General features: G+C 34.7%; 1 pseudogene; it reads left to right on the top strand.

Annotated features, from left to right (window-relative positions):
* Positions 1-42,521: 42,521 nt before the first annotated feature.
* On the top strand, positions 42,522-59,418 carry LOC147381841 (lysine histidine transporter 2-like; annotated as a pseudogene).
* Positions 59,419-64,336: the final 4,918 nt, after the last annotated feature.

Here is a 64,336-nt window from a genome sequence, read left to right on the forward strand (position 1 = left end):
ACAAGGGAGAGTCTGCTTCAAGGACCATGTGAACATAGAGTTTATCATCTGCCTTCCTCGCCTACTGCTAGTCCAATTGCTTTTGTCCATAAACGAACATCCATAGCTAGTTGGCATCAGTGCATTGGTCATCCATCATCCAAAGTTGTTACTCGGCTAATTAGCTCATTTTCTCTTCCTACCAGTTCATGTAATTCTGGTTATAATAATTGTCATTCGTGTGTTATCAATAAAGCTCATTAGTTACCATTTCATAAACATGGTCTAACAAGGACAGCTCCATTTGATTTGCTTTACACTGATGTATGGGGACCTTCTCCCACTCCCAGTCTCAATGGTCACAGATACTACGTTATTTTCATTGATCACTTTACAAAATATGTGTGGTTATTTCCCTTGCATCACAAATCAAATGTTAAAACAACATTTCCTCATTTCTACAAAATGATAGAAACTCGTTTTAACACAAACATTAAAAGAGTTTATTCCGATAATGGAGGTGAGTTTACTGTTCTTCAACCTTTCTTCATTGCCCATGGTATTAGTCATTACATGACTGCCCCTTATACACCCCAACAAAATGGAGTATCTAAGCGTCGTCATAGGCACATTGTGGAAACAGGTCAAACTCTCCTTAGTCATGCTTCTCTTCCATCAGAATATTGGGCCTATGCTTTTGCTACAGCCACATATCTGATAAATCAACTTCCTTCACCTATTCTCCAACATAAAACACCTCTTCAAGAAACAGCCAAGGTATGAAAAATAACGTATATTCGGATGTTTATGCTTTCCCTTGATGAAGTAGTATAACACAAACAAATTTCAAAAGAAGTTTGTTCCTTGTGTTTTTGTTGGCTACTCCACTAACCAAAATGCTTACCTATGTCTTCATCTTCCAAGTCAGTGCCTATACATCTCCGAGCACGTAACATTTGATGAGTTTGTCTATGCCTTCAAACATATTCCAATACAATCCCCTATTGACTCACCACCACCAGAAATATCTTCTTATTCTTGACCAATTCTGTAGCTTGCTTCCAGGGAACTTCCAGCAATCACATGACCTCAAGGAGATCTCCTATCTACTTCTTCTACTCCAAGTGAAGCTCTAGCTTTTGTGCAACCTCCAGAGGCACCAATATACAATCCAGGATCAGGTACCTCTTATATCCTCTGCCACTCCATTATCTACTTCTGTCACCCAACCAGAATATTCAATACCATCCTTACCCCCACCATGTTCGAGAACCATCATTACTCGATCCATGAACAATATCTTTCGGCCAAAACAACTGCACAGCACCACCAAGCACCCATTACTTGAACCACCCGAACCTTCTTGTGTTAGTCAAGCCCTCAAAGACCCTCACTGGTGCAAGGCAATGTCAAAAGAAGTGACAATCCTTCTTCAACATGGGATGTGGTACCTGGTACCTCCCACTTCTAGCCAGAATCTCATTGTGTGTAAATTTGTGTTTCGAAAGAAATGAAATCTAGAAGACACAATCAGTCGATATAAAACTCGTCTTGTTGCCAAAGGATTTCATCAAAGGCCAGTTATTGATTATTCTCAAACCTTCAGCCCCATGGTAAAACCAGCAACAATTCGGCTTCTTTTAACTATTGCGGTTATGAATGGTTGGTCTCTTCGACAGTTAGACGTCAATAATGCTTTCTTGCATGGCACTCTTGAAGAAATAGTCTTCATGCACCAACCTCCAGGATTTGAAGATCCATCTATACCTAAGCATGTTTGCAAGCTCAAAAAGAGTATCTATTGACTTAAACAAGCACCACGACAGTAGTACCAGGCCAGTAGAGATGCATTCCTCAGCTTTGGTTTTGTTCACTCGCCCATTGATACTTCTTTGTTCATTTACAAATATCATGATATCTTATGCTATTGCCTTTCTTATGTTGATGACATAATTTTCACTGGCAACACACAAAACTTTGTAAATGACATTATAAGAAAATTTGGCAATACATTCTCAGTCAAAGACATAAGCCCCTTGCATTTCTTCTTGGGAATAAAAGTGATTCCCACACCACAAGGGCTCTTTCTCAAACAACATAAGTACATTCGGGAACTCCTTTCCCGAACCTCCGTGGACAATGCTAAAGAAAAACTCATTCTAATATACGCTATAAATAAGCTTATGGCTTAAGACAATTTAATCAGCTAGGTTAGGAAATATGTACAGCTCATACTATTAGCTGATTTAGGAAATCTGTGTAGCTCATACTTTCCTATATTTTCATATATCTTGTTATACGTTAGCATAAGTTTAGGAGTAATTTAAGTTTCTCCAATCTGTATTTACACGTCCTATTCTAAAAGAAAAGTGTGTGAATCATTTTCTTCATTCCTGTCTAAACTTCTATATCACACCTCTAAAATGTCTTGAAAATACCAATGTTATGCTTAGAATGTGATTTCGAGTCTAAGAAGATTAAAATAAATTAAAACAGAGAAGTTTAAGAAAAATTACAAAAATGATCAAAATACCTCTTGATATTCGACTTTTACTTAGAAACCTTGATTCTTAGGAAAATAAGATTGAAAATAAACTTTCGACAACATTCACGCACATCGAAAAAATCTATAAATTTCCACTTAAGAAAAATAAAATTTTTATATAAAATGACGAGATGTTTTACATAAAATGATGATTTTCACTTTGTGGAATGACACCAATCGATCACATAAAATGATGATTTACATTGCATGAAATGATACTAATCAATCATGATGAGACGATAAAATTGAAATTTTAATTTTAATTATAAAATCGAATGTTGAATCTTTGCCGATAAAATTTTTAAATTTACTTATTACACCCAATTTGAGAGGTTAAATTAAATAAAAGTGATGTGTCAATAGTAATTGATATGACTCATTATTCATAAATTGAAGAAATTTTAAAATTATATAATCTTGATACTAATCAACAATTTATCAACCAATTGCAGATTAAGTTAACTAATTGAATCCATCAATTTTAATTTATAATCAAACAAACCAATATAAAAAATCAATAATTAAATTGATCATCAATCATGGCAACCAATTAAATTTAATTTTAACTAATCTCACTATCGATCAATTTAATGTATGATCCATATTAAAATCTTAAACCAATCAATTTGACCCGATTAAATATTTTCAATCTAATTAATTCCAACTATCCAATCAAATCAATGATGAAATAAAATTCAAGAAAATATCAAATAATCAATAATAGAGAGATTTCAAAGTGCATGAGATGCATGGGATCACCCTTCTCCATTTGTTAAAGTAGAAATAAAAAAAGAGAAAAAACTTCCATCTTAGGTTTGGTCAAAGAAAAAAATAGAATACAAAAGAAGAGGAAAATGAATTGGGAAGAGAAAAATATTATAAAATTCCCTCTCTTTCGTTACAAAAAAAGTTTGACTCATCCATAACAAACACAAAACCAAGTTGAAGTACTCCTAAGTTCATTTTTCTTTATTCACATTTTTTAAGACAGTTCGATACACTTTAGTCAAATACGAATAACTTTCTCTAAAAAAATTGAATTCTCAAACCATTTTTTATGTTAGAAACTAGACATGAAAGAATTTCAAACAGTATATCTGTAGACACCCCATTTTTGCATCCGCCTGATTAATCAACTCGTCAACCCGATCGCAATGATTCCCAATGATGGATGTGTATTCTATTGCTTTATTTTGTTACCAGATGTGTTTCAGAAATCCGGATGAGGTATCTCGAACTGACAAAACCTTAGAAACCATGCTACGCTAGGAAAATACGACCCCAGAAACATAGAAATCATCATCTTGCAGACCAAAAAGAAGTTTCACGATAAAAATCACTAAAAACTATCAAATTACCAAAATACCCCTAACCTCAAAACAACCCTAGAGCCTACGTTACGCTTAGGAAAACTCATTCAAACACATAAAACAACAAATCGAAATCAAATAAATCATTTCGCCAATTTTCACAGAATTCGACAAAATTACGAAAATGCCCCTCATAAAGTTCACAACCATTTCACACAAAAAATTTCATAAATAACACAAAATAATATTTCCATTGAATTCCTTACGAAAAATCGATTCTAAAACATCCTAGAACATTAAAAACTGACTTAAAACGTGAAAAGTCCTCTCCGGGGGCAAAACGGTAATTTCACAATTTTCATAATTAAAAAATTCGAAATTAATAAATAAAATATTAAATAATTAAAGTGAAACATTAATGAAATTAATTTAAAATTTGTAACCTAAAAAATCGATTAATCGGACTTTCAGGCAAAATTGTTGAGGGTTCGTGAGATATTTCTTTAAGGACCCCTCCATTTGGGGGTCCAAAGAATTAAAGAAATAATGGAAGGGGGTTCTCCAAAAATTAAAAGTAAATCAAGCAAGACTGAAGTCAAGGTAGTAAAGTCAATTAAGTGAGACTGAAGTCAAAATTAAAGTCAATTAAGCAAGACTGAAGTCAAGATATTAAAAGTCAATCAATTAAGACTAAAGTCAAAAATAAATTAAAAGTCAATCAAATAAGACCAAAAGTCATAATAGAATTCTAATTAAATAATAACTCTATCTAATAGAGTTCTAACTTAAAAATAATTCTACCTAAAATAATTCTAATTAAAACACAATTCTACCTAAAACAAGTCAAATAAAACACAACTCTAATTAAAAGATCTCTAATTAAACACTAACTCTATCCAAATCAACCCCTAAAAATATCTATAAATAGAGGTGCTCACACCCTATTTTCGTATCAACTCAAAAACCTAAGAGAAGTAGGTCTAGAAGCTCCCCTAGCCCCCCATAAACCCTAGTTTTGGAGCCCCAACTCCTTAGCTAACATCCCTCCTTCAATTTTAGTCTAGAAAACACCCAAAAGTCTTTTAAAAACACTCCCAAATCCTCAACGAACTTGAAGAGTTTAGATTCAAAAACAAGGAGATACCTTGCCTCGGAGATCCGAAGTCAAATCCGGAAACAGAACGAAGCAAGGGAGCACGGTACAAGGAGCTCTTTTTGTCAGATCTGAGGGAATAAAGTCTTTGCATCGAAAAGTATTTTTTTAATTTATTTTTATCTAGGTTTTAGCAATGTAATTTACTTGGGAATTTAGTAGAGACCGGCTTTGGCCGGGCGGATTGGTGCCTAACACCTTCCAATCCCGTAACATGATCCCCGAATTCAGTTTTCTTGGTTGTAGATTAATTTTTATCCGTTTAGAGTCATTGATCGGTTCCTAGACCGTAATAACTAGGTGGCGACTCCCAAACCTCAAGGGTCAAAAGCGGATCCGCGCACCCCGCGGATCGAGGGCGCTTTCAGTGGCGACTCCACTGGGGACTATTGAGGATCAAACTTGAAAAACCCCAAGTATGGGAGCATTGCCAAGATGACCTAGTTTATTTTTTATTATTATTTAGTTGGATTTATTTTATTTATTTTTTCTGTTTATTTATTTATTTTATCTTGATTGTAGATGATTTTGGGCATTGCATTTTTTTTTTCAATTAAGGATCACTTTTTGATGATCCCTAAATAATGAAAGATTCAAATTAACCTATGAAAATGATGGAATGATGGAGGTTGGACAGAAATATTAAAACGTTTTTAGAGAATATTCTAGCGAGAATTAAGTCTGGGAGCCTCTTAATAAAATATAGATCTCGTCGAGTAGATTAATTTAGAATCTGAGTTCACTCAATTTCATTATCGGAAGCCTTAGATATCATCGATGCAAGTTCAATCTGTAAATCTGGAATTATTTCTGAATTAAAGTTGGGATAGCAACGTTAAAACTTTTTTACAGAATATTCTAGTGAGACTTAAGTCTGGGAACCTATTAATAAAACGTAGATCTCGTCGAGTAGATTAATTTAGAATCTGAGTTCACTTAATTTTGTTATCAGAAGCCTTAGATATCATCGATGCAAGCTCAATCTGTAAAACTGGAATTATTTCTGAATGAAATTTGGGACAGCAACGTTAAAACTTTTTTACAGAATATTCTAGTGAGAATTAAGTCTGGGAACCTCTTAATAAAATGTAGATCTCGTCAAGTAGATTAATTTAGAATCTGAGTTCACTTAATTTTGTTATCAGAAGCCTTAGATATCATCGATGCAAGCTCAATCTGTAAAACTGGAATTATTTCTGAATGAAAGTTGGGACAGCAACGTTAAAACTTTTTTACAGAATATTCTAGTGAGAATTAAGTCTGGGAACCTCTTAATAAAATGTAGATCTCGTCAAGTAGATTAATTTAGAATCTGTGTTCACTCAATTTCGTTATCGGAAGCCTTAGATATCATCGATGCAAGTTCAATCTGTAAATCTGGAATTATTTCTGAATGAAAGTTGGGACAGCAACGTTAAATCATTTTTACAGAACATTCTGCTGAGAACTAAGTCTGGACAACTGTTAATAAAATGTAGATCTCATCGAGTAGATTAATTTAGAACTTGAGTTCACTCGATTTCGTTATCGGGAGCCTTAGATATCATCGATGCAAGTTCAGATTGTATTTTCCTAATTCACAGAAAATCTGAATTTATCTAATGTTGACACAATTAATGTTCTTGAGAGTGAGCTCATCTCAACCATTGTCATTCTATCATCAATGTAACACCTATTGGAATCTCGATTTATTTTGGATCACCCAAAAGTGATCATTGATTGGACCTTAAAAATTATAAAAATTATGCCTATTGCAATGTTTGTTTGATCATTATCATATGCCATATTTATTGATTAATTTACCATGATCTTGTTGAAATACATGATTGATGTTGATCGTAATGTTAATGTGCTTATGTGATGGGAATAATGTGATCTTAATTGAATATTCATATGATTTGAATGATTTTGATTTTGATTAAATATATGATTGGTTTGATTGGATCCATGGGCCCATTTGTTTGAAAAAGGTCCCGGGCACACCCCACCCTGTTTTGCACACACCACCTGCACGTTTACTGTTTTACTCACTTACACGTCCCATTTAGCCAACGTGGTACTAGTGCGTGGCCCGGTCTCTTCGGAGATGCGACGTCATTCATGAAATCCACAACTCCAGTCACGTACCTTAGGGTATATCAAACTGGGGGCATCAATACCATCTGATCAGGTGATTCTGAGAAGTATGTTGATGCACCCAGGCTGGAGCGACCTGAGCCTTTAACCTATTGTAAGCCACACAGTCACATGTCCCGATTGCCAACGTAGTACTAGTACGTGGTCGGTCCCCTCGTGGGATGCCAAACCATTTATGAAAGCTACAACTCTTGACTCGTACCCATAGGTATATAAAAGATAATCCAAGTATATCAATTGCACTTCTTGGTCAAAATCGATGCCTAAGCAAGATCTTGCCCCGATGTACCCTACTGTACGAGGGGGATAGACTACGTCTATTCTAGACGAGAGGTATTTAAGTGGGCCCTTACTCAGCATTGTGCGCCACCTCTCAACTGGAAATCAAACTGGCTGTTTTTGGCTTCAAAGAAGTGAGTTGAGGTTTTAGATTATCACCTATACGGTATATCAAACAAAGTCACCACGTATCGAGAGGTATATAGGTGTGCTTGGGCAAGGGTGGCTAGATAAAAATGCATTGCACGTAGTAAACCTAGAGTCTAGAAGCCTTCCTATAGGTCACGACCCGAATTGACTATGGGTGTTCCCGGGTTGCTTCATTCAATCCAACCAACATGTAGGTGGGCAGACCGATCCAGAATAATCAAACAAAACCCACAATATCGGTCCGACCCAATCGGTGAAATGTACTGATTAATTTGAACCACTTAAACCAGCTGACCCAATGGACAAATGGATCAAACTGATCGATACCAAATCAGTTGGACTAATTGGTTTCACTTTTAAAGATCCAGACCACTTTATCTAGAAAGATTCGATCTTAAGATCAAATTAATTTATCTGATCAAAGGTTCAACCCCAATCAGGGGTAGACCCGCATCTAACCTTTCTCACTTTCTTGGTCACTATAGACTTATGGTGCATTTGGATTCGATTTTCCGCCAGAGGGCTATTTATATCAAAATTTTAATCATGTGGTTAAGAGTGAAACCTTCAGAATCAATGATTAATCTTAGGTGCTCCTAAATGTTCTAAATCCTCATCTGTGTTATTTTGGATCCGTCAAAAGAGTTATCTAGTCAAAGTACCAGTGTTAAGTCCAAGTAGTCCATCCACCCAGAAGGACCTTCTCTCTTTGTAGATAATTGTCCCTGAGTTTTCTTTGAGTTTCAATCCAGTTTTTGTCAGTCTTTAAATCCAGTAGTCGAGTTTGTCAATCAATGTTTTTCAATTCCAATAAAATATAGAAGCTTCTGATTATCATACGTGTAATAATGATTTGAGCATAATATCTAACATGAGAAATGACTTAAAGCTCACTAACCAAATTTGATAAATATTGGAATTAAAGAGTACACTCAAGAAGTGCAAATTGGTGATACATTATCCTCAGGAGAACATGAGAGCATAGTAAACTTACTTGAGAAATTCAACAATATTTCTTGCATGGTCTCATAGATAGATCGCATAAAAATATAGATCAAGACATATAGTCAAGGGTGAACTTCAAAGTCGAAGATTATTGGTCAAAAATGATATAGCTGAAGGCATCGACAAAGACACTAAGACTTACAAGTGGATCTACCAGGTTTCTCACTCAAAAGAGGAGATTTTCATTCATAAGAGAATAAAAGAGTTTCTCAAAATTTTAGAGTTAGAAAACTCAATCATACTCGATTTCACAAAAGAAGACTGAAGAATATTCATTCTCAAAAGAAGACCTTGCTCGATAGAGCAATTCAGATATCGAATTCCTGAAACTTTGACCAAGTCAAGCAGCATTCACCAAAGGAGGCCTTCTTTGGTCGAACAATCATCCTGTCTTACCAAAAAAGAAAAAAAAACCTTCTTTAACCCCTCGCAGTCTTTTAAAAGAAAAATAAAAGCAGTAGCCTCTTCTTTCTAAACCATACCAACCAACCTTGGGAGGGAATCTTAGTTATGAACTACGTTTTGACCTGATCCCAAAAGGAAAAGAAGAAATATTTGGGGTACGTAGGCAACCTGAGAAGTTACTTCAGGCCCGGTCATTAAAAGAAAAATGTATTCTCTTAAGGAAAGTGTCATCCAAAAGAGAAATCTACTATTGAAATGTTCAAAAGAAAAGAATGTCAAACTAAGGGCATTAGAAAAAAGAATTAGAAGAATTGATAAAAAGAAAAGAATGCCAAACTAGGGGCATTTAGAAAAAAAAAATCAAAATAATTGATAGAAAAGAGAGAATATCAAACTAGGGGCATTTTGGGAAGTTGAGCCTTATACATTTTCATTCTAAACCATATCCTAAGCCCACCTATTAAGTCCTCCTGAAGACTAATTGACTCGGTTAAGGTGCAGGAAACTGAGAAATCGTCGATTTGGTTACACAAGATCATCAAGAAAAAAAAGAGAAGCCCGCTAAGTCGAAAACCTGAAAAGGCGGCTTAGGCAAAATTTAGGGCATAACCATAAAAAAGAAAGCCTGCTAGGTTGAAAATCTGAAAATGCGACCTAGGCAAAAATCAAGGTATAATTAGAAAAAGAAAGAGCAAAGCCCGCTAGATTGAAAACCTAAAGAGGCGATCTAGGCAAAAATTAGGGCATCATCAAATGGGAGGAAAGGTCCCGTCAAGAAGAAAAATTCAGAAGGAAGCTTGTGCAGAAACTGCAGAACCATTCAAATCACGATATTTGTCTTTTAGCCAAGAGCTCACATCCGACAAAGACAATATTGAAGTCGAAAAAAATCAGAAGTCATATTGAACATTGTAGGATCTTCAAAAGTATGTTTACTTGTTCAAGTGTTCGCTAATGGAAGATGTAGAATCATCAACCACTTTGAAGAGGAAGATCTTTTATTCTAATATTTATCAAGATTTTTTAAGTCCAGCTCAAGCATTTTTCAAAAGAAATTCGAAAGAAAATGATCAATTATTTATTGCACATATGATAATCTTAAGAGTCTTAAATTTAAGAGAATGTCAGTTCTTCTATCTATCATACATCAGAGTCCATATTTTTCAAGCGTAATCCATTCCATCAGTCTCGTAGTCAAGTCCCAATTAAAGCTAACCTTGAAACTAGGGGCATTTTTGAAGGTCATTTAATTCCAAAGTTTTTGTTCTTAATCACATGATAAAAAGAAAATCATACAAAAGCTTAAAAGTCCGGCGAAACCCAATGATAATTACGAATCCAGATGCATGATAAGCCAATAAAGGCCTGATCTTTCAAACTTTGAGCTCGATTTTGAATCATATAATCAATTAATAGGATTGTTTAAGTTCCTATAAATCTAAGCCCGAGAACGTGGCTTAGTAAGTTCGAGTCCGAGAAACGAGACTCCAACTTTTTGAATCATAGAATGAATGGGCTTGTTGAAGTGCCTATAAACCTAAGTTCGAGTCCGAGAAACGAGACTCCAACTTGTTGAATCATAGAATGAATAGGCCTTTTGAAGTGCCTACAAACCTAAGTTCGAGTCCGAGAAACGAGACTCCAACTTGTTGAATCATAGAATGGATAGGCTTTTTGAAGTGCCTACAAACCTAAGTTCGAGTCCGAGAAATGAGACTCCAACTTGTTGAATCATAGATAGGCTTTTTGAATAAGTTCGAGTCCGAGAAACGAGACTCCAACTTGTTGAATCATAAAATGAATAGGCTTTTTGAAGTGCCTACAAACCTAAGTTCGAGTCCGAGAAACGAGACTCCAACTTTTTGAATCATAGAATGAATAGGCTTTTTGAAGTGCCTACAAACCTAAGTTCGAGTCCGAGAAACGAGACTCCAACTTTTTGAATCATAGAATTAATAGGCTTTTTGAAGTGCCTACAAACCTAAGTTCGAGTCCGAGAAACGTGACTCCAATTTTTGAATCATAGAATGAATAGACTTTTTGAAGTGCCTACAAACCTAAGTTCGAGTCCGAGAAACGAGACTCCAACTTTTTGAATAATATATAGGCTTTTTGAAGTGCCTATAAACCTAAGTTCGAGTCCGAGAAATGAGACTCCAACGTTTTGAATCATAGGCTTTTTGAAGTGCCTATTAACCTTAGATCGAGTCCGAGAAACGAGACTCCAATTTTAATAGGATTGTTTAAGTTCCTGTAAACCTTAGCCAGAGTCCGAGAAACGAGACTCCAGCTTTGTTTGAAATCATATTAAATTAATAGGATTGTTTAAGTTCCTTAGCCTGAGAAGCTTGGCTACAATAGGCTCCAGTCCGATAAATGAGACTCAAACTTTTTCGAACTCTAAAGAAGAATTTCAATTAGGATTTAACGAAGTTCTTACAATGTTATAACTCCAATTACCTTTGTTAAACCTTGCTATGATTGTTTTCGTTGTATAAGTGCATCTCAATTTTGAATCATTATTGTCAGTGAGAGAAGATCTCTAGGACCTAGCACATTTTTACTCAGTTTCACACAACATCACACCATTGCACACATGTACACTTTTGTATTAGTCAGGGAGAATTTTCTAAAATTCGAGGATCTGACATCGTCAGTGAGAGTTCAAGCTCGAGGACCTGACAACCTTTTAGTTCGAGGAGAGTTTTACCCTCAAGGATCCGAACACCCTGACAAATTGCTAAATCAGGCTGCAAAATGAACTGTCACTAGCTTTGGCATTCGGATATCGCACTATCTACCAAAATAGATTTGCTATCTAGTTTGCTTCAACCCTCTGCCAAAGAGGGGCATCTGTAGACACCCCATTTTTGCATCCGCCTGATTAATCAACTCGTCAACCCGATCGCAATGATTCCCAATGATGGATGTGTATTCTATTGCTTTATTTTGTTACCAGATGTGTTTCAGAAATCCGGATGAGGTATCTCGAACTGACAAAACCTTAGAAACCATGCTACGCTAGGAAAATACGACCCCAGAAACATAGAAATCATCATCTTGCAGACCAAAAAGAAGTTTCACGATAAAAATCACTAAAAACTATCAAATTACCAAAATACCCCTAACCTCAAAACAACCCTAGAGCCTACGTTACGCTTAGGAAAACTCATTCAAACACATAAAACAACAAATCGAAATCAAATAAATCATTTCGCCAATTTTCACAGAATTCGACAAAATTACGAAAATGCCCCTCATAAAGTTCACAACCATTTCACACAAAAAATTTCATAAATAACACAAAATAATATTTCCATTGAATTCCTTACGAAAAATCGATTCTAAAACATCCTAGAACATTAAAAACTGACTTAAAACGTGAAAAGTCCTCTCCGGGGGCAAAACGGTAATTTCACAATTTTCATAATTAAAAAATTCGAAATTAATAAATAAAATATTAAATAATTAAAGTGAAACATTAATGAAATTAATTTAAAATTTTGAACCTAAAAAATCGATTAATCGGACTTTCAGGCAAAATTGTTGAGGGTTCGTGAGATATTTCTTTAAGGACCCCTCCATTTGGGGGTCCAAAGAATTAAAGAAATAATGGAAGGGGGTTCTCCAAAAATTAAAAGTAAATCAAGCAAGACTGAAGTCAAGGTAGTAAAGTCAATTAAGTGAGACTGAAGTCAAAATTAAAGTCAATTAAGCAAGACTGAAGTCAAGATATTAAAAGTCAATCAATTAAGACTAAAGTCAAAACATTAAAAGTCAATCAAATAAGACCAAAAGTCATAATAGAATTCTAATTAAATAATAACTCTATCTAATAGAGTTCTAACTTAAAAATAATTCTACCTAAAATAATTCTAATTAAAACACAATTCTACCTAAAACAAGTCAAATTAAAACACAACTCTAATTAAAAGATCTCTAATTAAACACTAACTCTATCCAAATCAACCCCTAAAAATATCTATAAATAGAGGTGCTCACACCCTATTTTCGTATCAACTCAAAAACCCTAAGAGAAGTAGGTCTAGAAGCTCCCCTAGCCCCCCATAAACCCTAGTTTTGGAGCCCCAACTCCTTAGCTAACATCCCTCCTTCAATTTTAGTCTAGAAAACACCCAAAAGTCTTTTAAAAACACTCCCAAATCCTCAACGAACTTGAAGAGTTTAGATTCAAAAACAAGGAGATACCTTGCCTCGGAGATCCGAAGTCAAATCCGGAAACAGAACGAAGCAAGGGAGCACGGTACAAGGAGCTCTTTTTGTCAGATCTGAGGGAATAAAGTCTTTGCATCGAAAATGTATTTTTTTAATTTATTTTTATCTAGGTTTTAGCAATGTAATTTACTTGGGAATTTAGTAGAGACCGGCTTTGGCCGGGCGGGATTGGTGCCTAACACCTTCCAATCCCGTAACATGATCCCCGAATTCAGTTTTCTTGGTTGTAGATTAATTTTTATCCGTTTAGAGTCATTGATCGGTTCCTAGACCGTAATAACTAGGTGGCGACTCCCAAACCTCAAGGGTCAAAAGCGGATCCGCGCACCCCGCGGATCGAGGGCGCTTTCAATATCATAAGGGTTATCAACTTTTCTTCAATTGATATAGATTTGTCTATAAAGTTGAGGCAAAATTCAAGTTGAAATCTGAGACAGTTTAACACCTTTTAGTCAAATGCGTATATTTTATTATATAAAATTTCAGTTCACAAACCATATGTTGCATTAGAAACTAAACACGTAGAGATTTTCAAGGGCATATTGCACACTTCAACTCCTTTTCAATCAATACAGATTTATCCATGAAGTTGAGGTAAAATCTAATATTCAACACTGATATTCATAATCATTCAAGTCTGACTCGTTTGACAAATTTTCTTAAGAAATTAAGGAAATTGAACTCTTGAAGTAAATTTTATTTATTTATTTAAAAAATAAAAAAATAAAAAATAAAGAATTATTTCAAGTTAACCCGATATTCACCTTGCTTAGAGCTTTTAATCTTTTTGACAATTATTCTCACATGTTATGAGTTTTTTTTAATCAATTCGGTATTTATTTGTAGGTGGTATAGTTTTTGACCATTTTGATAATTGATTATGTATATAATATTATATTACTAATTTGAAAATCAATTGTGCATGCGACTATGTTATTTTACTAATTTGAAAATTTTAATACATGTGGTGATTTATTGATTTGAAAATTTTGTGCATGTGATACTTTTATCAACTTTGGTAATATTAATCATATGATTTGTTTACTGATTTGAAATTTTTATACATATGATATAATAATTGATTTTAAAATTTTCATGCATAAGGTATGTTCATCAATTGGGTAACTTATTTATAAATATGGGTTGTTTATCGATTTGAAAAATTTTATTCATGGGATATGATTATCGATTTGAAAATTTTATGCATATGAGACGTTTATCGATTTGAAATTTTTTATGCATTTGATACAATTACTAATTTGGAAATTACTAATGCATGTGATATTTTTATCAATTTGAAATTTATTGATGTATGTGATATTTTACTAATTTAGAAATTAATCTATACATGATGATGTGTCTGCCAATTTGGATATAAATTTTCATGTGATGATGATTTACAAATTTGAAATTTTATTTGTGCATGTGATATTCATTACATCAATTATGCATAAAACTTACTAATCAAAATTTTCATTTTTCATAAGTTTTGCCACATAAACCTTAGGGCATCGGATATGATTTTATGTTTTTTTTTAATTGTTTATCATCTTTTTATGTGCAAAATTTGAGGAATTGTAGTATTGAAAAGAACTACAGACATAGGATTTATTTGGACAATCTAACATAAATTAATGATGATGATTGGACCGTATCCTTGACCATAGTCTTCCTCATTTGACCTTAGGATTTTTTAAATTATAGTAGAGACCAATCACCTTGATCGGGTAGGTTCGGTGTATAACACCCTTCAAAATTCATAACTTGACCCTTTACCCATTTCTCTTACTCGTGAACTGATCCAAATTCATTTGGAGTTATTTTGGTTCATAGACCTAAACTTAGTGGCGACTCCCCATTTTCTAAAATTTTTCAATTATCCATTAGATACTTTTTATTATTTAGTAAAAACTATCGAGGTACTTTCAATTATCTTTTTAGTTGAAATCAAACTAGTAAGACATTCTTCTTAGGTGATCTTACTCAAGTAGAGCGTTACTCAAGAAACCTTTCACTTTTTCTTCACATTATTCTATGGCTAATCCTGTAACCCCACCTTAACACTGTTCCATAGACTTACTCAAAGATCGATCGATAGTTTTTTTGATCTTTGTATGAACTTCTTAAAATAGTTAATGGGAAGACAGTAACAACAGAGGGGGGTAGATTATTTATTTAACCTTAAGAAGAAGATTAAAGAAACTATAAGGGAATACATTCACCAATTCAAGAAAAAGCTTATTCAAATCGACAATTGTAATGATTGCCTATCGAAAAAGGGTGGTTCCCCAATAGTCTAAAATTTTACGATTATCTGGTAAAGAGCAATCCAGAGAAGATGGATGGTTTCTTGCTGAAGACGGAAAAATATACAAAGCTAGAAGAAGACAAGTTAAACGCTGCCCCAATGTTTGTTTCCATCCTTTAGACAATAGAAAAATTATTCAGCAAGGACAAAAACAACTAGTCAAGCTAGAAATAAGAGATGAGCAGAAAGAGTTTCAAACCTGAAAGCGCTCAGAAGTATACTCCTCTCAATGATTCACTAAATAACATTCTTCAACATATTCAAAATGGGTCATTCATTAGATGGCCTCAATAGATGTTTTTAGATCCTTTCATAAGGAATGTCACGAAGAGGTGCATCATTCACAAAATCATGGGCATCGGATAGAAGATTGCAAGTCTCTGTAGATTATGGTCTAAGAACTTGTAAATCAAGGATACCTCTAGGAGTTCATTGTTCATCTGTGGAAAACACATGCCAATTAGTAGCAACTACACTTCCCTCCTCCACTACTGTAGACACCCCATTTTTGCACTCACCTGATTAATCAACTCGTCAACCCGATTGCAACGGTTCCTAGTGATGGATGATTATTCCAATGCTTTATTTTGGTACCAGATATGTTTCAAAAATCCGAATGAGGTATTTCAAATTAACAAAACTGTAGAAACCACGCTACGCTAGGAAAATATAATCTCAAAAGCTTAGAAATCATCATTTTTCAAACAAAAAGAAGATTCACGATAAAAATCACTAAAAAATGATCAAATTATCAAAATACCCCTAACCTTAAAATATCCCTAGAGCTTACGCTACGCTTAGGAAAATTCTTTCGAACGCATAAAACAACAAATCAAAACCAAATAAATCATTTCGCCAATTTTCACAGAATTTGACAAAATTACGAAAATACCCCTCATAAAGTTCACGACCATTTCACACAAAAAATTTCATAAATGACATAAACCAATATTTCCATTGAATTCCTTACGAAAAATCGATTCCAAAACATCCTAGAACATAAAAAATCAACTTAAAACGCGAAAAGTCCTCTCCGAGGGCAAAACGGTAATTTCACAATTTTTATAATTAAAATTTTGAAATTAATAAATAAAATATTAAATAATTAAAGTGAAACATTAATAAAATTAACTTAAAAATTTAAACTAAAAAAATCGATCAATCAGGCTCTCAAGCAAAATTGTTGAGGTTTGCCAAGATATTTCTTCAAGTACCCCTCAATTTGGGGGTCCAAAGAATTAAAGATATAATAGAGGGGGGTTCTCCAAAAAATTAAAGTCAATCAAGAAAGACTAAAGTCAAGGTATTAAAGTCAATCAAGTAAGACTAAAGTCAAAATTAAAGTCAATTAAGTAAGACTAAAGTCAAGATATTAAAAGTCAACCAAGTAAGACTAAAGTCAAAATCTTAAAGTCAATCAAATAAGACCAAAAGTCAAAACCCTAATAGAGTTCTAATTAAATAATAACTCTATTTAATAGAATTTTAACTAAAATATAACTCTACCTAAAACAATTTTAATTAAAATACAACTCTACCTAAAACAATTCTAACTAAAATATAACTCTAACTAAAAGAATTATAATTAAACACTAATTCTATCTAAACAAATCCTTAAAAAAAATCTATAAATAAGGGTCCTCACACCCTATTTTCGTATCAAATCAAAAACCCTAAGAGAAGTAGGTCAAAAAGCTTCCCTAGCCTTTCACAAACCCTAATTTTGAAGTCATAACTCCTTACCTAACACCCATACTTCGATTTTAGCCTGAAAAAATCTAGAAGCCCTTTAAAAACACCTCAAAATCGATAATAAAATTTGAAGAATCCAGATTTAAGGAAGAGATTACCTCGCCTCGAAGATCCGAAATCAGATCCAGAGACAGAACGAAGTAAGGAGTACGGTACAAGGAGCAGTTTTATCAAATCTGAGGGAATAGAACCGTTGCGTTCGAAGGTAAAATCTCTTTTATTTTTTCTATCTAGGTTTTTGTTAGCAATGTAGTCTTATTTGGGATAAGTAGAGACCGGCATTGGCCAGGCGGGGTTGGTGCCTAACACCTTCCAACCCTGTAATGTGATCCCCGGATTCAGTTTTTCTTTAGTAGATTAATTTCTTTATCCGTTTAGAGTCAGTATTCGGTTCCTAGACCGTAATAACTATGAGGTGACTCCCAAACCTCAAGGGTCAAAAGCGGATCTGTGGCGTCCCGCCGAACACTAACACAAATCCCCATGTCAGATCTCGAGGTACTAAGTGGCACCTCGAAATTTCGGCATGGTCTCCTCTGTTTATGTTAGCATTCCAAGGCGTTCAACCTGCACCTGATAAACGACATACAATCCTGCATACATATACAAAATATAATACTAGCGGAAGCTTATACACGTCTAATAACGTACGAATTATCAGAGTGCGGAAGAAGAAAATTTACGGGATTATACAAAATTTTCTCACTCTAACAAGAGTCCTAACGCTCAATACAAATCTATAATACTCCTAGACAAATGGAGTATAACTCCAATACTTACCAGGTGACGGACTCTGGCTGTCTATTTGACCCACCAGATGATTCTCACTCATGTTCTACTCCTCCTGCCTCGCTAAGCTTCGGATCTGAAACTAAAAAAATGGAGGATGAAAGGGTGAGTAACAATGGTTTACCCAGTAAGGAAACAACAATTTCTGCCAATAACCTCTCCTAACATGAACGAATAAACATACTGAATCATTTTAAAATAAACAAAGTTTTACAGAAGAAAACTACGATTAACTGGTACATATAGCCAGGGATGAGCAACTAAACATTTTAAAACTCATATTACATCGATCAGCAGTACTCACTATAACATTCTCTTTTTATACAAATCTAATTGATCAAATGGAAACAATAAACATGCATTTCATTTTATATATCAAAATAAGCAACAGATAGATAATACACGATGGTGGAGTATTGGAATTAGAGAGTTGGGATTCACGACTGGATCGCTCCCAGTCGGGACATGATGTTACAATTCCTTTCTGGCTTTTAGTTCCTGATTTTGTGGCCGGTCGCTGCCCTTACCACGTTTGGTTGACCATTTATCCGGCTCAGGCTGGCCGTTTGACGTGACCGTAAGCAATGGGTCTCTTTTCGATGTGTCAGAACGTTCGACTACTATAGATTGTTAGTGATCACTGACTAATCATCTTCGTCTATGCCTATCAGGCGTACATGTGATTCCCAAAGATACAAACCATTCGTATACGACCACCTTTACATTACAAGTTCACTGGTAAAGATAGAAAGGAATAAACCCGGATTCCAGTTGTGACTCCACTCTCATATGCGTCCCATACCACGTATGAGTTTGGTGGTCCCTACCGTACATCCCAGGATAGTACACCACTCCGGATGATATGACGCACTATCCCTCAGGCATTCACAAACTCTTTACAGCTCAAAAATAGCTACTTATATAATTATTTTCATTTGAAAAAAAAGAGAAATTAACAATACAAGGTTGAGAATAGATATCCAGTTTCCTACCATGCAAGTGTGGCCACCCGGCCTAAAATAAATAACATAAACAGAGCGCCTCGCGCTAACAGAAAGTAAATAAACATGCAACCAGTAACATTATCCCTGGATATCCGTTCACCAACCTGCATACAACACAACAACGTAAAATGCAGACATCACCCCTCGGGTGTGACTCTGACATTTACCGTTTCATACCCTTTTTCCTTTTTCTTTTTTCGACTTTTACAGTTTTCAATCTCTTCATAAAATATCTATTTTCTGATATTCATCAACTCAATATGAGTTCATTGAATATTAAATCACATTTTTCAACTATAGAATTTATTTCTATCAATAATATTGAAAAAAGATACAAATTTCATATCAAAACGGGGTCCGAGCAGTGCACAAGACCCAATTTATGGCAATAACCCGTTAAAATACTCTACCCACGTATAATTTGTTAAAAATACAATTAAACATATCAAACATGCAATTTCTGGCAATTTCTGTGAATTTTGAAATAAACAAAGAATTCTATATTTCGAAAATACATCCAAATTTTTCCAATAAAATCCTAAATGCAATTTTCACAATCTATGATTATTAATAGAAATTCAGAGTTCCTTACAATCTCTAGGCGAAAGGATCAAAGCACGTGCACGGAAATCGAGGCGATCGGCACGGAAATCGAGACGGACCGAACTTCGAAGCGGCTGATTTTTTGAAATCGACCTGGTGGTTTTTGAAGATCTCGATGTGCTTGTCTCTTCTCCCTTCTACGACGAAAGGCGGTTTGACCCCGAAACCGATGAAAATCGAGGTCGAAGTTACGAAAATCTCCGTATCCAAATACGGCTGATTTTTGACGATATCGGGTGAAATAGAAAGTAAAAACGAAGCAAGGTTGGGTGGGTTTTGTAGAGAATGAGGCTACGGACGTTTCTCTTCTCGCCTTCTCTGCGTCGGAAAGCGATTTGACCCCGAAACGGACGAAATTCGAGGTCAAAGTTTCGAAATTTCCGTATCCAAATACGACTGATTTTTGACGATATCGGATGAAATAGAAAGTGAAATGAAGAAAGGTTGGGTGGGTTTTGTAGAGAACGTAGCTGCGGACATTTCTCCCTTCTACGTCGATTGTCGACGGTGAGCCGTTTGTGAGAGATCTGAGGTGGAAGGTCGAAGAGAAAAGAAAAAAAAAAATCGTTTTATATGTCTCGGCCGTATGGACGCGTTGGGGAAGATGAGTTATATAAAAAAAATTAAAAATATTATTTAAATAACATGTGGGACGAATTCGGTATTTTGTCAATTGTTTCGATCGTCGATAACTTTATCATCCGGACTCCAAAACTGACAAATGAATACTCTATTTCGCCTAATTTTTCATTCCGGATCTAATGGTGTAGTCAATTTCCTAAATTATGTCTCCATCAAAAATTTACATTTTTGGCCTGACGTGACCCATAAACTTGATGTCGTTTTCCGTTTTTGACGATAAATTCAACTTCCTGATCTCCAAAATGACAAATAAATAGTCCATGTTGAATAATTTTTCGTTATGAACCCAAGGGTATGATCGAATTTTAAAAATTATTGCTCTAAAAAAAAATCACTTTTTTTAGCCTGATCCGACCCGGTAATCGAGGATTTTGCAACTTTTATATTCGGACTCGCATTTGAGCGTGCTTACAGGCTAACTATGTTTTTCGATCATTTTGAATTTAATGGTGAGGTCAGATTCCATTAAAAATGATCAGAAACATCCTAAAATTTTACCCCTAAATCCTACTTTTAAGATTTTCTTAAATTTTCACTATTATTTTTTCCTCGAGATACGAATTAAAAATTCGGGGTGTTACAGGATCTGCGCACCCCGCGGATCGAGGGCTCTTTCAACTACCAAAAAGACCACAAAAATAGATACAAATGACGAATGTTATCAATGTCATATATGGATGAGCGATAACTCAAACAAACCATGCAAAGCAACTAGATAAAATGAATCTGATCAGGAAAGTTATTCAGGTAAGAGAGGTTTACCAAATCCGACCTTAACCATGATGGAGTTCACTACTAACAAAAGATGGATATTCTGTCATCTTCTTCTTGAATCAAGATCTAGAAAGAACATATAGTCCTCATAAAGATGCTTTGGTACTAGCATTACCAATAGGCAATCACGATGTCCATCAAACCTTGGTGGACTTGGGAAGTTCAATTGATGTCCTCTTCATCGAAACATTGAAGAAGATGAACGTGGATGAAAGCACAATGGAACAACCAAATTCTCTTTCGGTGGCTTTCAACGGAGATACAACAAGAACACTGAAAGAGAACACCTTACTAGTTTTGACTGGACCAGCAATGGTGATGACAACATTTGTTGTGGTAGACGTTTTTTTACCCTATAACGTAATCTTAGGGAGCACTTGGATACATAAGATGAGGGCAATTCTCTCAACCTATAATTAGCTAGTATGGTTTCCAACATCAAACGGTGTTTGGGAAATTAAGCAACAACAAAGCAATGTTACGTTGCCTCATTTAGAAAAAAGAGCCAAAGCAAGGGTCAACTGCTGTGGGAGAGCCAATCAAGTCAATAGCAATCGTAATCAAACTTCCATACCAGAAAATATTGAGCGGAAGAATGGGAGGAGTCACCTACAATCAAACCAATAGAGGCTGTAGACATCGAAGATGGAAAACAGCAAAGGAAAATTTTCATTGATTCCATGCTATCAAAGAAAAAAAAAGAGCTAACTAGCTTCTTACAAAAAAATAAAGAAGTTTTTGCATGGTCATTCGAAGATATGTCGAGCATAGATCCAAAGGTTGTCTGCCATCTACTAAACGTGGATCCTAGTTATCTACTTTTTCATCAGAAAAGGCGACGACTCGTACCAAATCGAAGAGATGTAGTCAATGAAAAGATAGATAAGCTAAAGCACACAAACTTCATCAAAAAAGTTCAGTACCCAAGTTGGATGGCCAACATCATCTCTATGCGAAAGAAGAATGGCAAGATTCGAATATGCATAGACTTGACAAGTCTAAATAAGGTATGTCCAAAAGTCTACTTTCTTTTTCCACGAATCGACCAATTGGTGGATACAACCTCAAGACATGATTTGTTGTCTTTCATTGATGGTTACTTGGGGTATAATCAGATCATGATGCATCTAAATGATCAAGAGAAAACTTTTTTCATCACAAATAAAGGAAATTTTTGCTATAGAGTAATGCCCTTCGGAGATAAGAACGTAGGAACAACTTATCAATGTCTAGTCACCTGAATGCTCTAGAAGCAGATTGGAAAAATCGTAGAGGTGTACATTGAGGACGCCCTCATCAAAAGTACAAAGAGATAAGATCATATCCGAGATCTAGAAGATATCTTTGGTAAACTAAAGACATAGAGGATGAAGTTGAGTCCAACCAAATGCACTTTTGGGGTATCTTCGGGCAAGTTCTTCGATTATGTGATCACCAAGAGAGGAATTGAAGCAAATCTGGATCAGATCAAGGCACTAAGCAATATGCCCTCTACAAAGAGCGAGAAGGAAGTTCAATGACAAAGAGGACGAATTGCAACCCTCAACCGTTTCATCGCAAGAACCTTAGATAAGTGTTGACTCCTCTTTTAATTACTTCAAAAGAATAAATATCTAGACTGGGGGCAAGAATGCAAAGAATATTTCTAGGAGCTAAAATGGTACCTCAGGCAACCCTTAATTCTCTCTAAGCCACAATTTGGAGAGAGGATGCATTTATACTTGGCAACTTTATCATAAGCAATCAGTTTAGTCAATCCTAGTTAGGACATATGAAGGTACTAAAAAGACGATATACTTCCCAAGTAAGACCCTTCTCGATGTAGAGATTAGATACTTTAAGATGGAGAAGGTGGCATTGGCATTGGTGTACACAACAAGGAAACTAAGACCATACTTCCAAGCACACCCAATCAAAGTCCTAACTGAATATCTATTTCGAGCAATCCTCAATAAGTTTGACTTATCGGGTCGAATGGTGAAATGGGTTATTGAGCTCAACAAATTCGAGGCCACTTTTATTCCGAAGACTTCAATGAAGTGATAGGTGATAGCTAAATTCCTTGTAGATTTTCCTCCAGAATGTCCAACTATAAAAAAATAAGAAATAGTAGTAGAACTACCACAACCAGAAGACGTAGAAATTGCAGAGCCTTGGAAAACCAATGAAGGGTGGAAACTGTTAGTAGATGGAACTTCTAATGATAGAGGCTAGGGGCAGGTGTTCTTATCACACATGAAGGTATAAGTTAGAAAAGGCAATTCATTTCAAGTTCAAAGCCTCAAAAATCAAGCGGAGTATGAGGCCATCATCTTAGGACTTGAAATGGCCTCTCACCTCAATATCACGAAGTTAACAGTCTATAACGACTCATAGCTAGTCGTGAAATACATCAACGGAGTTTATGAAGTCATAAATGAACGGATGACAACTTAACTTGACCTTGTTAAGAAATGGATAAAGGAGATCAGAAAGGTTGGAGTTTTCTAGATTTCAAGATTGGAAAATCAGCACATAGACGCCTTGGCTTATGTGGAATTTACTTTGGAGAGAGAGGTAGCAACCATAGACCCACCTTCAGTTGCTCTAATTGCTAGCCCAAGCTAGATCAATTCTCTTAAAGCCTTCCTCAATGATGGAACTTTACCAAAGGATAGAGAAGAACAAAACACAATGCAAGTCACTACATCCTAGTGAATTGTGACTTGTATAGAAGATAATTCAGAGGTTCCTACTTATGGTACTTATGAGAAAAAAGAAGTTGAAGAACTCACGAAGCCATCACTCAAGGTACTTCTGGTTGTTCATGCAAAGAGATGCTTCACAATTCATAAGATGGTCCAACCAATACACATGACATGCTCCAGCAATCCATTAACTAGTCGAGGAGATGGGACCATTAAAATGTCTATGGCCTTTTTCTCAATGAGGTCTTGCTATAGTAGGTCTTTTACTTAATGCTCCTAGACATAAACAATTTCTTTTAATAGCTACCAATTACTTCGCAAAGTGGGTGAAAGTAGAACCCTTAGCACACATACGAGAGTTAGAGGTGATACACTTCCTCTAGAACAATACTTTCACTATGTTCAGAGCTCAAAAGGTCTTCATCATATACAACGGGAAACAATTCGAAGGACGTACAATTCATGACTTCTGCAGAAACTTGGATATTTGTTAGTTCTTATTTACTCCTCGCAATCCTGAAAGAAATGGGCAAGTAGAAGCTACAAACAAGACCCTGATCAACAACCTCAAGAAAAGACTTGGAGATGCAAAGGGAAAATGGGTTGAAGAGCTCTTTGAAGTACTATGGGTTTGCAGAACCACACCAAGGAAATCCACCGAAGAGTTTCCTTATACTCTCTCTCTCTCTCTCACATTTGGAGATGAAGCAGTCATGCTAATAGAGTTGGAAGTACCAACTACAATAAGCCTAATCACGATTCCCAGGAGAATGATGATATCTTAGTTAAGATACTTAACCTCACTGGAAAAAAAATAGAAAAAGCAATGGTCTAACTTGCAGCTTACCAGCAACACCTCGAGAGAGTTTCTGACCAAAAGGTTCGACAAAGAACCTTCAAGCCTGAAGACTTGGTTTTAAGAAAGGTGTTCGAGATCACAAAAGAACTCAACAGTGAAAATTGTGGGCCAATGGGGAAGGTCCATACATCGTAGATAAAATGGGGACAACAGGAGTCTTTTACTTGAATACCCCTAGTAGTGATAAACTTCAGTATTCATGGAACGCAACAAATTTACGAAAAGTATTATCAATAACATCTAACCACTTATCAAGCTATGAGAATTATTTATCGAGTTGACTGGAACTAAATCCTAACTTGATGAGTCGACATGGTGATAAACCTACAACTATGAGCCTTCGCTTACCAAAGTAGCCCACACTTCCTTATTAGCAAGCTCTCACTCATTAGAGCAATCCTTGCTCCCTCATCAAAGAGCCCTCACTGACCAAGGTAGCACCCACATCCTTATCAACAAGCTCTCGCTCACTAGTGTAACCCTACTTCCCTTACCAATGAGTCCTCACTCACCAAGGTAGCCCTTACGTCCCTATCAACAAGCTCTCACTCATCAACAAGTTCTTTTTATCAAAGATCAAGAAGCCCTCACTTCTTTATAAATAGCCATCAGTCATCAAGTAGGTTTCGCTTCTCTTTAAAAAGTTCTCACTCATCAAGTAGCTCCCACTTCTCCTTAAAAAGCCCTTACTCATAAACAAGCCCTCACTTCTACTTAAAGAGCTCTCGCTCATCAAAATAGTTAGGCTTCTTAAACAAAGGGCCCCCATTCCCAAAGAAACTACTATTTCACCTCAAAAAGCCCACGTTCTCCAAGAAGCTCCTACTTCTCAAACAAAGGGCCCTCACCCCCAAAAAAGTTTTTGCTTCTCTTCAAAGAGCCCACGCTTTCAAAGAAACTTTCGCTTCTCATCAAAAAGTCCTTGCTCTCTAAAGAAGCTCTCGTTTCTCTTCAAAAAGTTTATGCTCTCTAAGAAGCTCTCGTTTCTCCTTAAAGATCCCACAATCTCAAAGAATCTCTTACTTCTCTTCAAAAAAGCCCACTCTTCATCAACATGAAGGAAGCCCATGTTCTCTAAAGAAGGCAAATACTATTTAGAACTCAAACTTCTATAATAAGTCTCAACAATGCAAGCATTGCACAAAAAAAAGAGTACAAACACAAAAAAGAATATAAGTATAGTTTTTATCACTTACATTACTAACTTAGAGAATCAATAACTCAAAGAGTCAAAACAGTCAAAATTCGAAAAGCAAGGCAAGTCATGTAAGCTTAATGAGAGGTTCAAGAAGAATCATCAAAATCATAGGTCCTTTGGGTAGCAACAATAATAACCTGTGATCTGGATTAGTGTCATCATCAGCAAGACTAGAAGAAGCTATTAAAGTCTTTTCTACTTCTTCTTCTTCTTCCTCAGCTCCTTGGGAAACTATGGTGTTCCCATCTTCATCCAATCCAAGTTCAGACAGAACTCGACCCCTTTGATCATCACGAGCCTTGTGCATTTGCTCTTCAAGTTGCTTGTACATGTTCTTGTAGGTTTTCTTTGCCTCTTCCTCTTTCTTTGTCTTAAGGCAAATCAGTTGGCTCTGAAAAGAAATGATGTAAATATTCTGATTATTTTGGTTCTCAGACAGTAGCTTGATAGAAATTGTTCAAGGACGTCCAAGACTGCTTAGATCGAAACTTCTGAAGATGAAGAGAAGCAACTTTTCTTTCAGTCATTTCCGAATAATCAGAAAAAGTGGTCATATGGTAAGAAGCCTGTCAAAGACAAAAATAATAAAATAGAAGAATTATCTGCTGAGTAGAAGAAAGATAAGTTAAATCGCCTCACCTTTTTTCGCTAAGTAGTTCAAAGGAATCCAATTGGTAAATGGGGATTCTTGGAGAAATGAGAGTCGCCACCTATTTTAGGTCTAGGAATAAAAAAATTAGAAATGGATCTAGATCGGTTCACGAATATAAGAAATGGGTAAGGGGTCAGATTACAGGTTTTAGAAGGTGTTAAGCACCGAATCCGCTCGATCGAGATGATCGATTTCTACTACGATCCAAAACTATCCTATAGTCAACATACAAAGATTAAAAGTCAAACTAGGGTTCAATCATGATTCATTTATATCGAATTTACTAAATGAGTCTTACGGCTAAAATTCTCCAATTATTACATGATTCTCGAATTTCGCACAAAAAAGAAGATTCATGAAAAAACTTGAATCTCATCCCATATTCTAGAATTCACATGGTAATATTTATCAAATCATCCAAAATAGAAACCCATGAGAATCCTCTGAATAGGAAAATTATGAATATAGAACTGTTAAATTTGCAACTTATGAAAATTTAAAATTTGAAATTTCGTAAATTAGAATTTGAAGAATATATGATGAATTCCAAAATTAAATATTTATAAAACTACATTCTTCAAAATAGAAAGTTTCAAAATAATATAAGATTTCCGAATTAGAAAATCCAGAATTTCCATGAACATGAAATTTTTAAATAGGAAAATGTAAAAGCTTTTAAATTGGGAAATTACTAACATGTGAAATTTCTAAATTAGAAACTTATAATATATATTTTCCCAAAATAGAAAATTATGCAATTTCCATATTAGAAAGTTTCAAATACGAATTTTCCACAAAAGAAAATATGAATCCGAAAATTTCAAAATAAAAAAAGAAAATATGAACATGAAACTTTTTAAAATAGAATATCACAAATTTGAATAGAAAATTTTCAAAAACACGTGTAATTTATGAAATTTTGAATTACCAAATCATGATCATGAAATTTCTAAATCGATAAATTACTCACAAAGACGATATTCTAAAATTAACAAGAGATAGAGATATACTAATTTCTGAATTCCCAAAAGAGTCATCTTTAATATTTATCAATTTAATAAACAAATTATTGCATGGAATCATTTTCAAATCATTGCACAAATATCACTTATCACAATCCTTCAATTTGATTAATTATACATTCCTAAACATGAAAACTACAAAAATAATTCGAGCCACTTCAATCATCCAAATAATTTAAAAAAACACAAAAAAAAATCAACTTAAGCATGGTGATCATGATTTTCATAAAAAAACATATAATATAATCCTACTAATATAAGAAAAATAATGAGAAAGGATAAAAGAACAATAAATTCCTATACCCCAAGTTAAAAACTATAGAAAACCCTAATAAATAAATAAAAATGAAAAAGTATAATGCATGAATAGAAGGAGAAGAGAAAACAAAATAAAAAAAAGTAAAATTATGTCAGATTTACCTTGATGCTGGAATGGCAATTGGGTGTAGCTCCTTCAAGCACAACTCGAAATGGCTTGCGAGTATGGTAATAAGAAAGATGAATGTGAGGGGAGCATTGAAGAGTGATGGAGAGACGAGTTCGTTGCTACTATGGAGATGAGGGCTGAGAGATGATGTTGTAGTAGCCACATTTTTAGAAGAGATGGCTGAGAGATATTGTTGTAGCAACCACATTTTTTAGAAAGGGTTGAAAGACGATGTGTGAGGAAGATGCAAGCAGAGAGAGAGGGACGTTGGAGATGGGCTGTAAGGAAGAAGAAGAAGTGCAGCAGCTACACGTTTTAGAAGAGAATTGGGGCATTCTCATCGGTGTTGTAATGGTGAAGAAGGAGATGAAAGCAAAGAATTAGGAAGATGAGGTGCAGTAAAGGTGAAGAGGTGTAACAGGGTCAATGGCAAAGAGGTGTAGCGTGGGCTGCAATGGAGTGCAGTGCAATAGGGTCAATGGAGATGAGATGCAGTGAGGTGGTTGTAGCAGTGATGTGAGGAAGAGGGAGATGGCTGTGCTAGGATGTGAGATGAAGGCTGATAGAAGGGTGCTTGTAGTAGTGATGTGAGGACATTGGTGTAGCCAAAAAAAAAGAAGCCCTCTTTTGAGAGAAAGAGAGATGTTTCATTTTATATAACAAATATTTCTATTTTTTTTGTTTCTTTTTCTTTTGTTTCCACTTTTAAGAGAATGAGAGTAGCAATCCTACGCTACTCGCCTTAATGGTCCTCCTACAATTGATTGGATTTTCAGTTTTAATTTGGTAGGTTAGTTTTAATTTTTATTTTTATCTAATTGTTCAATTTTTGGTTTTGTCATTTGGATTTGAATTCGATTAATTGATTGAATTTTAAATTGGATGGTTAGTTGGAATTTTTTTAATTTGCTTGGCCAATTGGATTTTAATCTTTGATTGGTCGATTAGATTTTAATTTTAAATTTATTGGTTGATTGATTTTTAAAATTTAATTTGATTTTGAATTTTAATTGGTTGTGTAATTTTTAATTTGAACTTAAATTTGATTTTGATTAAATTCGATTGCTTTATTAAATTTTAATTGTTTGATTTCTAATTTAAATTTTATTTTCATTAGATTGGATTTTTAATTTGATTTCGATTTGATTTTGATTTAATTTTGACTTGATTTTGATTTTTTATCAGGTTTTCCTAGGGATTAAGGTCTCTAGGTCAAAGTTAGACATTGAGGGGCATTTTGGTCATTGTTGTGATTTTTTCTAAATTTTTCTGTTTTCATCAATTTTGGTGTTGTTAGGTTCGAAATCATATTTTTAAACTGAGTGAAACTTAAGAGAAATTAAACTGAGCATAATTTGAGTAAAATTAAAGAAAACGTTGAAGTCCTACTCTACTTGCCTTGGATGAAAGAGTAATAAATTAACTTTTTTTGCAGTCTTACTCTATCTGCCCGAGGAGAAAGAGTAATGAACTATTTTTTTTTGAAAGTCCTACCCTACCTGTTGTAGACACCCCATTTTTGCACTCGCCTGATTAATCAACTCGTCAACCCGATCGCAATGATTCCCAATGATGGATGTGTATTCCGTTACTTTATTTTGTTACCAGATATGTTTCAGAAATCCGGATGAGGTATCTCGAACTGACAAAACCTTAGAAACCACGCTACGCTAGGAAAACACAACCCCAGAAACATAGAAATCATCATCTTGCAGACCAAAAAGAAGCTTCACGATAAAAATCACTAAAAATTGATCAAATTACCAAAATACCCCTGACATCAAAACAACCCTAGAGCCTACGTTACGCTTAGGAAAACTCTCTCGAACACATAAAATAACAAATCGAAACCAAATAAATCATTTCACCAATTTTAACAGAATTTGATAAAATTACGAAAATGCCCCTCATAAAGTTCACAATCATTTCACATAAAAATTTTCATAAATGACACAAACCAATATTTCCATTGAATTCCTTACGAAAAATCGATTCTAAAATATCCTAGAACATTAAAAACTGACTTAAAACGTGAAAAGTCCTCTCCGGGGGCAAAACGGTAATTTCACAATTTTCATGATAAAAAATTCTGAAATTAATAAATAAAAACATTAAATAATTAAATTGAAACATTAATAAAATTAATTTAAAATTTTGAATTAAAAAAATCGATCAATCGGGCTCTCAGGCAAAATTGTTGAGGGTTCGTGAGATATTTCTTTAAGGACCCCTCAATTTGGGGGTCCAAAGAATTAAAGATATTTTAGAGGGGGGTTCTACAAAAATTAAAATTAAATCAAGCAAGACTAAAGTCAAGGTATTAAAGTCAATTAAGTGAGACTGAAGTCAAAATTAAAGTCAATTAAGCAAGACTAAAGTCAAGATGTTAAAAGTCAATCAATTAAGACTAAAGTCAAAACATTAAAAGTCAATCAAATAAGACCAAAAGTCATAATAGAATTATAATTGATTAATAACTCTATCTAATAGAGTTCTAACTTAAAAATAATTCTACCTAAAACAATTTGAATTAAAACACAATTCTACCTAAAACAATTCTAATTAAAACACAATTCTACTTAAAACAAGTCAAACTAAAACACAACTCTAATTAAAAGATCTCTAATTAAACACTAACTCTATCCAAATCGACCCCTAAAAACATCTATAAATAGAGGTGCTCACACCCTATTTTCGGATCAAATTATAAACCTTAAGAGAAGTAGGTCTAGAAGCTCCCCTAGCCCCTCATAAACCCTAGTTTTGGAGCCCCAACTCCTTAACTAACATCCCACCTTCAATTTTAGTCTAGAAAACACCCAAAAGCCTTCTAAAAACACCCCCAAATCGGCAACGAACTTGAAGAGTTCAGATTCAAAAACAAGGAGATACCTTACCTCGGAGATCCGAAGTCAAATCCGGAAATAGAACGAAGCAAGGAAGCACGGTACAAGGAGCTCTTTTTGTCAGATCTGAGGGAATAAAGTCCTTGCATCGGAAAGGTATTTTTTTTTATTTCTATTTCATCTAGGTTTTAGCAATGTAATTTACTTGGGAATTTAGTAGAGACCGACTTTGGCCGGGCGGGATTGGTGCCTAACACCTTCCAATCCCGTAACATGATCCCCGAATTCAGTTTTCTTGGTTTTAGATTAGTTTTTATCCATTTAGAGTCATTGATCGGTTCCTAGACCGTAATAACTAGGTGGCGACTCCCAAACCTCAAGGGTCAAAAGCGGATCCGCGCACCCCGCGGATCGAGGGCGCTTTCAGTGACGACTCCGCTGGGGACTATTGAGGATCAAACTTGAAAAACCCCAAGTATGGGAGCATTGCCAAAATGACCTAGTTTTTTTTCTATTATTTAGTTGGATTTATTTTATTTATTTTTTCTGTTTATTTATTTTTTTTGTCTTGATTGTAGATGATTTTGGGCATTGCATTTTTTTTTTTTTCAATTAAGGATCACTTTTTGATGACCCCTAAATAATGAAAGATTCAAATTGATGGAATGATGAAGGTTGGACAGAAATATTAAAACGTTTTTAGAGAATATTCTAGTGAGAATTAAGTCTGGGAGCCTTTAATAAAATATAGATCTCGTCGAGTAGATTAATTTAGAATCTGAGTTCACTCAATTTCGTTATCGGAAGCCTTAGATATCATCGATGCAAGTTCAATCTGTAAATCTGGAATTATTTCTGAATGAAAGTTGGGACAGCAACGTTAAAACCTTTTTACAGAATATTCTAGTGAGAACTAAGTCTGGGAACCTCTTAATAAAACGTAGATCTCGTCGAGTAGATTAATTTAGAATCTGAGTTCACTCAATTTCGTTATCAGAAGCCTTAGATATCATCGATGCAAGTTCAATCTGTAAATCTAGAATTATTTCTGAATGAAAGTTGGGACAGGAACGTTAAAACTTTTTTACAGAACATTCTGGTGAGAATTAAGTCTAGGCACCTATTAATAAAATGTAGATCTCATCGAGTAGATTAATTTAGAACTTGAGTTCACTCGATTTCGTTATCGGGAGCCTTAGATATCATCGATGCAAGTTCAGATTGTATTTTCCTAATTCACAGAAAATCTGAATTTATCTAATGTTGGCACAATTAATGTTCTTGAGAGTGAGCTCATCTCAACCATTGTCATTCTATCATCAATGTAACACCTATTGGAATCTCGATTTATTTTGGATCACCCAAAAGTGATCATTGATTGGACCTTAAAAATTATAAAAATTATGCCTATTGCAATGTTTGTTTGATCAATTCTTATATGCGATGCTCATTAATTGATTGCCATGATCTTGACAGATATATTTGTGATGTGTTTGATTTCATCTTAATTTCGATGTGATGGGTTTTGGATTATTTTCTTGATCAATATTCATTTGATATCCATATGTGATGACATAATCTGGCCCATGGGCTCACGTGTTTGAAAAAGGCCCCGGGCACACCCCACCCTGTTTTGCACACACCACATGCACGTTTACTGTTTTACTCACTTACACGTCCCATTTAGCCAACGTGGCACTAGTGCGTGGCCCGGTCTCTTCGGAGATGCGACGTCATTCATGAAACCCATAACTCCAGTCACGTACCTTAGGGTATATCAAACTGGGGGCATTAATACCGTCTGATCAGGTGATTCTGAGAGATATTTGATGCACCCAGGCTGGGGCAACCTGAGCCTTTGTCCTATTGTAAGCCACACAGTCACATGTCCCGATTGCCAACGTAGTACTAATACGTGGTCGGTCCCCTCGTGGGATGCCAAACCATTTATGAAAGCTACAACTCTTGTCTCGTACCCGTAGGTATAAAAAGATAATCTAAGTATATCAATTGCACTTCTTGGTCAAAACCGGTGCCTAAGCAAGATCTTGCCCCGCTGTACCCTACTGTACGAGGGGGATAGACTACGTCTATTCTAGACGAGAGGTATTTAAGTGGGCCCTTGCTCAGCATTGTGCGCCACCTCTCAACTGGAGATCAAACTGGCTGTTTTTGGCTTCAGAGAAGTGAGTTGAGGTTTTAGATTATCACCTATACAGTATATCAAACCAAGTCACCACGTATCGAGAGGTATATAGGTGTGCTTGGGCAAGGGTGGCTAGATAAAAATGCATTGCACGTAGTAAACCTAGAGTCTAGAAGTCTTCCTATAGGTCACGACCCGAATTGACTATGGGTGTTCCTGGGTTGTTTTATTCAATCCAACCAACAGGTAGGTGGGCAGACCGATCCAGAATAATCAAACAAAACCCGCAATATCGGTCCTACCCAATCGGTGAAATGTACTGATTAATTTGAACCACTTAAACCAGTTGACCCAATGGACAAATGGATCAAACTGATCAATACCAAATCAGTTGGACTAATTGGTTTCACTTTTAAAGATCCAGACCACTTTATCTAGAAAGATTCGATCTTAAGAAAATTAATTTATCTGATCAAAGGTTCAATCCCAATCAGGGGTAGACCCGCATCTAACCTTTCTCACTTTCTTGGTCACTATAGACTTATGGTGCATTTGGATTTGATATTTTCCACCGGACTTGGGCTATTCTATATCGAAACTTTAATCATGTGGATAAGAGTCAAACCTTCAGAATCGATGGTTAATCTTAGGTGTCCCTAAACGTTCTAAAACCCTCATCTGTGTCATTTTGGGTCATCAAAAGAATCGTCTAGTCAAGTACCAATGTCAAGTCTAAGTAGTCCATCCACCCAGAAGGACCTTCTCTCTTTGTAGATAATTGTCCCTGAGTTTTCTTGAGTTTCAATCTAGTTTTTGTCAGTCTTTAGATCCAGTTAGTTGTCTCAGTTACGTTAGCCTTTCTTCAACTTTCAAATTTTAGTCGAGTTTGTCAGTCTATGTTTTTTCAATTCCAATAAAATATAGAAGCTTATGATTATCATGCGTGTAATAATGATTTGAACATACAATTAACATGAGAAATGACTTAAAGCTCACTAATCAAATTTGATAAATATTGGAATTAAAGAGTACACTCAAGAAGTGCAAATTGGTGATACATTATCCTCAGGAGAACATGAGAGCATAGTAAACTTACTTGAGAAATTCAACAATATTTCTTGCATGGTCTCATAAGGATATATGGATGGATCGCATAAAAATATAGATCAAGACATGTAGTCAAGGGTGATTTCAAAGTCGAAGATTATTGGTCAAAAATGATATAGCTGAAGCATCGACAAAGACACTAAGACTTACAAGTGGATCTACCAGGTTTCTCACTCAAAAGAGGAGAATTTTCATTCATAAGAGAATAAAAGAGTTTCTCGAAATTTTAGAGTTAGAAAACTCAATCATACTACTCGATTTCACAAAAGAAGACTGAAGAATATTCATTCTCAAAAGAAGACCTTGCTCGACAGAGCAATTCAGATATCGAATTCCTGAAACTTTGACCAAGTCAAGCAGCATTCACCAAAGGAGGCCTTCTTTGGTCGAACATTTTCCTGTCTTACAAAAAAGAAAAAAAAACCTTCTTTAGCCCCTCGCAGTCTTTTAAAAAAAAATAAAAGCAGTAGCCTCTTCTTTCTAAACCATACCAACCAACCTTGGAGGGAATCTTAGTATGAACTACGTTTTGACCTGATCCCAAAAGGAAAAAAAAATATTTGGGGTACGTAGGCAACCTGAGAAGTTACTTCAGGCCGGTCATTAAAAGAAAAATGTATTCTCTTAAGGAAAGTGTCATCCAAAAGAAAATCTACTATTGAAATGTTCAAAAGAAAAGAATGCCAAACTAAGGCATTAGAAAAAAGAATCAGAAGAATTGATAAAAAGAAAAGAATGCCAAACTAGGGGCATTTAGAAAAAAAAATCAAAATAATTGATAGAAAAGAGAGAATATCAAACTAGGGGCATTTTGGGAAGTTGAGCCTTATATCTTTTCTTTCTAAACCATATCCTAAGCCCACCTATTAAGTCCTCCTGAAGGCTAATTGACTCGGTTAAGGTGCAGGAAGCTGAGAAATTGTCGATTTGATTACACAAGATCATCAAGAGAGAAGCCCGCTAAGTCGAAAACCTGAAAAGGCGACTTAGGCAAAATTTAGGGCATAACCATAAAAAAGAAAGCCTGCTAGGTTGAAAACCTAAAAGGCGACCTAGGCAAAAATCAAGGTATCATCAGAAAAAGAAAGCAAAGCCCGCTAGATTGAAAACCTGAAGAGGCGATCTAGGCAAAAATTAGGGCATCATCAAATGGGAGGAAAGGTCCCGTCAAGAAGAAAAATTCAGAAGGAAGCTTGTGTAGAAACTACAGAACCATTCAAGCCACGATATTTGTCTTTTAGCCAAGAGCTCACATCCGACAAAGACAATATTGAAGTCGAAAAAAATCAGAAGTCATCTTGAACATTGTAGGATCTTCAAAAGTATGTTTACTTGTTCAAGTGTTCGCTAATGGAAGATGTAGAATCATCAACCACTTTGAAGAGGAAGATCTTTTATTCTAATATTTATCAAGATTTTTTAAGTCCAGCTCAAGCATTTTTCAAAAGAAATTCGAAAGAAAATGATCAATTCTTTATTGCACATATGATAATCTTAAGAGTCTTAAATTTAAGAGAATGTCAGTTCTTCTATCTATCATACATCAGAGTCCATATTTTTCAAGCGTAATCCATTCCATCAGTCTCGTAGTCAAGTCCCAATTAAAGCCAACCTTGAAACTAGGGGCATTTTTGAAGGTCATTTAATTCCAAAATTTTTGTTCTTAATCACATGATAAAAAGAAAATCATACAAAAGCTTAAAAGTCCGGCGAAACCTAATGATAATTACGAATCCAGATGCATGATAAGCCAATAAAGGCCTGATCTTTCAAACTTTGAGCTCGATTTTGAATCATATAATCAATTAATAGGATTGTTTAAGTTCCTATAAATCTAAGCCCGAGAAACGTGGCTTAGTAAGTTCGAGTCCGAGAAACGAGACTCCAACTTTTTTGAATCATAGAATGAATGGCTTGTTGAAGTGCCTATAAACCTAAGTTCGAGTCCAGAAACGAGACTCCAACTTTTTGAATCATAGAATGAATAGGCTTTTTGAAGTGCCTACAAACCTAAGTTCGAGTCCGAGAAACGAGACTCCAACTTGTTGAATCATAGAATGAATAGGCTTTTTGAAGTGCCTACAAACCTAAGTTCGAGTCCGAGAAACGAGACTCCAACTTTTGAATCATAGAATGAATAGGCTTTTTGAAGTGCCTACAAACAAAGTTCGAGTCCGAGAACGAGACTCCAACTTTTTGAATCATAGAATGAATAGGCTTTTTGAAGTGCCTACAAACCTAAGTTCGAGTCCGAGAAACGAGACTCCAATTTTTGAATCATAGAATGAATAGGCTTTTTGAAGTGCCTACAAACCCAAGTTCGAGTCCGAGAAACGAGACTCCAACTTTTTGAATCATAGAATGAATAGGCTTTTTGAAGTGCCTACAAACCTGTTCGAGTTCGAGTCCGAGAAAACAACTTGTGAATCATAGAATGAATAGGCTTTTTGAAGTGCCTACAACCTAAGTTCGAGTCCGAGAACGAGACTCCAATTTTTGAATCATAGAATGAATAGGCTTTTTGAAGTGCCTACAAACCTAAGTTCGAGTCCGAGAAACGAGACTCCAACGTTTTGAATCATAGGCTTTTTGAAGTGCCTATTAACCTTAGTTCGAGTCTGAGAAACGAGACTCCAATTTTAATAGGATTGTTTAAGTTCCTATAAACCTTAGCCAGAGTCTGAGAAACGAGACTCCAGCTTTGTTTGAAATCATATTGAATTAATAGGATTGTTTAAGTTCCTTAGCCTGAGAAGCTTGGCTACAATAGGCTCCAGTCCGATAAATGAGACTCAAACTTTTTCGAACTCTAAAAAGAATTTCAAATAGGATTTAACGAAGTTCCTACAATGTTATAACTCCAATTACCTTTGTTAAACCTTGCTATGATTGTTTTCGTTGCATAAGTGCATCTCAATTTTGAATCATTATTGTCAGTGAGAGAAGATCTCTAGGACCTGGCACATTTTTACTCAGTTTCACACAGTACACACACTCACACTTGCACTTTTTAGTCAATGAGAATTTTCTAAAATTCAAGGATCTGACACTGTCAGTGAACTCACGCTCGAGGACCTGACAACCTTTTAGTTCGAGGAGTTTTACGCTCAAGGATCCGAACACCCTGACGAATTGCTAAATCAGGCTGCAAAATGAACTGTCACTAGCTTTGGCATTCGGATATCGCACTATCTATCAAAATAGATTTGCTATCTAGTTTGCTTCAACCCTCTGCCAAAGAGGGGCATCTGTAGACACCCCATTTTTGCACTCGCCTGATTAATCAACTCGTCAACCCGATCGCAATGATTCCCAATGATGGATGTGTATTCCGTTGCTTTATTTTGTTACCAGATATGTTTCAGAAATCCGGATGAGGTATCTCGAACTGACAAAACCTTAGAAACCACGCTACGCTAGGAAAACACCCCAGAAACATAGAAATCATCATCTTGCAGACCAAAAAGAAGCTTCACGATAAAAATCACTAAAAATGATCAAATTACCAAAATACCCCTGACATCAAAACAACCCTAGAGCCTACGTTACGCTTAGGAAAACTCTCTCGAACACATAAAATAACAAATCGAAACCAAATAAATCATTTCACCAATTTTAACAGAATTTGACAAAATTACGAAAATGCCCCTCATAAAGTTCACAATCATTTCACATAAAAATTTTCATAAATGACACAAACCAATATTTCCATTGAATTCCTTACGAAAAATCGATTCTAAAATATCCTAGAACATTAAAAACTGACTTAAAACGTGAAAAGTCCTCTCCGGGGGCAAAACGGTAATTTCACAATTTTCATGATAAAAAATTCGAAATTAATAAATAAAAACATTAAATAATTAAATTGAAACATTAATGAAATTAATTTAAAATTTTGAACCTAAAAAATCGATCAATCGGGCTCTCAGGCAAAATTGTTGAGGGTTCGTGAGATATTTCTTTAAGGACCCCTCAATTTGGGGGTCCAAAGAATTAAAGATATTTTAAGGGGGTTCTCCAAAATTAAAATTAAATCAAGCAAGACTAAAGTCAAGGTATTAAAGTCATAAGTGAGACTGAAGTCAAAATTAAAGTCAATTAAGCAAGACTAAAGTCAAGATTTTAAAAGTCAATCAATTAAGACTAAAGTCAAAACATTAAAAGTCAATCAAATAAGACCAAAAGTCATAATAGAATATAATTGATTAATAACTCTATCTAATAGAGTTCTAACTTAAAAATAATTCTACCTAAAACAATTTGAATTAAAACACAATTCTACCTAAAACAATTCTAATTAAAACACAATTCTACTTAAAACAAGTCAAACTAAAACACAACTCTAATTAAAAGATCTCTAATTAAACACTAACTCTATCCAAATCGACCCCTAAAAACATCTATAAATAGAGGTGCTCACACCCTATTTTCGTATCAAATTATAAACCTTAGAGAAGTAGGTCTAGAAGCTCCCCTAGCCCCCCATAAACCCTAGTTTTGGAGCCCCAACTCCTTAACTAACATCCCACCTTCAATTTTAGTCTAGAAAACACCCAAAAGCCTTCTAAAAACACCCCCCAAATCGGCAACGAACTTGAAGAGTTCAGATTCAAAAACAAGGAGATACCTTACCTCGGAGATCCGAAGTCAAATCCGGAAATAGAACGAAGCAAGGGAGCACGGTACAAGGAGCTCTTTTTGTCAGATCTGAGGGAATAAAGTCCTTGCATCGGAAAGGTATTTTTTTTTATTTCTATTTTCATCTAGGTTTTAGCAATGTAATTTACTTGGGAATTTAGTAGAGACCGGCTTTGGCGGGCGGGATTGGTGCCTAACACCTTCCAATCCGTAACATGATCCCCGAATTCAGTTTTTCTTGTTTTTAGATTAGTTTTTATCCATTTAGAGTCATTGATCGGTTCCTAGACCGTAATAACTAGGTGGCGACTCCCAAACCTCAAGGGTCAAAAGCGGATCCGCGCACCCCGCGGATCGAGGGCGCTTTCACCTGTCTAGTGTGAAAGAGTAATGTACTAATTTTTGGGAGTCCCATTCTACTTGCCCAGGGTGAAAGTGTAATGAACTAATTTTTTTTTTTTTGAAAAACAAATGGGAGATTAACACCGCATTTGATTTTTTTTTTTTATAACAGAGAGTTGGACTTTATGAAGGTCAGGTCAACATTTTAACATTCTTTTAACCTCAGGATTTTTAAAAATTACTATCAAGAGGGTAACCTTTAATTCAGGGTTTACCTTATCCTTTGGGGTTGAAATTGATCAAGCTTTAAAACAAAAATGCCTCTAGTTTGATAGGGAACATTACACTGGGGATAATTGAATATTTGAAAAAGAATGCCTGTAGTGTAAGGGGGAAAACTATACTCTTTAGAAAAGGGAATTGCCTTTGTTATGAAAGTTTGAATTTTTTATTATTACAAGCACAATAAAGGTTTAACTTTTAATTTTAACTTTTTATTGAAGATTTTGAGTCGGGCTGAAAGAAATTGGAACACAATATTTTCTTTTGAAATTCATCACAAAATTTATTATTTCTTCTTGTCGGTTCACTTAGGGACATGAAGCTCTTCAAATCAATCATAAGCAAGTTACTTATATCTACTGAGTCTATATTTGGTTCAAATTGGGTATTAATTATACGATGATTAATTGTTTGTCCCAAAGTCGATAAAGCTTGGCTATTTGAACTTTCGATGTTTTGGCTTGGACTGTCTTTTAGATTTTTAACTTGACTAAGATTTCCTTTTATTGTTCTTATTTTTGCCTAGATCGCCATTTCAAATTTTCAATCTAGCGAGCATACTCTAACTTTTTGCCTAGATCGACTCTTCAAGTTTTCGATCTAGTAGCTTATCATTTTTCTACACCGATTGTTGTCAAAGTTGTCATTTCGAATTTTTAACATTGCAAACTTGCCTTAATATTTGCCTAAGTCCCTCTTTCAGGTTTTTAACCTAGTAGGCTTTTTATTATTTTTTTTTCTTTTGATGTTTTGGAGCTACTACCTGATCATTCTTGTTATTTCCTCAACTTTCTCATACGATACTTGGGAGAACTTCCATAGGTGGGCTTAGGAATAGGTTAAGAAGGAAAGGAAACTTAAGGCTCAAAACCCAAATGCCCCTTGTGTGGCATTTCTTTCGAAACTCTTTTTTTTTCACTTTCTTTGAATTTTCTTCCCTATTTTGGCAATGTCTTTTTTTTATAGGGGAATATTATTTTTTTTTTATGTGGTCTAACCTGAAGTAACTTCTCAGGTTGCCTACGTACCCCAATTATTTTTTAGATTAGACCAAAAAATAATTCGAGCACATTCCCTCCCTTGGGTTAGGTGATCAGGTTGAGAAATAAAAAGGCAAATTTTTATTTATTTGAAAAGGCTGCAACGAGCCAAAGAAGGAGATATTGAGCTAGGTAATAGAAAAATTGGTTCGGTCAAAGATGGTTTCCTTAGATATAGTACCGCTCGATCTAGCCAAGGTTGATTGATTCTAGCATTTTGGCGTCATTAGGATTTTTGAAGTTTAACAACTTTTCCAAACAGTCTTATTTTGGAGATGAAAGGTCCTTCTCTGTTGGATTTGCAATTTTTTTTCTTCAATTGAAGACAACTACTTAATTTTCTTTGAAGGCTAAATCTTCGACTCACATGTCCCACACCTTCAGTTTTTTTATCAAAAACACAAGTAAATTATCTTGTACTTGCGATAAATCAAATTTGCTTCCGATGATTGACTTTCTGTTAATACTTCATTTCCTACTATATAGTAGAAAACGCTAAATAACTCACATAGAGGATCAAGTCCAAGTTTGACATGTTGAGGGTGTGAAAAGATAATTCCTCATACCAATCTTGATGTGTCTCATACATTTTCAAGATTCTTATTAGCTACCTCAATAATAATATACTCTGGGTGCCCCACTATTTTGAGAAATCTAACATTGATATATTTTATAAGTTATCATCTGACTATGTGAATCTGTTCTGACTTCGTATGTGGTGTTCCCGTTTCATAGGGCGAGTATCTATTTCGTGTTGGACAACACCCAAGCTTACCCAACATATTCTCATAGGACCACGCGAACAAGTCTTTTGAATTTTCTGAACAAATTCATCATCTCCTCATATTCCTATAGGGATAAGTTAATTCCAATATGAATTTCTTGAAAATTATTTTTTGTTTCAAGATCAATGACTTTCATTTCCTCGATTAAAGGTTGTGCCTGACCTTTGTCTTCTTGTTCAAGTAATGTGAATAGCTTGGGAGGGGTTCTTCATTAAAGTATCCTCTTCTAAAGTAAGATTATTAGTTAATTTGTTAATGTGCTCGAGGTATTTAGAAATTCCTTTTATTCAAATAAATTCAGATGGTGCAACAAACGCCATTGTAGGTTCGACGAACTGACTTGACTAAATAGAAATAAAAGGGCTAGACTCGATGTAATAAAAATAAGACATTGCGAAATTGATAATAAAAAAATTAGACTCAAACTAAGTCACATGACTAAACCACAACAGGTTTGATTATAGAATGAGGACTCAAGACATCGTTTTCAATCGGTAGGACTAAGGCACTATGATCTTCAGGGAACAACTAAATAATATTGAGTGATTCTAAGGCCATTTCAAATTATTGACTTGGTACTGACATACGTTCTAATTGATCAAACTTACGACTCCAACTAGGTGGTGGATGCTTACGCTTAGGAGCAATGATAGTCATGAATTTCATAAAAAAAATTAATATAATTCCTAATCTTATTAATATAAGAAAAATATTGTGAAATGATAGAAGAACAACAATTTCTTATACCCCAAGCAACAAATAATAGAAAATACTAATAAATAAATAAAAATAGAAACGAATAAAGCATGAGTAGAAGGAGAAGAGAAAACGAAATAAAAAAGTAAAATTATGTCAAACTTACCTTGATGCTGGAATGACGATTGGGTGTAACTCCTTCGGGCACAACTCGAAATGGCTTGCGAGTATGGTAGTAAGGAAGATGAATGTGAGGAGAGCGTTAAAGAGTGATGGAGAGACGAGTTCGTTGCTGCTTTGGAGATGTGAGAAAAAAGGGTAATGAGAGGATATTGCAACAGCCATGTCTATGGAGATGAGGACTAAGAGATGATGTTGTAGCAGGCACATTTTTGGAAGAGAGGGCTGAGAGATAATGTTGTAGTAGTCACGATTTTTAAGAGAGGGTTGAGAGATGTGTGTGAGGAAGATGCAAGTAGAGAGAGAGGAGTGTTGGCGATGGGTTGCGAGGGAAATGAAAGCAGAGAGGAAGGGGCGTTGGAGATGGGCTATTAAGGAGAAAAAGAGGTGCATCAGCTACACGTTTTAGAAAAGAGTTGGGACATTTTTATAGGTGCTGTAATGGTGAAGAGGGAGATGAAGGTAGAGAGTTAGGAAGATGACGTGCAGTAATGTTGAAGAGGTGCAGTAGGGTCAATGGAGAAGAAGTGCAACATGGGCTGCAATGGAGTGGGGTTCAGTAGGGTTAATGGAGAAGAGGTGCAGCGTGGACTGCAATAGAGTGGGGTGCAGTAAGGTCAATGGAGATGAGGTGCAGCGCAGTGGCTGTAGCAATGATGTAATGAAGAGGGGGACGATTGTGCTAAGACGTGAGATGAAGGCCGATAGAGGGGTGGCTATAGTAGTGCTTTTGTGAGAGAAAGAGAGACGTCTCTCCTTATAGAACAAATATTTCTATTTTTTTTATCTATCTTTTGTTTCCACTTTTAAGAGAATAGGAGTAGCGATCCTATGCTACTCGCCTTGATGGTCCTCATACGATTGATTGGATTTTTTATTTTAATTTGGTAGGTTAGTTTTAATTTTTATTTTTATCTGGTAGGTCAATTTTTGGTTTTATCGTTTGGATTTGAATTCGATTAATTGATTGAATTTTAATCGATCGGTTGGCTGGAATTTATTTTAATTTGATTGGTCGATTGGATTTTAATATCACTTTGATTAGTTGATTGATTTTAATTTTGAATTTCTTGGTTGATTGATTTTTAAATTTTAATTTGATTTTGCATTTTAGTTGGTTGAGTAATTTTTAATTTGAACTTAAATTTGATTTGGATGAAATTCAATTGCTCGATTAAATTTTAACTATTTGATTTTTAATTTAAATTTTATTTTCATTAGATTTGATTTTTAATTTGATTTCGATTTGATTTTGATTTGATTTTGACTTGATTGTAATTTGTTATCATGTTTTCCCAAGGATCAAGGTCCCTGGGTCAAAATTGAACATTAAGAAGCATTTCAGTCATTTTGGTGATTTTTCCTAAATTTTTCTGTTTTCGTCGATTTGGGTCCCGTTAGACTCAAAATCATATTCTAAGTGCAAAGGAAATACTCTCAAGAATTTTCGAAGGTCCGAAATTTATGAGAGGTAATTTCTTCATTTTGTTGATTTTTGCTGATTTTTATGAATTTTGGTGTGAGGTTTCTTTCAGTCCTAACATGATTATTTCTAAGTTTTAAGGTCGTATTTTTCTAGTGTAGCGAGTTCTTTAAATAATTGAACTGTATAGTGAACTTAAGCGTATGTGCTTGCTAAATCGAGTATACGGTGTAGCGATCCTAAGCGTGCATAAATTTCTATGTCGAGTCGTACTGAGTGAGGAGATGGAAGGACTAGAAATGGAAATATTGAGGACAGTACTCAAAAATCTTCGAGTTATTTGCGCTCATGAAAATATGAAAGATAGTACGACAACCAGATGACGAATTGTCGAATTAGGCAGATGCAAAAATGTGGTGTCTACAATAAGGGGGAGAGTTTATCGTTATATGATAAGAGAAAAAAAGCATTCATCAGAGAAGTCGAGTCAAGTTGACTAATCGTTTCTTCATCCTTGATCAAGTAGAAGGACTCAAGGATACACTTTGCAACATAAGGGTCCTCAAGAGCTGATTGTTTTTCTTTGATTAAACAATCAGCAAAATGACCGTTGTGTTTCCAAAGTGGACGAGATCAAGATGAACAATGAGGTCTAGAGGAAGTGTTACTAACTTTATCCAGTTGGGGAGTAGATTTTTTAGAAAAAGAACGTGAAGAATCCAATAACACAATATGAGAAGGATCCGTTGAAGGGTCAGAAGCAATCTTAGGATCTTTCCTAGGTCATTTATCCTTTTTCTACAATAAAAATTGCCTTTCCTCTTAAGTAGAGCACGAGAAGACAGTACAATGATAGGAAAAGCTAGCAGGCCACTCGACATATTGCCCTCTACACTAGAAACTTAATCGTTTCTTAGAATATGAACTAAGGCATCTCTAGCTGATTGGAAAATTGTGAGAGACGCAGGAAGAGCAAAGCGATGAACCTTCAAATAAGGAAAAAAAGATATGAGTGTTTGGAAGCTTCTTTGAAAAGAAGAAAGATTGAGAACCTGCTCAACTAGTAGACAACGATCTAGACTAATTCCAAGTGGACCTAAAAAAAGGTTCCTCGCAAAGAGAAAAATAATCAGAAGAAATACATAAGTTGTAGAAGAAGAAACTAATAACATAAAGGAGACAAGAAAAAGTTACCTTTGGAGCCAAGAGACCTCAACACAAAATTTACTCCCAAAGACTTCCCATCAAATTCTTAGTTGCCCGACACAATTAAGGGATCACATAACCAATGCTTATCAAAGCTAGGAAGATTAGTAATTAAGGAATCCTAATAGGCAAGTAGTAGCTAGGTTACCTCGAAGGAGAAGACATAAGTTGATAGAGGAACAAAAGTTAATCGGTCCCCAAGTTGAAGTTATGTTTGTCATTGAGAGCAGATATGCTAAACACAATCCTTAGGAAATTTCCATTAAACCTAGAAGGGTGAAGGTTGAAGAGGACAAGAGACTCCCTAGCAAGCTTAGGGAAAGGAAATTTTAGTCCAACCTATAGTTTCCCTAAATAGAAGGAATACTCCTCAGGCCCAATAGAAAGATCATAGATATTTTTCACCCTTCTAAGGTAAACATCAGAGGGAAAATTAAAAATGCTTGTGGATCATCTCCAAAGAAGCAGGTGAATTAGGAGAAGACATGTTTGGGGCAAATAATAGAAATAAGAGAAAGAAAAGATTAAAACAAATTGATGCGTATGTCGAGGATAAAGAATCAAGAACTTCTCGATTAAAGAATGCTTTACCAAAAAGCTTAGAGTTCTCCCCCTAAAAACCTTGAACTTTCCACCTACAAGAGAATATGCAAGAATCTTTAATAGTCTAGATTTTTTATAAGCAAAAGGTTACTAAAAACCAACATGCTACTTCATGAAGGAGACCCCCTAGGATATATTCTTTACTAATCCCAATTTAGAAGATTCTTAAAATCCAAGATCTAATAAAAGATATAGAATCCTAAGAGGGAGCATTGTATATAGTCTCTTTGGAACAGTATAGAGCATTGTACTAGTCTTGGTCAACTCTAAAGGTCCCCAGAAAATTCGAATTTTAACTCGTCAACATATATATTATAATGTCAAATTAGTTGATTCTACAACTTATCACATCTCGAAATTATAGTTGTAAGTAGGATAAAATACCGACCACACACCACATTGAGCATTTCTTACATGTCAGGAGGAGGGAGGGGGGGGGGCAAATTTATATGATAAATGTGTTTATACAAATTGAAGTATTTTAATTTGAGCATTTCTTACTGTATGATGTTTCGACACTTCATACTATCATTGGACACCACAACACATGAGGTTATAGTTGACAGTAATTCAGAAACAGATTTAAAATTTCACAAATGCAGGTATATCGTGATATATATTACACACGTATATACAAGAAGAATGCAATTGAATTAGCTGATACACATTTAAAAAAAAAAGTAATCTATAATCACGATATAAATAATAAGTGAAAACAAAATAACTAAAAGAAATTGAAATATGCTCAAAAAATTGTTGGCATTTGTATGACACATGATATGACACGGTGAGTGTCTAGTGATTGATTATGAAACTCAGGAGCATGTTTTCTCAAACAACTACAATTCAGAAAATTCTAACGATAGCAAGTTTCCACAAACTCCTCTAAAAGTGACAGAGGAACCTTGTGTCATGACAAAAAACAACGGATATGGGGTAAACCATGAAGACAGCAAACAAAACATCACATAATTAGGTCATAAGTTACTAAAACAAATGTATGTCTGATCCATGACTTAATCGGTTCAAATACACTAAATGGAGTTCACAATCATTTGTTGTCCAAGATTGTCCTTTACATATTTGTATTGTGTATATGCTTCTCATTCACAATCATTCTTTCTGAGACCAAAACATTGTTTTGCAGATGGTTTTATGATGAACCAGAAGGGCTTTTCAGACCTGTTATTGACTAAATCATGTTCATTTTTAAGCTTCATTATCTTCTCTAGGCTTTCATTATGGGGCAATTGTGAGGTGCATCATGAGACCAGGTAAATTTTTACTTGCTACCGATTCATCTCCATAAAATTAAACTTCCATTCTCTATTCTTTTATAGGAATGTTATCAGGCAATCATTAAAGCCTAGAAGGGAAACCTTTTACTTGTCACATTTACTGATTTTGTGCAGAGTTATGCCATCTAAAAGGGATAAACAACTAGTGTTTGCTTGTTCTATGGGAAATATTTGGATTTTGTAATTGCCTTTCATTACAATTCAATGAAAACTTGAATTGGGTGTCCTGTTTTATATCTTGTTTCCTTTGCTGTTTCTTGTTAAGGATTTATTTTGTGAATTTTTTTAGAGTTCTATGTTTTTGTATGTCACAGGTATATGTATCGGAAGGAGTCTTCAGAATTGACAAGAAGGGCAAGTTGATCTATGGCTTTGTCTTGTACACTAAGTAGCTATATCCCAGATTATATCTTCACTTAAATTGTAATTTTAGTCTTGAGCCTCCGTATTTACATCATTTCAATTCAAATTTGGAAGGATTTATCTCAGCCATTGAAAACCAAGTGCGTGAAACTAGGTTTAAAATATATTGCAGCCTACAACTAAAACTAGACTTATGCAGATTTTTATGTATATACAAAATTATCTCAACCATATTAATCTTTTATGTATATACAAAATTCTTGAGCATATTGAATATTTTGTGTTGTGGAAGTGTGTATTGGGCTCGTTGGTTTTTATCTAAATAGTTTTTTGTAAGCAGATTTAATAATGTAGCTACTTAAGCAAATTTATGTAAAATATTACAGGGTGCACATGGCTTTATGAAGACACATAAATGACATAATACAATTGGAGCTTTTATCAACATTGAAGCATCTAGGACTGGTGGTCTTGGTAGGTTCCATCTAGAGTTTCCTAATATTATTTGACTATAATTTTCTATCAATGAATTTCAATTACCAGTAAACCTAATCTTAAGATAATATACCTGTAAGCGAATGAAATCAAGACAAGAAATTATCATAGCATAGAATGTTTAATTTCCAGACAGTGCATCATTTCTCTATTTATGGTGGACAATTACTTTTACTAGCCCAAAGTGCAGGCTCTACGTTACTCTTAGCATCATTTGATGGGAGGCAGTTTTGGGCCATGAGTTGGTCATCAAATTGTTTTAAATTAGTGGGCACATGTGTCCTTATGGTTGGTGACATGTTAGGTAGCAATGATGATCTGTACTCTTTCTAAAAAGGATACAAACTCTTTTCTCTTCCTCATTAATTTTATTCCATCTTCATGTAGTGTTTGAGAGTGTTTGGCTGATTTATAGTTTTTTATTTGACATATTTCGTTTGCCAATCTAGACCCAGGTCTTGGTTTTCTCTTGTCTATGCTCAGTCAGTAATATATCCCATGGCACACAGTGCAGCATAGGTTTTCCATTTACTCTCTCTCTCTTTTCATCTGAAATATCTTTATACTACTGAATATGCCTTAAAAAGATGAGGAAAATAGTGAAAAAGGATGTGAGTGAATGGTGATAGTAAGCCAAGATCTGAACATGTCTGAAAAAAGATATCACCTTAGATATAATGGACTATAGACCAGTATTCATGTAGCTAAACCCAAGTAGTTGGTATAGTGTATCACTAATTGATTGAAAGTTAATAATGTTGTTGGGATCTATCAAATGATTAAAATTATCCTACTCGTGTGTGGATAACTTAGAAAATAACTTTAGAAAAGCACTTCTCAAATCCTATTTCATGAACATCTTTCTTACGGATTTTCCTGTCATTTTAATCGACGAAGTTAAATTAATGTAGTATAGAGGTATATCCTTCTATTAATTTTATTGGGAAAGGAGCTTATTCTAATTTGACCATCAAATGAGATGGTGAAACTACTTTTGGTTTGTGACACCAATTTTTTTTGTAGAAAACTATACATGCTGCTGGCTTACGCATTTCATCAGCATGGTAATAGAATAGTAACAAAGGAACTGTTATCAAGGCCTATAGAATTACAGTGAGAGAACTTGCATCCTAGCACCAAATTTTTTGACAAGCACAAACATGTCCTAGTTTAGAAAACCCGATCCAAAATTTCCCCTCTAGTAAGTGCACTGGCTGATGACAAAATGAAGATTTCTTCAGAAGCTTTGGTTTGTAACTTCGCATATCCTCAAAACCCCATAAAAAAAGCCTTTTTGGTTAACGTGATTAAGACAATTTTCTAGGTCTAAATTTGGCACTATTAAATTGTTTCTCATTTCCCATAAAGCAACTTCATCTTCTGGCACCATATCTGTTGAATGTATTTCTGATATTTTCTTTTTGATAGTAGATATTATTAGAAAGCTCCAGGCCCTTTGAGAGAATAAGTGTAGCGGTTGATTTGTCCATTACATCATCCAAAATAAGTTGATGCTGCTGCAGTTTAAAGAGGTCAAACGGGGATGAGTACCATTGTTGTCTAATTTACGCACTCAAGTATACGTATCGAAACAAGTAATAAAGTGATAAGAAAGTATCGTTCCCACAGAGACTAAATACCAATCTATTGCTAATTACCAATTTATCTCACTCTAATTTTATCTAAATAAAAGTAAAAATAGGATTTAAAAATAAACAAGAAATCTAATGGAGAGAATAAATTTGCAGATTTAAAATCAATGAGTGATAAAATCTAGGTTTATAATATCCCCCAAACAATCCACTTGATTAAATTATCTTTCCTTCTATGATAAATTAATCCATTATAATTGTCACCCAAGAGCACTAAATTCTCTACAAGCCTCTGTCGATGGTCATGTAAAAATACCCTTCTAAACTAACTCCCTATATGTCTATGAGAATTAAACCAAGAAGAATTCATTAAGAATAAGCTCTCATAAGGGATGCACACGCAACGTGAGTATATGTCTATCTCAAATTAGCGTATGTTATTCTATCTAGGTCATGAACACAAAACAACTCTGTTAATATTATTAAGGTTCACCGATTCAATTTAATCAATGGTCAGTTAATTAAATCGCATTAAACATAGGATATAATAAACAATCACATGTAGAATCATAGAAGAAATAAATAAAACTAATCAAATATCATGAATGGGTTCCATTATAACCCTAGAATATAAATTAGTTCATCATTGAAAAGAAAACAAAATCACAAAAGTATTCAACCATTCTTAGAGATTCCAAATATCAAGAGAAGAGATAAAGTTCAGAAAGATAAAATTCAAAAGTCGAATCTCCAGTTCTCGTCCTCCTTCTCGATCTTGTGCCTCCAAGAAAAATCTCGAACTTCTGTATGGAATAAGGCTTAATCGTTCCTATTTATAGGTATGGAGTCATTAGGGTTTAAGAGTCCCAAAATCCGTCTCTAATTCGGTCCTCAAAAATTAACGTGTAAAGCTGGAAACGTAAATAAGCCATGGCCTCAAAACATGTCATGCCGCGGTTTGTATTTTCATATTTCTGTTGTACAATTCTTGAATTTCCGTCGCGACTTCGTTTTCTATCAAGCTGCGGCTTGAAGACTTTTTAGCTTGTATGCTTAGCTTCCTTCTTCCGAGAGTGAACCAATTTGGAGTCAGAATTTCTCCTAAAAGTTGCAAAATATCCTAATGTTTCATATTGTTACTAAACTGCAAAATAAGCATAAAAATCAAATAAAAACATAGAATCACATAAAAAGTATAAAATAAACTAAACTTAACTAAAAACAACTAAAAGACTCTAAAATTAACAAAATATTATATTTAAAAGTGGTTAATTCGTAGGTATAAAACCTACTCATCAACCATGGTCCTAGACATAGCTTTATTTCACTAAATAATTTGGACACAATAATGTTCTTATCTACGTGTCTAAGGACAACTCCGATTTTTTTTACTAGGCAAAGACTTGCATTCTTGGAGAATATTCCTTGTTGCCTTGGTTTCGACGTTTCTTCAGGATGAGTTGAATGTTTTGAGTAGGATCATACTCCATAATCAGAGACTGAATACCCATATCCCATACTAATTTGAGTCCCTATGGTGAGACCCCAAAACTCTGTGAGCGTGATGGTAGCATCTCCAATTCTGCAAGAGTTAGAAATTGCAGTCGTTATTTTCTTGGAATCCTCCTGCAGATAGTGGTCCTGGATTTCCGTTTGAGCTCTGTTTTCAAATGAGTTTTTCCCATCCCTCTGAAAGGCTATCTGTTTTTATTGAGGTAAATGAAACCAAGAATGATAAGGTTATTTTCTTTGATTATTTCACTCCGTAAAATCAATGCTATAATACCTAGATTTTTGGACAATCAAATTTATGTATTTCAGAGTTGTTGAGGGAAGCAATGATGGGGGCTCCAGTTGGTACATTTTGGATCAACAAACTTCCCAGATTTTTGAAAAACTTTTCCAGCGTAAAACATTTAAGATTGGATCGATGGGTCACCCATCAAACGCATTCAGGTAATAGCTACAGATCTACTCAAACCAAACCATATGGTCTTTCATATTCTTACTCCTATCCATGATTGAACTGTAAACAATTGACAGGTTCAAGTTTCTGTCTGCTCGAGATGTTCAAGCAATGTCGCAATTGCAAATAAGTAGCATAGACCTCTATGCAAAACCCAATTAACATTTTCTTTTCATTTACACCTAACATTAAAATAAATTTTTTAGTGCTTCAAGTTATTATTTGCTACCACTGAAAAATTGGTATCATATTGGTATTGTAATGAGTTTGCTGAATAGATGCTGAGTCATTTGTAAGAGGGGTTCGGTATAGTAATGAGTTTTCTATCTGCTACTATTTATTGCCCTTGATTTGACTCCTAGACATAGCCTCCCCCCCTCCTTCAGTTCCTTTGTTTGCAATAACAATCTCTCTTAATTTATAAAGGAACATCTTTCAACTCTTATTTTTCACATTATTAAAATCTCATTAAATTGTAGCTTGAAAAGTGCTCATGGGTCAGTGGCTGTCACAAAATATACAAGGCTGACATTACTCTGTTTAGCTCTACTAATTTTTATGTATCATCATCATACTTGAAGTGAAGTTATTCAAATTTTTATTTTATGATTCTTGTAGCATTCCTCTTGATCCACTGTTTAGGGAGGGAAATTTGTCACCAACTCCTTATAATGTGGTCAAGGACCAAAGTATTGTGGAGAGATTAGAGTTGGCCTCACATTCACTCCTGAGGTATTTGTCTTGATGCACTTTAATCTATTTATATTCATTTTCGTAACTGCTATACAGTAAAAAACCTTCTCCATTAGTCACAAAACCTAGATAGGAAGATAAATAAGTGAAAAAAAAAAAAAAAACAAAAGCACAACTTAAGTTCAAGCCCCATCTATCCCTAGGTGACTCAAGTACTACATGATAGGCATAATACGTGACTCAAGCACTATGGTTCTGTGAACATTCCACGTCAGCTGAGTATGTTTGAGTTTAGTATTATTCTTTTTAATCAACTACACAATATGCTTTGTCTATATTCCATCTTCTGTGTGATCATTGATTTCTTCTTCTACTTATTATTTTGCAGCTCTGGCATTCAAATCAGAAAAACGTCACACTTCTGTTGATGAAATTTTGATATTGATGGTATGGAGTGTGTTAGACTAAACCCTATGATCTGAAGTATAAATCAAACAAGAACACAAGAATCTCACACGACACAAGATATACGTGGTTCGGTCAAAGCATTGACCTACGTCCGCGGGTGAAAAACGGTGATTTCACTATATTAAGCAAAGAAGAACTAGGTTACAATTTCTCTCTATCTCGCATATATCTCTCACACCCCTTTCGGGTTTTATTTCTTACCCTTTATATACTTAGGGTTACAGAGAAGTTAAACGGGTCGGATCCAAAACCAAATGGGGAAACCCCACACATTACCAATTAAACGAGTCAAGCGGGTCGTTAATGGATCATCAAAAGATCCGGATTGAATTCATGACAACTCTCCATATACAAGAATAGAAGACATAACCCAACAGAGTGATATCTTGGTAATCATGTTTTATGTTCATGAGGCATGGGAGAATGTGGAACTCTATTTGACTGTTTGATGGTATTAGTGGTTTATATATAGTGATTGATTCCACGTGGCAGGATCTTTAAACTTGAAATTTTGAGCATACATCACATAAGAAACTTTTGACATGACGGTGAAGTTTTCAACAATCTCAAAATTGAACCAATAAGGAGTATCTGATCTAAGAAACAATGGCAATGTAGGGGAAATCCAAACCTTGAGGAAAATAAGAGGACACGATGGAGTGGAGAGAGTCAAAAGAGATGAAAGGCATCATGACCATTTGCTTTTGATTGTGTTTTATTTTTAAGTAATTATGTAACTCAAATTCATTTGTTAGTATCTAATTGCTTCTATTAGAACTTGTTTAATAATATAATTTCAATATATAATATGAATTTTGAGTTGTTTAGCTTAATTTGGAACTTGTTTTATCATTTTTCTTTTGTTTTTTTATTTTTCTATTTTTTTTTTATTATTTTGTTTATTGTGATTAGTGAATTAGAGGACCGTGCTATTGTTTGTTAAACTTCTAAATTTGACGATCATACTCTATGAAATTTTTTTATTTTTTTTAAGCTCATTCTCCAATAATTTGATAGTTCAAGGCCGTCAAAAAAAAAATTCTACAAGAAAATATTTGACGGGAGGGTCCGTCAAATTTCTCAAAATTTGACAGGCTAAGACCGTCAAATATGGGCTTTTTTCACATAGTGTTGGCTATGTTTAGCGAAGATTGGACATGGAGGTTTCTCAATTATGTGGTTGTTGTTTATTGAATGATTTACTTAAGGGAAACGTTTGGAGGCCTTAAAGACAGTCAAACATTGTGCCAACCATTTTGTTAAAATAGGTTTCGGAATGAGTTGATTTTTTGTGAGTATGATCTCTATGGATTTTTTGTGAGGATGATCTCTATGGTGAGGAGATCATCCTCACCAAAAATCAGCTCATTCCAAAACTTCTAACCCTAGTTTACAAGTTGAAGAATCGTGGACTGTCCGATTTTTGTAAACCACTTTTGATGGGATTAAAAGTTTCAGATTGGGCTGTTTTTTTTTGTGAGGATGATCTCTATATCATAGAGAAATGAATTTTCTCTATATGAAGGATATTCATTTCAATTTGTTTTATTGGAAGGAGAATGTGAGAAATGAATTTTCTTGTCTTGGTAGGAAAATCACTGTGTATCTTTTTCTTACTAATGGTAAACTCCAAAGAGAATGATTTTTCTATAAACTTTGCCTTCAAATATGCAACGTCTATAGGAATGGGTACTTACATGGTGTTCTGATCTCTAGGTTACAAATTGAAGACAAGGCAGTGAAGTCATTTTTTACCAATCACACATAAAAAAAATAAAAAATAAAAATAAATCTCCTATTGCTTTTCCGGGAAAATCACAATTTTTGTACGTGATAAATGATAATTATATGAGCAAATTCTCCATTTCATGTGAGGATCATACTCACAATTTTTATGTTTTTTTCTTATAAATGTAAATGTGCAAAAACAGGGCAAATGAAATAACTATAAAGAATTGGAAAGAGAAAAATTGTCTAATCTTCCTTTTGGCTGTTAATTAGGATAGTCTCAAAATAATTCATACTTTTTATATTAAATATTTCTTTAATTTACAATTACAAGTTGAGATATTGGAGTAAATTGAAAATCAATGAAATGAGACATATTCAGGTAATCTTTTTATTCTTTGATATGCATGAAATCAAAGCTTATTATTCCCATTTTCTTATGTGTGAGGTGTTTTTTCTTGTGAAATTTTGATTTAGTCATATAAGTATTTAGAGAGAATTAAAAAATATATATATATTCACCAGAATATCTTACTAATATACCAAAGAATTTTCATTCTTATATCCATACTTTTATTTTTGAAGCAATCAAAAACTCGAAAAGATATAGTTTATCTTGGTTTACTAATTGGGTAAGTTAAATAACTTTAGGGTGCAACTTGGTCAGATTGAAACTATGAACCAAACCAAACAGATAGCTTTGGGGTGGTTTGGTTTGGTTTCAAACAAGTTACGGCTGTTAAGAAAATGGAAAACCGATTTCTATAAAATGGAAATTTTGCTCAATTGGTTTATGCATCGATTTCTATCTAGGAAAATCCTGGGGGACTTTGTTTTTCACTGTGATTCTCACTGTCTTGATGTGATAGTCATAGATGTATTTTCTTGAGATACAAGTAAAAAGCATCTATGATTATGTGCAAACCTCCATGTTAGAAATGTGAGAATCACAGTAAATCCTAATGTCACTTCATCATTACTCTTCTATGATTATGTGCACACCTTTTTTTTTTTTCTGTTTTCTTTTTTCCAAGTTTTTATATTTTGGTATCTGTTTTAAATATTCAATTTTCACTTTATATAAAATAAGAAGACCAAAAAAAAAAAAAACTAATCAATTTAATAGTTTTACTATAAAATTTTGTAGATTCAGTGGTTTAAGTTGTTCATAGTTGTTAGAGGTTCCTTGATTTTGATGATATTAAAAGTCTAAAAGAAGTAAATATCGGATTGAGTGATTACTTTTCCATGTTTTTGTAATTTTGAAACAAAGATTCACCCAATTTTTTATTTTATTTTTGCCAGAATTTGTTCTTTGAAACAGATAGTTAACCGGTTTTAGAATCGGTTTTAAAAATATGGTGGTTCTTGGTTAAGGAACGGTTCTTAATGAACCGAACCGATATTTAAAAAAGATCCAGTAGGACCTTGTTGGTGGTCCGGTCCGGTTAAGACACACCCTCTCCATTCGTGAATGGAGATGATTTGGAAAATCAAGATTTAAAACCATTTGACCCAATAAGTGATTTGGCAAATGCTTTAAAATCGGGTATTTAGAAATAACTCTTGTAAAATTGATGATATTATGTTTAACCCCTTGCAAAATCTAAGATGAGTTTTACACCCTTACTGTTGGAAGTAATCATTATTTTTTCTTCACGATTTAACACTGCAATTTTAATTTAGTTATATATGTATTTGAGGAGCATTTTGAGAAAAAAAACAAAAAACAAAATTTTACCAGTAAATCATCAAGAAAATACAAGAGACTTTGAGAAATGCATTTTGTAAGGGAGTAAACTTAATATCACCATTTTTTTCTAAAATACTCTTTAACATCCGAAAAAACTCAATTAGGACTTGAACTCTCTTGAGGAAACATACTTATGGTTAGAGTCGTGCTTGACTGACCTCAAGATTGTACCTAATATTGCACATCCAGACGTGAAAGTGTGTAGGAAATATACATGTTTTTTACTCGTATCTTGATGAAATATTTATGGTTCCTACACACTTACACGGCAAGATGTGAGATATGAGATACAATCTTAAGGTAACGTCAGCATTATTCTTACGATTAAGTGCACACTGTCATGTCAACTTATCCTAGAGATGATTACAAACCTAGGGATTTCTATTTTCTTTGGGAATACGTTTTGGCATCTCAAAACTGAAATCCTAGAGGAACCGATCATAGATATGAAATCCTAAGAGATCCAAGCCATTGAATCCCAATGGCTTATTATTATTATCATGGGTTAGATCTATTGGGTCAACAATACTTTTGTGTATCAATCCAATCCGCGGTTTTGAAATGTTGAGGAATGACCCAAACCATCTTAATATTGTTTGGGAACGAGACAAGAAATCAATGCTCAAATACCCTTCTTAAATCTAGTCTAGTTTACCAAGATAATGGCACGTTCAAATCATCTTGTTCATGAGTTAGACAAGGGCAAAAACTGAAATTGAAAATCATGATTCTCACAGAAAGAAAAATAAAAATAAAAATAAAAAAAGAAACGAAAGAGAAAATCAATTTTTAAAACCATAATAATAGATGTATCACATTGTCATAAATTGGTTTTTTTTTTGTATTTACAGGGGACCAAGAGTGGTAATGCTTGTTTTATCATGGATCATCACGTTATACACATTATGGCGAATGGTGGAGATGCATGAGATGGTACCAGGGAAGCGATACAACAGGTACCATGAGTTTGGTCAACATGCTTTCGACGAAAAACTCGGTCTATGGATCGTTGTGCCTCAAGTACTTATCGTGGAAGTCGGAACTGATATTGTGTACATGGTAACGGGAGGAAGATCGCTGAAAAAAGCTTGACTCATTGTGCACTCCTGGGCAATGCAAAGATAAAAAGCTCACCTATTGGATCATGATTTTTGCTGCTCCTCATTTTGTTCTTTCTCAGCTCTGTAACTTCAATTCTATCTCTGGTATTTCTCTAGCTGCAGCTGTTATGACCTTGAGGTATTACTATTCTCTCTTATCTTTCTTTTACTTAACCTAATAATTGGTTCTTTAATCAAAACTTGGCCTAGTCAATTCGACACGAATGAATTTTGAGTTGATTTAGCATTAAAACTTGCTTGAACCATAGTTTTGAAACTCAAAAACTCGATTTGAATAGACTTGGATGTCAGTTGAGTTAGAGCCAAATTTATGTGAAACCCAGCCTAATCAACTTGACTTCATTAATGAATATTGACTTGGCTTAGTAATAACACTTGTTTCTTTAAAACTTGAGAAATCAATCCCACATAAAACTGATTCCTAAAGAGTTCGACTATCCCAAATATATTAGTAAGATATACCCACTATTACTAACTACTCAACAGGGCATATCGATGATCCAACAGGACAATGTACCTTCTTGGATCATTCGTAAGGGAATTTTCCTAACCATGGAAATGTTTGATCCTTCCTAAATAATCTGCATTTCTCTTCCCACATGTCACTATGTCATTGTTCGTCAGACACTATCTTTCCCTACCAAAGGAGATATCAAGTGATCCAACATGCCATTTATAGACCTTATTTATGTGACCTTTATTGATCAATTTTATATTTTAATTTATTTTTCTAACAAAATCATGTTATCTACGGTTACACTACCATTGCTTGGTCAGCTTCAATTCATAAATGTGTTCAACCAGATGTTCAATACAGTTACAGAGCTTCGACAACATCAGGAAATATATTTAATTTTCTGTTTGGGGGGTGATGTTGACTTTTCTTTCGCAGCCCAGTCTTGGAGATCCAAGCCATTATCCCTTCTACGCCTGATAAACCCTCCAAGAAACCCACCTGGAAGGGTGATCACTGCCTATTTCATTGTCGCTATTTGTTACTTTCCCGTAGCTTTCATCGGTTATTGGACATTTGGAAACAATGTCAACGATAACATCCTCATCTCACTCCAAAAACCTAACTTGTTGATCGCCATCGCTAACATATTTGTCTTCATCCATGTAATCGGAGGCTATCAGGTTCATATTTTTACGCTCTCTCTAATTTATTGTTCAACTTATTTGTTCATGTTCCCATGAATATTGTGATTGCCTTCACTTGCCACGCCTAGTTCTAAAACTAGTATAATTATACCTTATTAGTGCTCTTGTAATTTCATCTAGAATAAATATAGTTCCATTTTTCTAATATTGAATGATACTACGACGGATTTCTATTGGGATTGCCTTCACTTGACACACCTATTAACTTTTTATTTACTTGGTTTGGATGTAGATATTTGCTATGCCTGTGTTTAACATGATGGAATCTATGTTGGTGAAGAAAATGCGTTTGACTCCTGGCCTCCCTGTTCGATTGATTGCACGCTCTTTATGTGTCGGTAAGTATTTCCTCTTCATCAAGTGTTTAATAATCAGAAAGTTTTCTTATCAATAGGACGTATGAAAATTCAAATCTTTTTGTTGTCTTTGAGTATAGCATTGATAATGTTTACTGCCATAATGTTCCCCTTCTTTGGCGGACTTCTTGTATTCTTTGGGGGATTCACTCTTGCTCCAACATCATACTATGTAAGCTCTAACCTCCACATTTCTCTTACTGAAACAACCTAATATTAATTTTCTAGTTCTAACTCACTAAAGATTCGGTATGATTTCATGGAAGAATAATTTTCTTGAGAAAATGAGATTTGTTGGTGTATGATTGATTAGTGTCACGGGAAAATTATTTTATTGTTTTGATCAGAAAAATCCTAATATTTTCCTCTCACGATTACCCCCACCCTCAAAACTTAAAACCAACTCTCTTTTTGACATTTTGTAGGCACAATCAAGCATTATCCACAAGATCATAATCATATAGCCTTCTATATAAAAAAAAATTCAGTCTTATCTCTCTACTTTTGGTTTTTACAGCGCACTTGCATCCATGTGGCTGGCAATCAAAAAGCCAAAAAGATATAGTTTACATACATATAGCCTTCTATATCAAAGAATTTTCAGTGTTATTTCCTCACTTTAATTTTTGCAGCTCCCTTGCATCATGTGGCTCGCAATCAAAAAGCCAAAATGATATAGTTTATCTTGGTTTAGTAATTGGGTAAGTTAATTAACTTGAAATTAATCTCATTTTCATATATCTTATATCTCTTGTTTTATTATCTATGTGGTTCATGAATTTTTCAGATTTGCATTATTTTGGGTGTTTTATTGATGATTCTATCACCAATTGGTGGGCTAAGGCAGCTAATACTTGAAGCCAGGACTTACAAATTCTTTTCTTAGATCATATGAAGAGGACGGGTGTCAACAGATCATCTGAAGAGGAAGGGCGTCAACAACCTTAATGAACAGATTTTATTTCTTCATTTTAAACTTAATGAGCAGATTTTATTTCTTCATTTTTTAAAACATTTTATACTTTCTAGTTATAGATTATTACCACTTGGGTCTACAAGTGCAACCACAATGTCTATAGTAAATCAGTTTTGATTCATAAGTGAAAGTTGGAGATTTCTCAAATATACTCATTTCAATTAGTTTTTTGTTGGTTACTGGATACCGTAATTATACTTAGTTTTGAATGATTTACTTGAATATATAAGGGTGTATACCATCATACTTAACTAACGATTGTTGCGAAAAATCAAAGGTCTTTAGGTTACAAATTGAAGACAAGGACAGTGAAGTCTTTTTTCTTTTTTGGGAAAATGACCTCAAAGACCTGTTTTTGAATTTTTTGAAAATATGTATAAAAAAGGCCCTTGGCTCTTTAGTACTCATTTTATCAGCTCTTTTTGTATTCATTTTATCAAATATTAGTCTAAAAATAATTTTTTAAGCAGAAATACTGTAATTACCCTTTCAATAAATTTTGAGATTTAAAGAAATATGTTTATTTGAGAATTTTTGAAATAATCCTATGTTTTTAAGTTAATGAGCTATAGTCATCTCTTATATAACAATGAAAAAAAAGGATCTAAATGAAAAGTAAAATAAAAATCCTTGTTTTCTCTCTAAACTAGTGATTTTTAACTCACATAGATAATGAGATGAAGATGATGATGGAGACGAGTATGGTTATTATATTCATCAGACTACTTTGATCTATTTATATTAGACTTATTAAAAACTTAAGTAATTTTAAATAGTTAAAACATTATTTTAAAACTCGAGTTGAATGTTCATCGAATTGATTCAACTAAAAAATTAGCAAGTCCACTTAAATGAGTCAAATAAAATTATATTGAATTTATAAATAAAATTTAATAAATAAAAAATATTTATTTTTTTTATTTTCACAAAAATCCAAATAAATTTGACTGGGTATATATTTTTTTTTATTAAAACACTTGTAAAGTTGTTAAAAGGGTATTTCAGGTGTAGACACCTCAATTTGAACGGGCCACTTCTCGAAAGGGCCCAAAAATATCAATTTTCCAAATAAATGGGCCAACGGGCCTTAAGGGCCCAACTATTGAAAATGGACATTTTTACCAAACCGAGGCCCCTAAGACCTCTCAATGGTTTAGGAGGCCACCAAAAGGACTCGGCCTACCTTACGACTTCCCAACATTCACCGCTCCGCTTCCAAAATAAAAAACGTCAAATTTTCGATAAATTTCACTAACGGGCCTAAAAAGCCCGATTCGCCAACACGTGGCATTTTTGATCAAATTAATGATTGCAAAAATCTAAAAAATTAAAAATTAAAAAGGTGAGACTTGAGATGCCTACCCCTCCTCTACTATCACCGCTCCGCCTCCGTATTCGTAAAAATCATTTCTAAAACCCAAGCCCAACACTAAAGCCCACAAATCATTAACCATATCCAATTCATTATCCAACCCACAACCCTAACCCATAAACCACAACCCACATCAACCAATCACTCTTTTATCATCAAAAGATGACACATGTCATCACCCCATCTCACCTCCCTCACCCAACTACCTACCCCATTAATTTGCTTAAATCCCATCTACCCACACATCAACCCATCACCTTTTCTCTCAAATCAAACACATCTACCCACACCCCTAACCTATACCTCCCCTAATCTACCCTCATCATTCCCTACAAAACCTACATCTACAACCTAAACCTAAACCATCCTCTCAAGTCAAACACTCAACCTCTCCCATCAACCTATCCCAACCCTTCATTTTCACCCACTTTAACACATGGCATCATCTCCTTCATCCTCCCAAAATATCATCAACCACCTCTTTAAATCCTCCATTCTCTTAAACCAAACACCATTTAATCTCAACCACCATCTTAAACTTACCTCACCAAATACTCCACCCAAATGGGTTGGGTAGGATCCAAACCATTGGGTCAAAACTCACCCATTAAAACCCCCCTTCCCTAAATACCCTCCAATCTCCTCTAAATTACACCCACTTCTCTCTCAAACTCATAACCATTCTACCCATTTTCTTCACTTCACCCCATTATATCCCTAAAATAACTCCTAAACATCTATAAATACCCTCATCCTCTTCCCAAAAATGGCCCCCAACTTCTCATTACAAAACTTCTCCCCAACACTCTCTCTACTAACAACCATCATCAATTCTCACCAAGTTTACCAACTCTTTCACACAAATCCTCTACAAGTCTCACTAAAACAAAAGAAATCCCTACTCTCTCTAATCACTTCTTCCCATTCTCATACTCTCATATTATACTAAGGACTCAAGAAGACTCAAGCAAGAAGAAGAAAAGAAGAAACAAGATACAAGGTGGGTTTGAAGCACACCCCCTCTCTTTCTTAACCTTCTACTCTTTCCCTCTTCTAACACCCCCTTCTTCTATTTTATTTTTTACCCTTTTGATGATTGGGCCCCAAGGCTAAGGTTCATAAGGGTCATTTCCATTAATGAAATGACCCTATGATCAAGTCGAAAATGAATCCCTACTTAGGGAACATATGCACCCACGTGGCACATTTTTTTCACCTTCTTTTAAAAATAAAAAATGATCGAGTTATTTGAGGTTACCGCCACGTGGCGGGGAGGAAAGGGTGCCTAACACCTTCCCTTTTCTTCAACCGAGCCGCTTACCCAAATCTCGAGGTTTGACTACCCCTTATCCATTGTGAGTCACTAAAATGCCAAAAATCTCATCTTTTGGGAAATGTACCCCGGGTGACCATTCACACCCACTTCCAACTTGAATGGTGGCGACTCCAAATCATTGTAGATGTAGTCATCATAATGACGAAATCACGCGTCTATCAGGTATTATTTTTTTTTTTTAAATCTTAATAAGTGAATATTTTATTTTATTAAGAAGGACTTAAATGGTACATATTCTTTTCCAATGGGACTATGAGAGAAGATTAAGGTCAGTTTGAAAACATAACATGGTCCCGTCAATCATTGGAAATATTAGCATATCAATTTTCAGTCTCTTATAACACCCTTTCTTCCTCATCATCTTAGCCATTCTTATTCACTCTAAAAATTACCTACTTGGTTCAATAACTTTTGACTTCACTATTCATTGATTTTCGATTTGAGGAATTACTCATGTGCCTTGGTTGATGCTCGAGCACTTTAAAGGGATCCAAGTAGCCTAAAAATCTCATCTCTCGATCAAAGTAAGTTGACTCATTTGTTTTTATTATTTGAAGTACTTGTTTTTCTCTTTTTAGTCTTTCTTTTAACCGAGTCGACTCACTTGATTTTAGTGTGGATAGGGTGTTTTTATATAAAATAAATTGTTTTGCCTCGAGTCAATTCACATTTTTTTTATTATGCATGAGGGCCATTTTAGGAAAAAAATTTAGAAGTAAAACTTGGCGAGTCAAGTCACTATTTTCGATTGTCCATGAGGTGAGGTTTCAGAATTTGTTTTAGTGAAATTTAGTGGGATTAGATTGGTTTAAGTTTGATTTCTGATGAGGAGAGCTAATTCCCTAATTTTTGATGTCTTGGGTCGATTTAATTGGAATAATTTTTTTATATAAAAGTTAGTTGACTCGATTAATTGACTTTTCGATACCTTTGTTTTCTAAAGAAATTTTTTGAAGTGAATTGGCTCATTGATTTTTGGGATCATTAGATTTGTTGAAACGTTCATTGGATTTCTTTTAATAAAATTGGCTCCTCAATATTAGTGTTACATGGTTAATCACAATTCATGAACTAACTTATGAATTAAATCAATTTATTCGGTCAAGGAGTGAGCTAGGTCACTCATTGCAAAAGGGTGCACATAATTAGGTCTTTCCAAAGTATTTCCCTTTAATTTAAAGTGCGAAATTCAAGGAACTTTGTAATGTTTATGGGAATTTTAGCCTAGGACCTATTTGGCCAACTTGACATAAAATTATGATGATAATTAGACCTTAGCTTTGACTCTAGTATTTGCCTATTAACCATATGATAGTCTTGGATCGTAGTAGAGACCGATCACGTCGATCGGGTGGGTACAGTGCCTAACACCTTCTAAAACACTCGTAACCTAACTCCTTGGCCATGTTTTTTTATCTATGGGCCACTCCGGATCCAATGAGAATTATTTTGGTCCTAAACCGAGACTAGGTAGTGACTCCTCATCACTTAAAATCCCCAATTTATAGCAGATACCATTTTTTATTTATTTTTTTATTTTTTGTAAAAAGTGTCGAAGCACTTTCAATCTCTCAAAAAAGACCTAGGTCAAAGGGGCATGTCTTCAATTTCAAAACACATAGTAGTATCTCTAATATGGACACAACCATGGGGGCATATCTAGCCATATCACGCACAATATTTTTATCCTGTTTATGGTGGGGAGTCTATCGAACCCCTAATTGGGCTTTTAGGTCCAACTAATATTGGGATACAAACCCCATTGGAAATTTCGGATGGATAGGCGATTAATACTCGTAGGTTTTGAGTTTGATACCCAGTATGAACATTAATTCATCAGGGACCACCCACGAGGGCGCACCCACAGTTACTAGGTACGTGCGATGTGCGAGCGGTGCACGTACCCCACAACTAGTCCTTAGACAAGACCATGGCTTATGAACTCGGTAAAGCCTAGATATAGGCTGGACTAGCCCTTGGGATACGATGTGTTTGTACAAGTAGACTGAGTAGGTTGAGCTCGGGATTATATTTTAGGTTCTCTACATAGTTGGATCAAGTTTGGGTTGGACTTTGGTTAAAAGTGTGTCTTTTGGACTAACTTGAGCTAAGCTTGCCCAGACTGAATGGGTCAGCTGATGTAAATTCTATTTTGTTTTCCAAACGGGCCTATGACTAGGGCTATCAATGGCATTGGACCTGATATTAGATATGTTCAAATCCGAAACCATCGGATTGAGGATTCGGTCTTGTAAGAACCTTACTTAACAAGAATTCGCATAGCTCAATTGATTGTTTTGGATTGACTGTATCCATATCTTATTATATATGAGAATTGGAAAAAAAAATCATACATTTTATTGTGTATATCTACATTATATATACTAGAGTATGCCCGAATGGGCATCCTCGTTCGGGTTAAAGGTGTAAGAGAAGAAAAGAAATGAAG

Source organism: Akebia trifoliata, unplaced genomic scaffold (genome assembly GCF_017979445.1).
Source record: "Akebia trifoliata isolate Shusen 1 unplaced genomic scaffold, ASM1797944v1 Contig00226, whole genome shotgun sequence".
In the NCBI taxonomy this organism is placed as follows: Eukaryota; Viridiplantae; Streptophyta; class Magnoliopsida; order Ranunculales; family Lardizabalaceae; genus Akebia; species Akebia trifoliata.